Genomic DNA, 72,089 nt, shown 5'->3' on the forward strand with positions numbered 1-72,089 from the left:
AGTTGACCGCCGGAGCACAACCTCGGGCGCTCCTCCTGACCCACTGGGGTCAGCAAGTGTGTCTCCAGCAAGCTCAAAAGACTCCCCCTCTGACTTGCTGCGTCTTCGGGCTTCCCGCACTTGGCTAACAGGAGATGAAGGCTCACTCTTGGGTTCCCTCTTAACCTGTGGAGAAACCCACCCCTGTGCTTGACCATCATCAGCAACCTGGTCTTCAGCAACAGGCTCCGCCTCTGCCTCTCCTTCCTCCCCTTCTTCCTCCTTTTCCTCCCCCTCAGAATCGGACAAGCAGTCTGAGAGAAAATCAGAACCATACCTAGGCTGTGACCAACCATCCTGCTCAAAGAACTCAGCATGCTTGATGACCAGCAGTGTGGTCTGATCACCCTCTGGGTATGCAAACTTCCACCCATTTGTTGCAGGATCATACCCACAGAAGATCATGTCCTGGTACCTAGGACCACCCTCCTTCCGTTGCGCTGTTGGTATTGGCACTGAAGCCTTGGAACCAAACGAACGGAAGAAATGCACCTGTGGCTTCCTCTTGTGCAACAGAAAATACGGTGTGTCACCTACATCGTGATTGTAGGACCTGTTAAAAACAAAGTTGGCAGCTTTCCAAGCTTCACTCCAAAAGCTCTGAGGCAGCCCAGAGTCACCCAGCAAAACTCTGACAGCTTCAGCCAGTGTTTCACTCCTGTGCTCTGCCACGCCTCTCCCTTGAGGAGACTTTGCACCCGTCACGTGGTGACGTATTCCTTTTTCCTTGAAAAACTCCTCCAGAGCAGACCCAGTAAACTGTGACCCTCGGTCGCTCTTGAACCCTTGCACCCTGGTGGAAAACCTTCGTTCCACCTCCGCAACCCAATCCTGGATCAGTTGCGCCGCCTCCCCCTGTGATTTGAGAGAGAAACACCAGCCAACCTGGCTGTGGTCATCTGTCAGCGATAGCACATACTTGGCCCCACCCAGACTCTCACACCTCATGGGTCCTGACAGATCTGTGTGAATCAACTCAAAAGGTTTTGTGGTTACCCTCTTTACCCCGGGAAACCTGCACCTTTGAACCTTGCTGCATGCCCTGCACACTAGGGATCCCTCACATGGTGTGATTTTACAACCTTCGGTGCAGCCTGGCAGCCTCTTAACATCCTCCAGACAAGCATGAGACATTCTCTTGTGCCATACATGAACACATGAATCATGGCTGGGAACACTAGCACACTGCGCCTGTGCTTTCCCTGCATTCCCACCACCCTCCAGAGGTGTTTCCAGAACAAAGAGATTGTCCTTGCTCTCCACGTTGACAAGTTGCCTCCCCCCTCTGAAAATGGAACAGGTGTTATTTTCAAAACAAATTTTGTATCCCTGCTTCGCCAGAGCAGAAACCGATAACAGGCAACACTTCATCCCTGGTACAATGAAGCACTCCAGCTCAGCCTGCAAAACAGAATTATAAACATTTGCCACTTTAGATACATTTCGTTTTTTCCCGTCAGCAAATTTACAAGTCATTCCAGTTAAAACAGCCCTGCAATTCTGCAGCTCCCCAGCAGATGGCGTTATCAGGTGATGACTCGCTCCTGAGTCCAGCACCCACTTCACAGTTGTGTCCCTGCTGGCATTGTTGTTCAAAGTTGCCAGAGAAGCCGCGAGATGATAACAGTCTCCCTTCTCTGAGTCACGTCCTTCCTTCGCGTTCCCACGCTGGCCTCCTCTCCGAGACTGGTTCCCATGAGAACTCAGCTGGTTGACCTTGGAGACATCCTGCCCGGCCTCTCTGCTCTTCTGCGGACAAGCCCGTTTTAGGTGGCTGTTGGATCCACAGACATAACATCGACGAGTGGAAAAAACCTGAACACAGCTCTCATCTGGCTTGCCCCCCCCACCTCTGCAACCGGTGGAGCTGCCTGCGCCAGACCTGCCTTCTCGGACACGCCTCTCCTGTTCGTCCGAAAGACGCCCTGTCACGTACGATAGCGTCAAATCCTGTGGACTCATCGATTCCATAGACAGACACAAATTGTCATAACTTTTGTCCAGAGAGCTGAGCAAAATATAAACCTTCAGCTCTTCTGAAAAGTTGACCTGTAACAGGCGCAACTCATTAAAAACAGATAGCATCTCAGTAACATGCTGTCTGATGTTCCCACCGGGACGCAGCTTCATCTCAAACAAGCGTCTGGTGGTGTGGATCTTTGCACCAGCCGTGGTTCTGTGGTGCACCCTCTCAAGGGCTTGGTAGGCCTCCTGAGCAGTCTCAAGCCCTTCAACCAGAGGAAGTTGGGAACCCTCCAAACTGAGCACTATAGCTCCCAGGGCTTTCTGGTTTTTCCTCTGCGACGCGTGAGCAGCCGCTATGTCCGCTGCCGCTGCTCCTGCTGCAGGTGGTGGGAGAGGGGGCCCCTGGGTCGCCTCCCACAACCCCTTGGCTACCAGCCAGGCCTTTAGCTTCCGGCTCCATTCGGCCCAATTTTGTCCATTTAATTTCTCAAAGGGAACTGAGAATGATTCACGATCGTCTGCCATCTCCTCCCCGGGGGCTAAGCTTACTCACGTCTCCCGGCAGTAGCTTTCTCCGCCTCCTGGCTCCGGCAGATCGCTTCTCCCCAGCGAGCTCCTTCCAGCTTCAAAGACACAGCTCCAGAGCTCCAGCTGGACCCCAGCAACTTTCCTGCTGGCTTCCCCCACACGTGGGACGTTCCTGCAATGCTTCAAAGCTTTGGCGAGCTTCCATAACCTTTTCGGATTATTTACACCGGACAAGAGGGTACACAGAGACTGAACATGGAGCCCGGCACTGCTTCCGTTGCGGAACTCTGCAAGCTATCCGTGCCTCCTGCAAAAGTCCTCCTCAGGCCTCTTTCTCTTGCCGGTAGCAGAGCGAAACACAGCGGTGAGAAGCAGAGTGCAGCACGTGTGGAATAAATCAGTCCAGACACAAGGCAGTCCTTATCTACTCTTGCCTTTTAATCATGAAGAATAACATCATAAATTCAGACCTGGCGAGAACTGACACATTCTCCCTTTCGCATCACGTCCGAAAGTCAGACTGAAACACACGGAGTCAAACCCCTCCCTTAAGTGTTTCTAACCACGCCTCAGGAAAGAGACGTCACCAGAACTCTTTAACTCTGTGAGTTCTGAAACCATTAACATACATAAAGAAAGTTCTATCCTTTTTTAACACCGATTGGCCGACTATGCCCAGGAGAAAGGCCTCTGGTTTCTTCAACAAGGTATATTTAAATACCTTTTTTAATTCATTATATATCATTTCCCAGAAAGCCTTAATCTTTGGGCACGTCCACCAAAGGTGAAAAAATGTACCTTCAATTTCCTTACATTTCCAACATTTATTATCAGGCAAATGGTAAATTTTTGCAAGCTTGACTGGGGTTATGTACCACCTGTATATCATTTTCATAATATTCTCTCTTAGGGCATTACATGCCGTAAATTTCATACCTGTGGTCCATAACTGTTCCCAGTCAGCGAACATAATGTTGTGTCCAACGTCTTGTGCCCATTTAATCATAGCAGATTTCACCGTTTCATCCTGAGTGTTCCATTTCAGCAGCAAGTTATACATTCTTGACAAATTCTTAGTTTTGGGTTCTAACAGTTCAGTTTCTAACTTTGATTTTTCCACCTGGAAGCCAATTTTCTTGTCCAATTTAAATGCCTCCATTATCTGAAAATAATGAAGCCAGTCTCGCACTTTGTTTTTTAATTTTTCAAAACTCTGCAATTTCAGTCTATCTCCATCTTGTTCCAAAATTTCCCAATATTTCGGCCATTTGACCTCCATATTGAGCTTTTTCAAGGCTTTCGCTTCCATTGGTGACAGCCACCTTGGAGTTTTGTTTTCCAATAAATCCTTGTATCTTATCCAAACATTAAACAGTGCTTTCCTGACAATGTGATTTTTAAATGCTTTATGTGCTTTGACCTTATCATACCACAGATATGCATGCCATCCAAAAACATTGTTAAATCCTTCTAGGTCCAAAATGTCAGTGTTTTCAAGAAGCAGCCATTCTTTCAACCAGCAAAAAGCTGCTGATTCATAATAAAGTTTGAGGTCTGGCAGGGCAAATCCACCTCTTTCCTTTGCATCCGTTAGTATTTTAAATTTTATTCTGGGCTTCTTGCCCTGCCAGACAAATCTAGAAATATCTTTCTGCCACCTCTCGAAACAATCCATTTTGTCCACAATTTGCAAAGTTTGAAACAAAAACAACATTCTAGGCAATACATTCATTTTTATCGCAGCAATACGGCCCAGCAGTGAAAGCCTCAAATTTGACCAAATTTCTAAATCTTTTTTCACTTCAGCCCAACATTTTTCATAGTTCTCTTTAAATAAATTCCCATTTTTTGCTGTCATGTTAATCCCCAGGTATTTAACTTTCTTAACCACTGTTAAACCTGTCACATTCTGAAACCTCTCTCTCTCCATTGGTGTTAGATTTTTCTCTAAAACCTTAGTTTTTAACTTGTTCAATTTAAATCCTGCAACTTGACCAAATTCTTGAATCAGTTCTAAAACCCTTTTAGTACTAGATTCTGGCTCCTGTAACGTCAGTACTAAATCATCTGCAAATGCTCTAAGAAACTCCCACATAAAGGATTCAGTTGTTAACTCACAGACATACAGTCTCTTGCTATGGGTTGAGAATGTTTCACTGAACAATTTTGTTCTTAAAAATACACTAGCATATAAATATATAAATAAATATTACTGTATCATGCAGAATAAATGGTCTGAACACTTGCATGCAAAGCAGTGTCAGCTGAGTTCAGCTAGAGCAGTGGCACGGTTGTTTCCTCTCCCCTCCCTCAAAGTCTCCTCTGAAGAGAGTTTCCCAACCATGCAAGGCAGAGGAGGTGAAATGCCCATTTAGCAAGCACAGGTCTCTTGTGCTAGTGGAAGGGGAGCACTGGATGCCACCCGTGGAGATGGGGGTGACTTGTATGATTGTAAAATTTATTGCACCAGCTGGCAAATCTCCCAAAGCAAACAAAAATCATGTTAACTCACCCGAATATCACCATGGCCTGATTAAAAGCTACCTCATGAGCCTCGTTGCATAGAAAAATTGTGCCCATCATGTTCCAATTGATGAATATGTGACATGTGAAAACAGAGGTGGGAAATGATGTTGAGAGTGATTTAAGTCACTCTTCTCCTGAATCTGAATAGCCACACTCTTATCTCTTTCCCCAGTTCTCCAGATGCCGCTGCAATGACTGTTGGCCTCAGCCACAGACCCTGGGCTCTGCTGGGCTCACAGACCTTGTGAGAGGAATGCTCCTCTTCACAGTAGTGGAGAGAGAACTTCGGCTGAGCATCCACTCCCCTGAAGGCCATGGGGAGCCATTTTCAGGTGGAGGACTCAGGAAGACTCCTCTCTGAATTGGCTGACTTGTCAATACCCTAATTACATTTCCATTATGCCTGCTTCAAAGAATGTAGTTTGAAGAATCAAGTATAAAATGGAAAATGATCTTATCAAAAACCAGGCAAAAGAAAAAGGTCTGGCAAGTCCCTATTATTTTCACAATAGAGCTGTGAAAACAGAAAAGCTGCATTTCTTGTGGAGACTAACAATGTGGTACTTGAGAAAAGCATACTGCTCCAGCAGCATCACAAGGAAAAATAGTTAATAGACCTGACCTTTTGCTGTGTCCAAATGAAAAATGGCAACAGAACAGCAAAGGAGGCCCCTGTATGGAGAGCCATTTCAAAGTCTGAGGGCAGGATTTCTACTGCCCTGCCCCCCACCCCTGGAAGTCAGGACAGAAACCTTCCAAGCAAATAATAATAAGAAAAACCCTTGGAAATATGACAATTTACAATGCAGTGATTTCTTGAATGATAAAGGAAGTTTTAAAACTATTGAGGCATCTAAGTTATACTCATGGCATGCATTTTTGTGATAAGGCCCTGCCATTTCTTAGTATTTCTTGCATAGATCAATGCCCTGCCATTTCTTAGTACAGTGGTACCTCAGGTTAAAAACTTAATTTGTTCTGGAGGTCTGTTCTTAACCTGAAACTGTTCTTAACCTGAAGCACCACTTTAGCTTATGGGGCCTCCTGCTGCTGCCACGCCGATGGAGCACGATTTCTGTTCTCATCCTGAAGCAAAGTTCTTAACCTGAGGTACTATTTCTGGGTTAGCGGAGTTTGTAACTTGAAGCGTATGTAACCTGAAGCATCTGTAACCCGAGGTACCACTGTATTGCCAGGTGGGGAAGGGTGTTGTTGGATTCTAATTTACTGAATGAGTTCCTCCATAGCTGCGTGGAGTTATTTCCTTCAGCCAACGCTGGTTTTCTACACTATTACCATTATGATCATTCCAGAAACAAGCCTCTGGCCTGAATTTAGGCATGATTCCATGTGGGCTACCATAGTCGACAACATTTTCTGTACTCAGAGCCTCATTTAAACTGGGCTGCCCCTTGCAGTCTGAGCAAGTCATGGACTGCTCTCTGGGTTGCACAGGTGTGGCAGTGGAAGGATCCATTTAAAGGATAGGTCAGGTGTATTGATTTATTCCTGTCCAATGAATATTTTCAATCCCTGAGCAGGGAAGAAAGTAATAAAAATAAACACGTGAAAACTACTATACAAAATTTACAGAATCATTTAAACAGGTCCAATAAACAACATATTAGCTTTTCTGCCATAAGGCAAAGCAAAACTACAATGGCAAAAAAATAAAATTCCCAATCTAACTGAATGCTTATGCAAAAATCAAAAGCAAGGCATTCCAATAGATTAAACTGCCCTTGGCCTCAGCAACCATTCCAACCCCACTTTACACCTATGGCAAAGTCTGTCTTTCAAACAAGGAGGGGACCTTCCACTCCCCTCCATTCAGATTGGCCCAGGATCTGCTTATATTTTAACCTCAGAGAACCTATAACCATAAGCATAGCTACTCCCTTGTGCTCAGTGGATTTTACTTCCTTGTACATGTGCTGAGGATTGCACTCTGTGTGCTCAGAAGCAGAGGTGGCCGGTGAGATGGTTTGCTGAGTGTCCATGGCATTGTGATAGATGGGGGTGAGGCATTCCAGCCCTGCCCATTATGTGCCTGTCAGGAGGTGTCAGAGGAGGTGGGGGTTGTAGCTGCCCCATGCACCCCACCAGGTGCAGGCTTCTGGCATCCCTGGGGGAGTCCATCCCCACAGCAGCCATGTGCTTGTCTGGTGGTGGCTGCAGAAGTCCACTAGCACCTCCCAGGACCCAGAGATCAGAGCAGGAGCACTCCTCCCCACTCTGTGGCCAGGCAGTGGCTTGAATCAGTTTTGAACCGAGCAGCTGCTGCTCAGGAGCCACAAACTACACGCTCACTCTCCAGAACCATCACCTGCCATTTCCAAGTTCACAGTTTTACAGACATGTTTTACAAATGTTGTTTTTACAAAAAGAATCTAGAGGAGGAAAAAAATAAACGTTCTTATTCCAGTTGCTATCCAGAATCCTCCTGTCACTTGCAAAATACAACAGGCAAAGCCAAGCTGTGAACATAAAGAAAGCTGAGGCAGCTCTCTGTTAATGTCACTTAGGCTTACGGGGGAAAACAACAATGCCAAAATAAATATCTCTGTAAGAAATAGCAAGCAACTTAGTTTATACCTCAGAGATATTTTTTTTTTTGAATGTGCAAAGTCTGTTTCAGGACATATACCCAGCAAGGGTTAACATTAATTGTAAAACCTCAGCGCCTAGGGCTTGCCGATTGCATGGTCGGCGGTTCGAATCCCGCGGTGGGGTGAGCTCCCGTCTTTCGGTCCCAGCTCCTGCCCACCTAGCAGTTCGAAAGCACCCCTAAGTGCAAGTAGATAAATAGGTACCGCTTTATAGTGGGAAGGTAAACGGCGTTTCCGTGTGCTGCGCTGGTGCTGGCTAGCCAGAGCAGCTTCGTCACGCTGGCCATGTGACCCGGAAGTGTCTCCGGACAGCACTGGCCCCCGGCCTCTTAAGTGAGATGGACACACAACCCTAGAGTCGGACACGACTGGCCCGTACGGGCAGGGGTACCTTTACCTTTACCTATTGTTGTCTGTAATCGTTTTTTCCCTCTATTAAAGATAACAAAGGTCTATTCACAAACTGCCTGGCCGCATGGTCCCAGAAAAAAGCAGGCCACTCTTCTGACCAAACTGCGAGAGGCAGTGAAAGACAGGAGTGCCTGGCATGTTCTGGTCCATGGGATCACGAAGAGTCAGACATGATGAAACGACTAAACAACAACAACAACACTCTTCTGTATGGCCACTGACCATTTTGCACACTGATTGGAGAAGGGGATAAAATGTGAACAACCACTTCTCTTGCGTGGTGGGACCTGAAAATAGAAGGTCCTGGGTTCAGTCTATGCCACGAAAGGGACTTGCTCAACTATTAACCAAGCACTATGCTTTGTCTGGTCTCTTTATAGCCAGTGTTTTTAGGAGAGACAGAGTTTTATAGCCTCAGACTGCAGCAGCATCGCCTGTCCTCTGCTGAGCTGAAAGAAGCAATGCTACCCTATACCTTTTTAACCCTTTATTAACATTATTAACAGTCCAGAAGTGCAATAGAAGGTTATTAGGCCATATATGAAGTGAACAAGCCATTAATACTAAGAAAACAAAATAGTGGCAGGCCAATATAAATCAGGACATCCCGATTTCACCAGCTAGTACAGATGGTCAATGCTTTGTTTTTGTTTTAAAAATAATTTTTATTAAATATTTTCTTGGTTTAAAAGTACATGCATTGTCTCTTTTTTCAGTATCTACGTCTAAAGCAGAGGAACTGAGCTCCTGCCTCTATCTATCTGCAGTGCCATGCTGACCTGCAGCAGAGGATCAGCTGACAATCCCTCTTCTGGCCAGTGAACCCCCTGGGGCAGAGAGTGAAATGATTGGCTCCAGTGGGCCTTGCCAGACTCGCAAGACGGAAACTCCTCTCACCTTACAGCAGCCTTTCCCAACGTGGTGCCTGTTAAGTTGTGGGTGAACATATCAGACGACACAGCAATTTTTCAAACAGCTCTTGTTTATTCACAGGCCAGAACACGACTGAACTGAAGGGTTCAGCTAGCCTGCTTATATAGAGCTCCACTAAAATGTAACAGTAACCACTTTCTGTAACTATCCAATCAGTGCACGTCACTTTCAATCCCTTATTTGCATATGTGGACCTGAGCGAAAACTATCTACAGTATTCCCCTGCTGGCCCATGGTGAGAACTTCAGTACATAACAGTGCCCTCCAGATGTTTTGAACTGCCACTCTCATTAGCCCTGACCAGCATGGTCAGGGATAGCGAGAGTTGCAATTCAAAGCTGGGAAGGAAGAGGCTGCACTGTCATTCCCTCTTCCAATATTCACACCAATCTAGTTTTATGCCATGGCTATGGAACGCCATATCATGGGATAAAAGAAAGACTCTGTCTCTCCATGTCAGTTTCTCTGCCTGCCTGTGCAGGTTTTCAGACCAAATGAAGGGCCAGGCCTGAGGTGTCTCCCCGACACACATGGCTGCGAGTCTGAGGACTCACCTGATGATCCACTTGTCTGTTGGGTTGAAATAAACGACAGACGAGTGGCAGGTGTCATATGGGAGGCATCTCCCGAGCATGTCTTGGGGAGTCTCTTTTATTGAATATTACAGCATTACCACATATGTGCTTGTTGCTGATTGGTTAACATGAATACAATGCAAAGGTTGAATATAGGCATTAATCATCAATAGATTAAAGGTTGGGAAAGGGGACACAGAATTGGACAGGCGTGAAACCTCCTTATTAAACTATTAACTAGTGATTGATTGTCAAGACTTAAACTATTACTAATGATTGATATTGCATGACATGAAAGAACATAACTATCGCGTTCCGTAGATGTGGTCAACAATGCGTTAAGAACAGGTCAGGGTACTGAACTCAATGTGAACTGATCAGAACATTCCCAGACTCATGTGCAGAGGCAAAAACTTCCCAGCATCTCCCCCTTTCTTTTCTTATTTGCGAGGTGTTACTATATGATTTCTGGGTGAATAGGATAAAAATACTTTGGGATACGTGGTATGCCAGTGCATGCCCGAAATAAGTTCGCCAGGGTGGACGGGACAAAAATACTTCGGGATACATGGTATGCCAGCGCATGCCCGAAATAAGTCTGCCCACATCTCCCCTATCATTTACAGTTGATGCTGCCACTTCGCATAGTAGGCGGCAATGATTTTATTAGGTGGCAGAGGAGGAGAAAAAAACTGAGACCAAAGACGCATGAGACCAGGAATGCATTGGATGAAGCAGCATAGTAAAATTAATATACATACAGTGGTGCCCCGCAAGACGAATGCCTCGCAAGACGGAAAACCCACTAGACGAAAGGGTTTTCCGTTTTTGAGTTGCTTCGCAGGACGAATTTCCCTATGGGCTTGCTTCGCAAGACGAAAATGTCTTGCGAGTCTTGAGATTTTTTTTTCGCTTTTCCCCCCTTTATCTAAGCCGCTAAGCCTTTAATAGCCTTTTAGCAGCTAATCTGATAAGCCGATAAGCCTTTAATAGCCGCTAAACCGCTAATAGCGCTAATCCGTTAAGCCGCTAATAGGGTTGCTTCGCAAGACGAAAAAACCGCTAGACGAAGACTCTTGCGGAACGGATTAATTTCGTCTTGCGAGGCACCACTGTATTATGACAATAGCATATTGGAAAAGATTACGAAACCAATTCAGGTTTGGCAACCAGCCAGTGAGCCACTGGGTGAACAAATCCCAGAGGCCAGAAAATCCAACGTCCTGTTTAATGTGGTGTGTAAGATTTTGCAAATGAGAGATTTGCTTTTGAATGGCTTTAGAATTATCAGTAATATTGAAGCAACACATGTCATTCACTTGTTCACAGCCATAATGATGAAGCATGAGCAAATAGTCGATAGCAGCGCGATTTTGCAGAAGTCCATGCTGGAGTTCACTCTGTTCTTTATTCAAAAGATGAAGAGCTTGAGAAGTAAAATTCAAGGCTTTAGCTGTGGAGCAAGCTAAAGAATTAATGTTCCTACTATTCCGTACAGCCAATCCAGGGACTCCTAAGAGAGAAACGGCTAAAGAGATATATTCAGAACTACTGGGAAGAGAGACAGAATCATCACAATCATTAGTCAATTCCACAGAGCGGCGATATCTAGAGCGGGTCAAATGATGCTTTTTGGGTAAAATGATGGACAAACAGCTTAAGCAACAGGGTGTGCCATGGCTGATGTATTGTTGGCACATGGTAGGGGAATTCAGCATTCCTTGCGGTAGGACTTTCCATTGATACCGTTCCATGGGCTGGCTGTTATTTAACACAGGAACAGTGAAAGCAAAGAATTTACAGTTGAGGGGGAGTGCAAGCTTACTCATTAAATTGAATGGTAGCCTGTAATTGTTGTAATAAATCTCTGCCCCACAGATTGAGGTGGATTTTCAGCACACAGGGCTGGATGTATGCAATGGTTTCAGAGCTATCAGGCAGAGAAACAGGCAACCACTTTACGCTTTTGGAAGAGATTTGAGGTCCACCCACACCCCAAACTGCAGAGGCAGACTCAAGGGGCCACGTGGGATCCCAACAATTGCTGGATATGACAGAAATGTCTGCGCCTGTGTCAATCAAGCCTTCCAGAACCTTGCCATTGATTTTATACTTACGAAGAAGTTTCTGTTCACCAATTCTCTGGATTACAGCTAACAGCTGTGGAGAAAGGGGAGAGAGCTCATGCAAATTACTATCCATAATAGAAACAGTAGGATGAGAAGGGAGCACTACCAAATGCGTCCAAGACTCACCCTTATTTAACTGCATGGGCATATGGCTCCAGAGTTGAACCATGATTGTGCCCACATAGTCAGGATCTAGGACTCCCGGAATAACCAGGATTCCTTCTTTGGCCGCAGAGAATTTGGGTAAAATTAAGCCTGCGACCTTAGGTGGTAGTGGGCCCGCCAACTGGGTGGGCATGAGCACAATTTCACCAGATAAAACAGCGTCTTTGGTTTCCTGATTAATTAAATCAATGGTGAAATCAGAGGGTGTCTCATTAGAAAAAGTCTTAATAGTGGAGACTAACGGCGGAGGGCTCTCTATTTGTCCTGGCCCGAGAGCTGGGCCCCCATGGAGTTTCCCAAACTCCTGCACTGATTTGCCCAATGATAACCTTTTCCGCATTTCGGGCATTTTTTGGAAGGCTTAGCCTTATTGGCTTCACCATTGCTGTTTGCTCCCCCACCAGGGGTTCTGCATTGTTTAGCAAAATGACCTGGGCGTTTGCAATTGAAGCAGTTGCCCGTAGGCTTATTGCCAGCCTGGATTGCACCGGCAAGCAAAGACATCGCATGACTCTGGCTGCCAACATCTGCACAGGTTTGAATCATACCGGCCAGGTCATATTTAGGGCGATGTATGATTAACTGTAAAGCCTTCTTGCAATCGGTGTTTGCATTCTCAAAAGCCAATTTTTTCATCGATTCATCTTGAGCTGTAGTGTCATCAATCTGCCTGGTGATTGATTCTTTCAATCTGTCTATAAATTGATGGTAAGGCTGTTGGCTGCTTAATATTAACAAAGGAGCTCAGCGGTTGCCCTGAGACAGGGACTTTGCGAAAGGCGCGTTGTACACAGGTCGCGGTGCGACTGAAATGTAAAGGTGTCAATTGCGCCTGGGCTGGTATATTATCATACGGACCAGCACCAAAGAGTTGGTTGGCTGAATGCTGTGGATCAGCCAGGGCTACTGTGCTATGCTTAAATTCACTTTCAAAAACCACATACTGAGCCGGGGATAAAAGCATGCGCATCAGATCTTTCCAATCTTGAGGTAGCATTGTGTAACCATTTGCGATCCCCTCCAGCATCTCTAGCACATAAGAAGATTTTAGGCCAGAATCAGTAATGGCTTTCCTTAATTCTCTCAGAATAGAATAAGGAAGCTCCTTGTACATAATCTGTTGTTGCGCAGTGCCAGGGTTTGTATAGGAGATAGGGAAGGCAGACGGCATTTCGCCAGCCCATCCAGCCTCTTCTTCTAAGGAGAGGACTCCTTTCTGCCTAGCTTGAAAAAGCGCAGCGTGCACAGCTCCTGTGGGAGAGCACGCAGGGCCTGAGGCAGGCGAAGGAGGGAGGGATGGGGGGTGGATGTGAGCTGAGGCGTAGGGGGGGTTAGGGAAGGTTGCGATGGAGGCAAAGGCTTTGGGTAAGGTGGGGGATTGTCTGCTGCAGCTAAAAGGGCAGGTGGTGGGGGATTGTCTGCTGCGGGTGCCGACGGAGATGCCTGAGGTCCTAACCTAGCGATGGCATCTGCACACTTCTGCCAAGTGAGCAGACAATGAATCTGAGCCCTCGGTTCTGAGAAGAGAGTTGTTCCGATCTTTTGCCAAGCTTCTGTTCCCAGAGAGCCTGACTCTGGGTACCAGGGGCACTGGCAAGCAATCTCACATAACAATTGTTCAATTTCTTTCAAAGAAATATGCGCACCCGCCACCCGCTGCCTAACGAGGTGGAGCAGCTCCTTGGCATGCTCCTTTTGGAACCTAGTCAGTCCCCCCCCCCCCATACTCACGAAGTAGCGCGCTGAGACTTTTCCAGTTGAGTGAAGTACGGGGGTCTGCGTAAAGGGATCTGGCACGTCGGAATCACGTCAGGGTCACCAGATGTTGGGTTGAAATAAATGACAGACGAGTGGCAGGTGTCATACGGGAGGCATCTCCCGAGCATGTCTTGGGGAGTCTCTTTTATTGAATATTACAGCATTACCACACATGTGCTTGTTGCTGATTGGTTAACACGAATACAATGCAAAGGTTGAATATAGGCATTAATCATCAATAGATTAAAGGTTGGGAAAGGGGACACAGAATTGGACAGGCGTGAAACCTCCTTATTAAACTATTAACTAGTGATTGATTGTCAAGACTTAAACTATTACTAATGATTGATATTGCATGACATGAAAGAACATAACTATCGCGTTCCGTAGATGTGGTCAACAATGCGTTAAGAACAGGTCAGGGTACTGAACTCAATGTGAACTGATCAGAACATTCCCAGACTCATGTGCAGAGGCAAAAACTTCCCAGCATCTCCCCCTTTCTTTTCTTATTTGCGAGGTGTTACTATATGATTTCTGGGTGAATAGGATAAAAATACTTTGGGATACGTGGTATGCCAGTGCATGCCCGAAATAAGTTCGCCAGGGTGGACGGGACAAAAATACTTCGGGATACATGGTATGCCAGCGCATGCCCGAAATAAGTCTGCCCACATCTCCCCTATCATTTACAGTTGATGCTGCCACTTCGCATAGTAGGCGGCAATGATTTTATTAGGTGGCAGAGGAGGAGAAAAAAACTGAGACCAAAGACGCATGAGACCAGGAATGCATTGGATGAAGCAGCATAGTAAAATTAATATACATACAGTGGTGCCCCGCAAGACGAATGCCTCGCAAGACGGAAAACCCACTAGACGAAAGGGTTTTCCGTTTTTGAGTTGCTTCGCAGGACGAATTTCCCTATGGGCTTGCTTCGCAAGACGAAAATGTCTTGCGAGTCTTGAGATTTTTTTTTCGCTTTTCCCCCCTTTATCTAAGCCGCTAAGCCTTTAATAGCCTTTTAGCAGCTAATCTGATAAGCCGATAAGCCTTTAATAGCCGCTAAACCGCTAATAGCGCTAATCCGTTAAGCCGCTAATAGGGTTGCTTCGCAAGACGAAAAAACCGCTAGACGAAGACTCTTGCGGAACGGATTAATTTCGTCTTGCGAGGCACCACTGTATTATGACAATAGCATATTGGAAAAGATTACGAAACCAATTCAGGTTTGGCAACCAGCCAGTGAGCCACTGGGTGAACAAATCCCAGAGGCCAGAAAATCCAACGTCCTGTTTAATGTGGTGTGTAAGATTTTGCAAATGAGAGATTTGCTTTTGAATGGCTTTAGAATTATCAGTAATATTGAAGCAACACATGTCATTCACTTGTTCACAGCCATAATGATGAAGCATGAGCAAATAGTCGATAGCAGCGCGATTTTGCAGAAGTCCATGCTGGAGTTCACTCTGTTCTTTATTCAAAAGATGAAGAGCTTGAGAAGTAAAATTCAAGGCTTTAGCTGTGGAGCAAGCTAAAGAATTAATGTTCCTACTATTCCGTACAGCCAATCCAGGGACTCCTAAGAGAGAAACGGCTAAAGAGATATATTCAGAACTACTGGGAAGAGAGACAGAATCATCACAATCATTAGTCAATTCCACAGAGCGGCGATATCTAGAGCGGGTCAAATGATGCTTTTTGGGTAAAATGATGGACAAACAGCTTAAGCAACAGGGTGTGCCATGGCTGATGTATTGTTGGCACATGGTAGGGGAATTCAGCATTCCTTGCGGTAGGACTTTCCATTGATACCGTTCCATGGGCTGGCTGTTATTTAACACAGGAACAGTGAAAGCAAAGAATTTACAGTTGAGGGGGAGTGCAAGCTTACTCATTAAATTGAATGGTAGCCTGTAATTGTTGTAATAAATCTCTGCCCCACAGATTGAGGTGGATTTTCAGCACACAGGGCTGGATGTATGCAATGGTTTCAGAGCTATCAGGCAGAGAAACAGGCAACCACTTTACGCTTTTGGAAGAGATTTGAGGTCCACCCACACCCCAAACTGCAGAGGCAGACTCAAGGGGCCACGTGGGATCCCAACAATTGCTGGATATGACAGAAATGTCTGCGCCTGTGTCAATCAAGCCTTCCAGAACCTTGCCATTGATTTTATACTTACGAAGAAGTTTCTGTTCACCAATTCTCTGGATTACAGCTAACAGCTGTGGAGAAAGGGGAGAGAGCTCATGCAAATTACTATCCATAATAGAAACAGTAGGATGAGAAGGGAGCACTACCAAATGCGTCCAAGACTCACCCTTATTTAACTGCATGGGCATATGGCTCCAGAGTTGAACCATGATTGTGCCCACATAGTCAGGATCTAGGACTCCCGGAATAACCAGGATTCCTTCTTTGGCCGCAGAGAATTTGGGTAAAATTAAGCCTGCGACCTTAGGTGGTAGTGGGCCCGCCAACTGGGTGGGCATGAGCACAATTTCACCAGATAAAACAGCGTCTTTGGTTTCCTGATTAATTAAATCAATGGTGAAATCAGAGGGTGTCTCATTAGAAAAAGTCTTAATAGTGGAGACTAACGGCGGAGGGCTCTCTATTTGTCCTGGCCCGAGAGCTGGGCCCCCATGGAGTTTCCCAAACTCCTGCACTGATTTGCCCAATGATAACCTTTTCCGCATTTCGGGCATTTTTTGGAAGGCTTAGCCTTATTGGCTTCACCATTGCTGTTTGCTCCCCCACCAGGGGTTCTGCATTGTTTAGCAAAATGACCTGGGCGTTTGCAATTGAAGCAGTTGCCCGTAGGCTTATTGCCAGCCTGGATTGCACCGGCAAGCAAAGACATCGCATGACTCTGGCTGCCAACATCTGCACAGGTTTGAATCATACCGGCCAGGTCATATTTAGGGCGATGTATGATTAACTGTAAAGCCTTCTTGCAATCGGTGTTTGCATTCTCAAAAGCCAATTTTTTCATCGATTCATCTTGAGCTGTAGTGTCATCAATCTGCCTGGTGATTGATTCTTTCAATCTGTCTATAAATTGATGGTAAGGCTGTTGGCTGCTTAATATTAACAAAGGAGCTCAGCGGTTGCCCTGAGACAGGGACTTTGCGAAAGGCGCGTTGTACACAGGTCGCGGTGCGACTGAAATGTAAAGGTGTCAATTGCGCCTGGGCTGGTATATTATCATACGGACCAGCACCAAAGAGTTGGTTGGCTGAATGCTGTGGATCAGCCAGGGCTACTGTGCTATGCTTAAATTCACTTTCAAAAACCACATACTGAGCCGGGGATAAAAGCATGCGCATCAGATCTTTCCAATCTTGAGGTAGCATTGTGTAACCATTTGCGATCCCCTCCAGCATCTCTAGCACATAAGAAGATTTTAGGCCAGAATCAGTAATGGCTTTCCTTAATTCTCTCAGAATAGAATAAGGAAGCTCCTTGTACATAATCTGTTGTTGCGCAGTGCCAGGGTTTGTATAGGAGATAGGGAAGGCAGACGGCATTTCGCCAGCCCATCCAGCCTCTTCTTCTAAGGAGAGGACTCCTTTCTGCCTAGCTTGAAAAAGCGCAGCGTGCACAGCTCCTGTGGGAGAGCACGCAGGGCCTGAGGCAGGCGAAGGAGGGAGGGATGGGGGGTGGATGTGAGCTGAGGCGTAGGGGGGGTTAGGGAAGGTTGCGATGGAGGCAAAGGCTTTGGGTAAGGTGGGGGATTGTCTGCTGCAGCTAAAAGGGCAGGTGGTGGGGGATTGTCTGCTGCGGGTGCCGACGGAGATGCCTGAGGTCCTAACCTAGCGATGGCATCTGCACACTTCTGCCAAGTGAGCAGACAATGAATCTGAGCCCTCGGTTCTGAGAAGAGAGTTGTTCCGATCTTTTGCCAAGCTTCTGTTCCCAGAGAGCCTGACTCTGGGTACCAGGGGCACTGGCAAGCAATCTCACATAACAATTGTTCAATTTCTTTCAAAGAAATATGCGCACCCGCCACCCGCTGCCTAACGAGGTGGAGCAGCTCCTTGGCATGCTCCTTTTGGAACCTAGTCAGTCCCCCCCCCCCCATACTCACGAAGTAGCGCGCTGAGACTTTTCCAGTTGAGTGAAGTACGGGGGTCTGCGTAAAGGGATCTGGCACGTCGGAATCACGTCAGGGTCACCAGATGTTGGGTTGAAATAAATGACAGACGAGTGGCAGGTGTCATACGGGAGGCATCTCCCGAGCATGTCTTGGGGAGTCTCTTTTATTGAATATTACAGCATTACCACACATGTGCTTGTTGCTGATTGGTTAACACGAATACAATGCAAAGGTTGAATATAGGCATTAATCATCAATAGATTAAAGGTTGGGAAAGGGGACACAGAATTGGACAGGTGTGAAACCTCCTTATTAAACTATTAACTAGTGATTGATTGTCAAGACTTAAACTATTACTAATGATTGATATTGCATGACATGAAAGAACATAACTATCGCGTTCCGTAGATGTGGTCAACAATGCGTTAAGAACAGGTCAGGGTACTGAACCCAATGTGAACTGATCAGAACATTCCCAGACTCATGTGCAGAGGCAAAAACTTCCCAGCACTTGTCCTCACAAGCACTCTCCCAATCCACCAGCACCTGCTACCATATATAGATATAGACATAATAAACCAAGAAAGTATATTGATGGTAAAAGGATGCATTGAATGATGTTCAGATTTGGAAATTAATATCTGATATTAGCATTTGATGTTGATATTGCAGCTAGCAGATTTGACTTTTAGAAAGGAAGAAAGAGCATTGTTCCTCATATCGTTTGATTTCATGTAAGTAGCGTGGAAAATCAACAGCGAATTCCACCATCCTTCTGCTGAGAAATTCAAAAGGTGTTTTCCCCCTAATAGGCTCTGAATGAAAAACAAGCCATAAAGAATTGTTGATCAGTTCACACATGTGTGCTAAGGAGATACAGCTCAGAATTTTAGCACTTCATATATCTTTTGTTTTTTAAAAAGTTTTCCCCACCCAAAAAATAAGTTTAACTAACACAGCTGCCTTTCTGAAAATTAATGCTGCAGATATGAAGGTAGATAATTCTCTGAGAAATTATTTCTCATGTTGGGCAATTATCATTAATGAAGGAAATTTTCTTAAATCTTAATAAATCAGCGGTTGAATTGACTGGCCATGCATCCAAATTGCTGCATTATTCACACTGGAATTACTCCAAAGATTAGCTGTAAATTGCCCTCTAAATTGAATTTATAGTTCCATTTTTCATAACTACTGTGTTGTGACAGACGAGAAAAATCTTCAGGAAAAACGACAGAAAAGGAACTAATTTCTTAGTGCCCTGCCTTCAAGACAGGACTGAACAAGCTCTGTTTACCTTTATGTTTTTAACAATCTGTTTTGGCAAGCATAAAAACCTGTTAGGAAGGAAAGTCTATCCTATTTTATGCAATTCTCCATGCAAGACCCATAAACAAAACTTTAGCACTGTCCTGAAAATGCAAAGTAACCATATTAAAGACAAGTTACGGCAACAGCAGCACCACAAATAGAATGATCATTTTAGCTAAGTTGGAAAGCTTGAGGGTGTTGATTTACTCTGTCTGCTGTCAGGAATGGGCAAAATTTTATCTATTTATGATATCTATGAGTCACATCCTAACATATGTTCTCTGGACAATGAGCAATTTAAAAATAGGCCACCTTAAAACTGACCATTCAAAACAAAATAATAAAATGCAGTGACCAGAAATCAGTCAGTGCCAGACATTCTTGCCTCAGGATTTCTTCCCAACCCTTTGGCAGACCCACACAAGAGGATGTACAGAGAAAGAGAACGAGACATGGCAGGTGGGGAAGAAAGTTGTGAAAGAGTTGTAGTTTCAAGGGTTTGGGGTGGTCTGGAGGAAAATCCAAGATACCTGGTTGCCTATGGAACTGGCAGCTTGAAATTGGAAGCAACTTTGCTAATCCATGCCTTGTAATAGACCTCCATGGAATCTCATTCTGAAAAGCAATTTTCATCTATATCTAATGTAGAAGATGTGTTGGCATGAGAAAACCTGGACTAGACATGAGCCGGTTGGCATAAGTCTGCAGACACCATTTTCTAAAAACAGCCTCCAGTCATTCTCCTACAGTACCTGTCTGTATCTGTAAAATGTACATTGTAAAATGTACAAAATTTACCAGTTGTACTTAACTCAGCATAAACAAAGCTCCATCTACCCAAACATACAACATATTTGTTGGAGGTGTCAGTTTTCTTCTACTGGCTTCTTGCATATTTTGCTGGCATTTTAATGTTACTGAAATTGTTACCTTTGTTTAAGCTTTGAATTTGAATATGCTGCCATTTTACTGTTTTATTGTGATGTTAATATATGGAGATTCTTGAACAAAAAGTGCTATAAAACATTTTATAAAAAATATATATTCTCCCCTCTTTGCAGTGTAGACAAGTATTGTGGCTGTTCATTGGGGGCAGGAGTGCCAGCTTGGCCCTGTGACCATGGGTGCCTGGGGCCATGGGTGCCATGCAGCGTGCATGGCCCCGGTGCCAAAATTTGTGAGGAGCCAGCTCCTGCATAGGGAATTTTGTGGGGGCTCGGGCACCCAGGGCCACAGGGAGCTGGCCCCTATGATTGGGGAAAATGTCACTCCATTTAGAACCAGGTGGAATCCGTTTAAATTTTGCTCCCAGCTGAGACTGGAACAGAAACTTATGAGCAACATCAAGAAGCCCCAGTTGAGGCCATCATAGCTCACATTTGGAGTTCCATGCAGCTTTGGCTACTAGCTTAGATGGCTCCATCATTTACCTAAGCAGCTACACGCACAGAGAAAAGGAATTGTGATTAAGTTCCACAAGAAATTAATTGAATCACCTACCTCCAATTCCATATCAGGAACGGCTGAAAAGTTTGGCATGTTTAGCCTGAGGTTGAGAAGGTTGAGAAGGGATGTAACAGCCACCTTCAAGGGTGACCACATGGAAGAGGGAGCAAGCTTGTTTTGTCGTGCTTTGGAGGGTAGGACTCGAACTACTGGCTTCAAGTTACAAGAAAGAAGATTCCATCTAAACATCAGGAAGAACTTTCTGAGGGCAAGAGCTGTTTGACAGTGGAATGGTCTCCCTCAGGACGTTGTGGACTCCTTCCTTGGAGGTTTTTAAGTAGAGGTGGGATGGTCATCTGTTGGATTCTTTAGCTGAGATTCCTGCATGGCAGGGGGTTAGACTAGATGACCCTTGGGGTCCCTCCCAACTCTACGGTTCTATAGTTCTCTGATTCTGTTTTTTCTCTGCCTCAAAGCATGATCTGGGGACCCATCCAGCTGTGTTCACTTCCTCTTTCTCCATTTGCTCTAGACCAAAGATGAGACAGTGCTGTTGAATAAATTGTTTGAGAGGCTTAAACAATTTTGGCTTATGGAGAAACCTGATATGAATAATGAGTCTCTATTTATGTATGTCTGCATAGTGTGTTTTTGTGTTTTCATTTATCACCTTAAGCGTGTGCCATTTAATCCCACAACCTTTTCCAGAAGCAGAGACACCAACTCCTTTCACCTACAGTGAATTGGAAAAAATGAATTTCTGTGCTATTGTGACCCCGAATGGTTTATTATGGTTGTGCCATAATTGAAACTAATGTTCACTTAGAGCAAGGTTTCACAGCAGAACAGATCTCTAAAAGTCAGGAACAAGTTATTTGTCAAGTATGAATTTATAAAAGAAATAGCTTGCTTTGCTATGCAGAGGAGGACAAATATATAGCAGTTACTTTGTATAATAGTTGTGGCTTAATAATATCTTCATTTCAAATTAGGAATTTGAATCCACATTGCAACCACACTATGCAAAGGGTATATTGACATATAGAGGCACTGCAAAGTAAGACATATTGTAATAATTAGCAGAATTATTTCTGGCATGCCACGAGCAATTACAGGATTAATAACTACCCAAGCACCGCATCCTGCTATGTTGGAATAAATTGACCGACAAGGCTTTTCAGTTCGGAAATGAAGCTTAGATGGGTCATCAATAAAAAAGACTGTGGAGAGGAGATTTTTGAGCGCATATATTTTACATTTACAAAATATGGATGTGATAATTCTGCTTAATGACTGGAAGGATGTATTTTAAAATTCATTTAAAATATTTTGCCCTTTTTTTAATTGCCTAGCTCAAGCTAGCATCTTAGATAGTCACACTAATGTACCATGTAACCTGTATTTAATTTTGTGTTCTGATCAAAAAGAATGCTCATAATGACTTCCTAATTAGCCGTCTGCACATGGCAAAGGAAAGCTTTCTCCTCTGTGTTCAACTTAACTACCTTAGATGTTACACTGATGTGCATGTATAGAGTGTGGTGGGCTGATTAGCATGACATTACGCAACAGCCTATGAAGTTGGACGTCGGTGATGGGAAGAATGGCTTCCCTCCCTCCACTGCCAGCTGGAAAGCGCAGTTAGATGCTCAATGGTGGGCCAGGCAATATGTCCCTGCCCTGGCAGTGTGAGCCAGTGTGGTGTAGTGGTTAAGAGCGGTAGACTCGTAATCTGGTGAACCGGGTTCAATTCCCCGCTCCTCCACATGCAGCTGCTGGGTGACCTTGGGCTGGTCACACTTCTCTGAAGTCTCTCAGCCTCACTCACCTCATAGAGTGTTTGTTGTGGGGGAGGAAGGGAAAGGAGATTGTTAGCCGCTTTGAGACTCCTTAGGGTAGTGATAAAGCTTGATATCAAGTCCAAACTCTTCAACTCTCTTCTGGCAGCTTTTCTGTGCCAGCGAGGATAGAAAAGAAGCAGCTTTCTCTGCAGTCAGCACAGAAACTGAATGAGCTGCTGGAGGAGGGATGGGATGGTCTGTTTCTCCTTAAGCCACTGCATGTTTGTGCTTGGGTGCATACGCTGGAAAAGGGATACAACAAGAAATGGGAAAGCCAGAAAAAGCAGAGATTCAACCAGCCTGCTGCTGACAAAGAATCATAGAATTGTACAGTTGGAAGGGACCACAAGGGTAATCTAGCCCAACCCCTGGCAAAGCAGGAATCTCGACTAAATCATCCAAGAAGGTGGCCATCCAACCTCTGCTTTAAAAACATTCCCCAATGAAGGAGAGTCAACCACCTTCTAAGGAGTTTGTTTCATTGTCAAACAGCTCCTTCCTGGTGTTCAGTCAGAATCGCCTTTCCTTGCAACTTGAAACTACTGGTATAGATCCTAACCTTCAGAGCAGGAGAAAACAAGCTTGCTCCATCTTCCCTGTAAGAGCCCTTGAGATATTAGAAGATGGCTTTCCTATCTCCTCTCAGTCACCTCTTTCCTAGGCTAAACAAACCCCGTCCCTCAACCATTCTTCATAAGGCTTAGTTTCCAGACCTTTGATCAATTTGGTCGTTGTCCTCTGCACACGTTCCAGCTTGTCAACATCCTTCTTAAATTGTGGTGCCCAGAATTGGACACAATATCCCAGGTGTACTCTGACTAAGACAAAATAGAGAGGTAATATCGCTTAACCTGGGCACTAGACTTCTGCTGAGGCAGCTTAGAATTTGCTTTTTTTTTTTTTTTTTTTTTTTTTTTTTTTTTTTGCTGCTGCTGCATCACATTATTGACTCATGTTAAGCTTGTGGTCCACTAATATTTTTTTCCACTTTACTGCTGGCAAACAGATGTCCCCCATCTTAGATTTTTGCAACTAGTTATGCCTACCTAAGTACAGAAGCTTACATTTGTTCCTATGGAAAATCATTTTGTTAGTTTGGGCCCAGTTCTGCAATCTGTTAAGGTCATTTTGAATCCCGATTCTGTCTTCTGGGGCATCAGCTACCCCTCGCAGCTTGATTTCAACTGCACATTTGATGAGCATCCCCTTCATTCAAGTTGTTTATAAAGCTGTTGAACAACAACGGGCCAAGCACAGAACCCTGCAATTCCTCATTTGTCACTCCCTGAGATGATGCAGACTCCTATAGATTGCAAGGGATGAGGCCTCAAAAGAACAGTTTCCCTGCCTCTGTCTGGATTTCTATCCTGAGCCAACCTGAGTCCCTAGACCAGGGCTGGCGCAAGACATTTTGAGGTAAATCACAAAATGGTGCCTCCCGCCCTGACTGGGAAGAAGGGGTGAATGAAGATATACATCAGGAACAAGAGGAAGTAAATATTTGTATCGGTTTCTGCTGCCCCTGTGGATCCTGCTGCCTGAGGCAGCACCTGAGGCAGTCGCCACACCTTGCCTCATGGATGTGCTGGCCGTGTTCTGGACTTAGTGATGGGCAGTTCTCTCTCTTTCCGTATATCTCAGTTCCTCACCTTTCCAGTTGGTTCTTTGCATTCCACTTTGGTTTGGTTTGTTGCTGCATCTAAGGTCCTTGTGAAGATCTACCAGCATTTTAGTGCAAAATTATTCTAATACACATTTTCATGCAGTTTTGCCTTTAATATATTTTTCGCTCATAGCTTTTAGAGGAACACATAGCTTTTAGAGGAGGAAAACAAGAAAAAAATATTCTGAACAAAACAATGGATGTATGATATTTGTGGTTCATGCTGTGGCCACAGACATGTCATTTGATGGTGAGTTTGGGGTAGCTGAATGCAAAAATCCTGAGAATCCGTGTGGATCAGTGCTTTGTAACCACGTTTTAAGTGGTGAGGGAAGGAAAAACACTGAAGGGACAAGGAGCATGCGTGGGGTGTGTGGAGAAGGAGCTTTTCAGCGAGCTGAGCGGGGAGGACGGAGGGAGAGAGGACGGTTGCTTTAAAGGAGCCAACTGGACAGGAGCCACTTACACCCATGTAAGCAGCTCCTCTCCTCTCCCGCTTTGCTCTTTTAAAGCGAGCCGGCTCTCCTTCTCTCCCTCCTCCCCAGCTCAGCTCGCTGAAAAGCTTTGCTGCTTTGAGCGGAGAGGAGGGAGGAAAAGAGCACACTTGCTTTAAAGCATCCAACCGGACAGGAGCCACTTACACCCATGTAAGCGACTCCTCTCCCACTTTGCTGCTTCAAAGCGAGCCGTGGAGGAGGAAAGGAAGGGGAACCATGGATCCTCTGCTCGTGACTGCAGCAGGATCCCCCGTCACTCCATAAGACACACAGAAATCTCCCCTTACTTTTTAGGAGGAAAAAAGTGCGTCTTATGGAGCGAAAAATACGGTGCCACTTTTTGCAAAGCATTTCCTCAAATATAATGCATTTTAATGCTATTTTCACAAATATATGCAACTTACCCTAGTATTTGTCCACAAAATGTGCTCAAACGGCATTGAATAATTCAAAGAAGTGCAAATTTCAAAGCATGTTTTGTTTTTTGTAATGTGCATTACAAAGATCTGCCTTTAAATGTGATTTAAATTAAATTTGTCTCTCATCTGCATTCTAGACAAGTGCCAGATTTGATATAGCTTCAAAACACAGGTCCAGTCAATGTATTTAATTTATGATTATGAAGATCCCTTCAATGACTTTGACCCATAGGAGAAAAAACGGCAGCACTTCTGCTATTTGTACATCTCCACTTTTTTCTTTCTCTGTACCATTTTGTGAATTAGAAGATAATGCAGTTAGCTTCATATTTTGCGGTTTGCATTTCTTACAGATTAAGTAATTAAAAATCATGAAAAATTAATTGAAATTAGCTGATTGTTGATGAGCTTTCTGACAGTAATATTAATGCAATTATTTTATGAGTGAAGAGCTGCAATAGCTTATTAATATTAATATGTTGAAGGGAGCACATAAAGATATTTGCCTTTAATAAAGGGAATATTCTGAGATAAGCTTTTTAAATGCAATAGTGTTGTATCAAGGGCAATTTTGGCTTAGGAATGTCAACAGAAATAGCCCAAACAAGGTCTGAGCCAAAATGGAGGCTATTTGCTGAAGTACTGTTCTGCGTTTCACATTCAGCAAATATTTAGTGGCGTTTCCCAGTGTTATTAGCACAGATTCAGGCCACACGCACACTCCCCTACTCATCCAGGCAGCCCGCACTCCTCACTCATTCCTGGCATTCAAGTGCTGGTTCCCCTGTGAATCCCTCTGCATCCCAGATTGGCTTCAGCTTCTGCAGCTTGTCTTCTGCAAATCCTCATTTGTCCTCCAACTAAGAGTGACGTCACCATATAGTAGAGTTGACAGCATGGCGGAGTTCAATGAGAGCAAATGAAGCTGATTCTGAGTTGAAGGCAATGCTTGCTCAAAAGGCACTCTACCCTGGCTTCATTTGCCCTTGGTGAGGTTGGCATGCAGAGCATTCTAACTGGCTAAATGATGGGAAAGAAGGATGCTGATTTAAGCAAGGAAGCTAAAACTGATAGGTGCAATATCAGAACCACCAGCTTTGGGTGGTCTTTTTAGAAACTTTTCAGACCTTCTCCTGAAGTTTGTTTTACCACCAAAAATGTTCCCTGAAGAACATATGCCCCTCTCCCATTTGTGTGGTTGAAATACAATGTTCACTTGGAAACAAGTGACATGTGGAGTTACATGTTCAGAGAAATACTTCTTCAGGGAAATAAATTCTCAGATTAATCAAAAGCGAAATGAACAAAGGAGATTATTTGAAATGTCACAGCTTTCAATATTCACTAGAATTATAGCACTGCTATAATTGTGGCAGGCATAGCGTAGCCTTCCTGAACAAAAGAAGCCCAAACTATGAAATAGAAAACAGTACACAGATGTAAATCAGTGTAAGGAACCAACATTGACGCAAGAAAAGCATAGATTTGGCCATCATTAAGGGCTGTATCAAATGATACCTTTGCCTTGTCAGAAAGTGCTTCTGCTCTCACAGGTCAGGAAGTTTTTTTGCCAGTCCTCCAGTCCCTTGAAAAGTTTGACTTTGCAGAACTGAAATAGATTGGGATTACTATAAATTATTACAAGAAATTAAAAGTTGTACTTCCTATCTTGAAAAAATCATGAATAATATAATGGAAGGAAGGAAAATTCCAGATTCATGGAGGGGTGCATTAATAACAATAATTCCAAAACAAGGCGCAGATCTCAAAATGACAAAATATATATATATAAACCAATCTCATTATTGAATTCAGATTATAAAATCTTTGCCGGAATATTAGCAAACAGATTGAAAAACTTCCTGAACAGAATAATAAATAGAGACCAAGCAGGCTTCCTGCCGGGAAGGCAGATAAATAACACAAGAATAATAATCGATTTACTGGAATACATTGAAATGAAACCTAGCAAAAAAAAAGCAGCAATCCTGCTAGTAGATGCTGAAAAAGCCTTTGATAGTGTTTCATGGGACTTCCTACTGAAAACTATCAAAGTGATGTGAATAGGGAACAAAATAATAAATGGAATTAAAGCTATTTATACTAGCTATTTATACTAGCCAAAAGGCAAGGTTAATTATAAATAATGAAATCACGGAAGAGTTTAATATTGAAAAGGGAACAAGAGAAGGGTGCCCACTGTTACCACTCCTATTTATCACAAAAATTCACTGCATGCTATCAAATTAGAGAAAATTGGATGAAAATGCCGTATAGGTGGTATCTAACTCCCACAAAATTGGCCAAAATCAATAAAAACCATAATAATAAATGTTGGAAATGTAATATACAAGTGGGAACCTTCTTCCATATGTGGTGGTTGTGCCCAGAAATAAAATATTCTGGGACACAATCTATGAGGAAATGAAAAATTACTAAAAATTACATTCCACACAAAAACAGAATCATTCCTTCTTGGAATTCTAACTGATAATATTCCAAAAGAAAGATTAAAATTATTTTTCTATGCAGTGATGGCGGCTAGAGTATTAATAGCCAAGTATTGGAAGGGAGACCATATACCAAATAAAGAAGAATGGCTACAAAAATTGAGCAAGTACTTGGAACTCACTAAGTTGACTGAAGCCTTGAGGAACAAGTCAAATAAAATAGTCCAGAAGGAATGGGATTGTCTAAATACCTACCTATTGAGTCAAGGTTCAACAACCAATTTTTGGTTGTGTTTAGAATAAACACATAAGTAGGAAAATGTCTCCTTATACCAAGATAAGGAATATATTGAAACACAGAGAAAAGGTACTAGTTATAGGAAATGAACCACCGTGAGGTCGACGGAAGTCAAAATCAAAAACCAAAAGTATAATAGAAAGAGATTCACCTGAGAAGGGTCAGTATTCAGGTAAAGAAATGACATTCTGGGATGCCTATTATAGTTGTTGTTATTGTTGTTTAGTCGTTTAGTCGTGTCCGACTCTTTGTGACCCCATGGACCAGAGCACGCCAGGCACTCCTGTCTTCCACTGCCTCCTGCAGTTTGGTCAACTCATGCTGGTAGCTTTGAGAACACTGTCCAGCCATCTTTTCCTCTGTCGTCCCCTTCTCCTTGTGCCCTCAATCTTTCCCAACATCAGGGTCTTTTCCAGAGAGTCTTCTTTTCTCATGAGGTGGCCAAAGTATTGGAGCCTCAGCTTCAGGATCTGTCCTTCCAGTGAGCACTCAGGGCTGATTTCCTTAAGAATAGATAGGTTTGATCTTCTTGCAGTCCATGGGACTCTCAAGAGTCTCCTCCAGCACCATAATTCAAAAGCATAAATTCTTCGGTGATCAGCCTTCTTTATGGTCCAGCTCTCACTTCCATACATCACTACTGGGAAAACCATAGCTTTAACTATACGGACCTTTGTTGGCAAGGTGATGCCTCTGCTTTTTAAGATGCTGTCTAGGTTTGTCATTGCTTTTCTCCCAAGAAGCAGGTGTCTTTTAATTTTGTGACTGCTGTCACCATCTGCAGTGATCATGGAGCACAAGAAAGTAAAATCTCTCACTGCCTCCATTTCTTCCCCTTCTATTTTCCAGGAGGTGATGGGCCCAGTGGCCATGATCTTCGTTTTTTTGACGTTGAGCTGCAGACCATATTTTGAGCTCTCCTCTTTCACCCTCATTAAAAGGTTCTTTAATTCCTCCTCACTTTCTGCCATCAAGGTTGTGTCATCTGCATATCTGAGGTTGTTGATATTTCTTCCAGCAATCTTAATTCCTGCTTGGGATTCATCCAGCCCAGCCTTTTGCATGATCATAGAATCATAGACTCATAGAGTTGGAAGAGACCACAAGGGCCATTGAGTCCATCCCCCTGCCAAGCAGGAAACACCAGGGAGACAATATACAGCCTTGTATATTGTCCTTTCCCAATTCTGAACCAATATATCCTTTCCCAATTCTGAACCAATCAGTTGTTCCATATCCAGTTCTAACTGTAGCTTCTTGTCTCACATAGGGATTTCTCAGGAGACAGATGAGGTGATCAGGCACTCCCATTTCTTTAAGAACTTGCCATAGTTTGCTGTGGTCGACACAGTCAAAGGCTTTTGCATAGTCAATGAAGAAGTAGATGTCTTTCTGGAACTTTCTAGTTTTCTCCATAATCCAGCGCATGTTTGCAATTTGGTCTCTGGTTCCTCTGCCCCTTCGAAATCCAGCTTGCACTTCTGGGAGTTCTCGGTCCGCATACTGCTTGAGCATTCCTTGTAGAATTTTAAGCATAACCTTGCTAGCGTGTGAGATGAGTGCAATTGTGCGGTAGTTGGAGCATTCTTTGGCACTGCCCTTCTTTGGGATTGGGATGTAGACTGAACTTCTCCAATCCTCTGGCCACTGCTGAGTTTTCCAAATTTGCTGGCATATTGAGTGTAGCACCTTAACAGCATCATCTTTTAAAATTTTAAATAGTTTAGCTGGAATACAATCACTTCCACTGGCCTTGTTATTAGCAGTGCTTTCTAAGGCCCATTTGACTTCACTCTCCAGGATGTCTGGCTCAAGGTCAGCAACCACACTACCTGAGGTTTAAGAGCCATCCATATCTTTCTGGTATAATTCCTCTGTGTATTCTTGCCACCTTTTCTTAATGTCTTCTGCTTCTGTTAGGTCCTTACCACTTTTGTCCTTTATTATGGTAATCTTTGTATGAAATGTTCCTTTCATATCTCCAATTTTCTTGAACAGATCTCTGGTTCTTCCCATTCTCTTGTTTTCCTCTATTTCTTTGCATTGCTCGTTTAAGAAGGCTTTCTTGTCTCTCCTTGCTATTTTTTGGAAATCTGCATTCAATTTCCTGTATCTTTCACTATCTCCCTCACATTTTGCTTGCCTTCTCTCCCCCGCTATTTGTAAGGCCTCGTTGGACAGCTACTTTGCTTTCTTGCATTTCCTTTTCATTGGGATGGTTTTCGTTGCTGCCTCCTGTATAATGTTGCGAGCCGCCATCCACATACTTCTTCATACTTATGTTTTTTACTGTTTGAGTTTGTTCTGTTCTGTTTTGTTTTTTGTTTTTTCTTTCTTTGTGTATTCAGTAGAAATGTTTGTATTCTTTGTTTCCTTTGTATTTGCATAATAATTCAATAAAAAAGATTTGTAATCACATTTTCCTTCATTCACTAATGATTTCCCTTAGATGGACCACTCACTTCTCTCTCCAGCAGTGCCCTGGTGTCCTTAAGGTTACAATCCTATGCACAGTTAGCTGGAACCTATTGAGACCACACAGGATTATGCTACAAAACCCCACAAATTGTAACTTCATACAAAAAGAGCATTGAACTAAGTAAAAGTGAAATCATGTTGTCAAATCTAGGATACGTGTTTCAGCATTTTATTTTAGATGGTTTATCAGCCACGCACGCTAACATTTCATTTTTATTTTGTTTCTAGTATTTTCATTTTTAACTATTTTTATTTCTCCATGAATCTTCCAATGTTTGAATTTATATGCTATGTGATATTATAGAGTGAAGTCATTTTTTCCTGCAGGGAAAAACCCAACTCTGAAAAAACACCAGAGAGTTCTCTCTCCATTTCCTCTATGTTTTTAATACTAGAATCAATGAGGCACAGATCAATAAATGTAGATGTTTGCTTTATTTATTTATTTGTCACATTTATATGCTGTGTTCACTGTCACTGTGTTGCAAATTTTTGGCAGTGGTACCCACTTATATGGAGGCAAGGATTGACAGACACAGCAATTGGAGAAAAAGAAGGTGAAGTTTTATTGCTGAGCAATAATGGACCCAGTTGGAATCCTTTCCAAAAGACTGGGACCCCAAAGAATTCAAGTTCTGGAGTTATATACCTGAGTGCAGCATCACAGATCATGAGACAATCATGAGACAATCACGAACGCCAGCGAAAAATAACCAATAAGCGTGCATTCTGCCATGCTCCTGACCGTGCGCAGAGTACAACTCCCAGCTTCTGCTTTCTTTGTCTGTACAGTCAAAGTACAGTCTGACCTTTCCCCCAGTTGATGGTAAAGGACAATAGAAACTTCAGCTAGGAGGGGGAGAGATGTACCAGCATCTTCTGATTTATAGCTTCCCCTTTCTCTAGGGTGTAAGAAAGCACTGGGGGAAAGGTCGAGCAGCTTGCTGTTAGACTAGGCAAAAGCTTTTATGATTCAAATGGATTATAAAAATCACTGTAAAACTCTGGTTATATGTGAGCATATGTGAATATATTGATAACTGATAACTGATTATATGAATAGAATCATTGAATCATAGAATCATAGAGTTGGAAGAGACCACAAGGGCCATCGAGTCCAACCCCCTGCCAAGCAGGAAACACCATCAGAGCATTCCTGACATATGGTTGTCAAGCCTCTGCTTAAAGACCTCCAAAGAAGGAGACTCCACCACACTCCTTGGCAGCAAATTCCACTGTCGAACAGCTCTTACTGTCAGGAAGTTCTTCCTAATGTTTAGGTGGAATCTTCTTTCTTGTAGTTTGGATCTATAGCATAAGGGTAAACCTCCTCCTCTTGCTTTACTGCAGCACCAAAAGCTACTGGCAATCAAACATATAAGCAAAAGGAAACGATAACGAAAATCAGTGATTACATGTGTCAGCACATAAAACTTTTTTTTTTAACACATAATACTACCAAACTGAATTACTGATTCCATAAAGCCATCAATGAATGTGTGTTATAGATGTCATGTCAAAATGGCCATAGTGCTTGATCCACAGCTTTACAATTCATTTGTAGCTTGGCCATATCTTCATTGTGGTGGGTTTCTGGTTCATCTTATTTGCTTACTCCATGTGGTCCCAGGGGATGGTCTGAGGGCATAGGAGGTGCATGGATGGGTGGTCACCTGAGGACCAGGTAGATGCTGCCAAGTGCATTGCCAGCTATCAAGGAGGTCTGGGCAAGGTTCCCCCCAGGCACCCTCCACTATTCCTCTTTCTCTTTCTGATCATCCCAGTAGGACAGGGGTGATCCTTTACCTTTCCTTTCTGATAAGTAAAAGAGGGGTATTCATTTTCTCAGCCCACCCACCACACTTACCATTCTGGTAGATGGGGGGAGAATGGGTCCTCTTCCCTTTCATTCATCTGAAAGAAAAAGGGGCTCATTCCACCACCACCCTCTTTACTAGGCTAAACTTCTTGTAGAGGTTAAGAGAATCATGGAATTGTAGATTTGGAAGGGACCCTGGGGATTATCTCACTACCCATGCAACGCAGGAATCTTGGCCATTCAATCTCTGCTTAAAAACCTCTAAAGAAGGAGAGTCCATAACCTTCCAAGAGCTTGGTTTCCAGACCCTTGATCATAATGCTTCTCAATATCCTCCTTAAATTGTGGTGCCCAGAACTGGACACAGTATTCTAGGTGTGGTCTGACTAAGGCAGAAGAGAGTGGAACTATTACTGTACCTACCGTACTTCCCTTGATTGGGACACTATGCTTCTGTTGATGCAGCCTAGCATAACATTAGCTTTTATTGCTGCTGCCTCACATAATAATAATAATAATAATTTATTATTTATACCCCGCCCATCTGGCTGGGTTTCCCCAGCCACTCTGGGTGGCTTCCAACAGAATATTAAAAACAATACAGCGTCAGACATTAAAAACTTCCCTAAACAGTTGTCTTTTAAAAGTAAAATAGTTGTTTATTTTCTTGACATCTGCTGGGAGGGTGTTCCACAGCGCAGGTGCCACTACTGAGAAGGTCCTCTGTCTGGTTCCCTGTAACCTCACTTCTCGCAGCGATGGAACTGCCAGAAGGCCCTCAGCGCTGGACCTCAGTGTCCAAGCTGGATGATGGGGGTGGAGACGCTCCTTCAGGTATACAGGACCGAGGCTGTTTAGGGCTTTAAAGGTCAGCACCAACACTTTGAATTGTGCTCAGAAACGTGCTGGAGCCAATGAAGATCTTTCAGGACGGATGTTATGTGGTCCCGGTGGCCGCTCCCAGTCACTAGTCTAGCTGCCACATTCTGGATTAATTGCCGTTTCTGAGTCACCTTCAAAGGTAGACCCACATAGAGCACATTGCAGTAGTCCAAGCGGGAGATTACCAGAGCATGCACCACTCTGGCGAGACAGTCTTGCGGGCAGGTAGGGTCTCAGCCTATGTACCAGATGGAGCTGGTAAACAGCTGCCCTGGACACAGAATCAACCTGTGTCTCCATGGACAGCTGTGAGTCCAAAATGACTACTAGGCTGCGCACCTGATCCTTCAGGGGCACAGTTACCCCATTCAGGAACAGGGAGTCCTCCACACCAACCCGCCCCCTGTCCCCCAAAACAGTACTTCTGTCTTGTCAGGATTCAACCTCAATCCGTTAGCTGCCATCCATCCTCCAACCGCCTCCAGACACTCACAAGGGACCGTCACTGCCTTCACTGGTTCTTATTTAAAAGAGAGGTAGAGTTGGGTATCATCTGCATATTGATGGACACCCAGCCCAAACCCCCTGATGATCTCTCCCAGCGGCTTCGTATAGATATGAGGGAGAGGACGGAACCCTGAGGCACCCCACAAGTGAGAGCCCAGGGGTCTGAACACTCATCCCCCCCCACACACACTTTCTGGACACGGCCCAGGAGAAAGGAGCGGAATCACTGTATAACTGTGCCCCCAGTTCCCAGCCCCTCAAGACAGTCCAGAAGGATGTTATGGTTGATGGTATCAAAAGGCGCTGAGAGGTCCAGCAGAACTAGGAAACAGCTCTCACCTTTGTCCCTAGCCCGCCGGAGATCATCAACCAGCACAACCAAGGCAGTTTCAGTCCTATGGTGAGGCCTGAATCCCAATTGGAAGGGATCCAAATGGTCCGTATCCTCCAGGCGTGCTTGGAGTTGTTCCGCAACCACCCGCTCAATCACCTTGCCCAGGAACACTGTTGACTCATGTTGAGTTTATGGTCCACTAAAACCCCCAGATCCTTTTCACATGTACTACTGGCAAGCCAGAGATCCTCCATCTTATATTTGCACAGTTGGTTCTTCCTACCTGAGTGCAGAACCATACATGTGTCCTTACTGAAATTATTTTGTTAGTTTTGGTCCAATTCTCCAATATCTTGAATTCTATTTATGTCTTCTGTGGCATTGGCCAGCCTTCTCAGTTTGGTGTCACCTGCAAATTTGCTGAGCATCCCCTCAATTTCTTCATCCAAGTTGTTTATAAAGACGTTGAACAACAACGGGCCCAGGACAGAATCTTGCAGCTCCCCACTTGTCACTTTTTTTCCAGGATAATGAGGAAACCCTTCGATTCCTTCAGTCAACCAGCTACAAATCCACTTAGCAGTAACATTGTCCAGCCCACATTTTACCAGCTTCCCCAAAAGAATATAATGGGGGACTTTGTCAAAAGCCTTTGTGAAGATTCACTACATCCACAGCATTCCCCTCAACCCCAAAACTTGTAACTCTATCAAAACATGAATGGCATAATTTGTTTTTGAGAACCCCATGCTGGGTCTTAGTAGTAACAGCATCCTTTTCTAAGTGCTCACAGACTGACTGTTTAATTATATCAACCTCTTGGTGTCTCTCATGACCATGGTATCTGTTTAAGTTGGAGGCCCTGTTTTGTGGTAGTCCCGGTCCTACTTGAATAGTCACTTGAATGGGAGATGCTTGGGGAATGCTTTTCAGCCCCGTGGAGCCTTCAATAGGGAGTTCCTCGGGGCTCAATTTTATCCCAATTTCATCCACATGAAACCACTGAGTGGGGTCATCCAGAGTTTTGGAGTACATTGTCAGTGATATGCTGACGACACACAACTCTACTTCTCCTTTTCATCGCCAGGTGAGGCTTTCCAGAAACACATTTAAAAGGCTGTATATTATTAATCAGCCCAAGGCCTGGTTGAAGAGAAACATTTTTGCCTGGAACCTAAAAATATATAATGAAGGTGCCAGGCAAACCTCCTTGGGAAGAGCATTTCACAAATGAGGAGCCACCACAGAAAAGGCCTGTTCTGGTGTTGCCACCTGTCAGAGAACTGGACTGTCTGACAGGCAAAGAAAGAGCAGGCACAGAGGGAGGAGAAGGAGGGAGAAGCAGTTAGCCACAGGAATTTGACCTTTGTACACACAGAGAGAGACGGAGAGGCACAGAGAGCAGGAATTCAGCTCCAGGGCTCAGATAGTGACACAGAAATAGAGAGAGGGGAATCACCCTGGTTGTGTAGACTCACAAGATTAGCTGAGAAGTGCAAAAAGTACAGGAAGAGGAGGTGGGGGGGTTCCTGTTGGAGGAGAAGGGGGTGGAGCTCAGTCCCAGCAACTATGGAATTGGAGGAAGACTGAAATTCATGGAGCTCCAACCGGGGCTTTTTGTTGAACCAATAAATCTTTCTTAATTAACTGCCGGAGTCGTCTCGTGTGTGTGGGAGAGACCCAAGCCTTATACCACCCTCCTAACCTTTCATGGAGAAGGCACATGAAGAAGGCCTTCAGATGATGAATGCAGAGTCTGGGACAGTTTAGATGGGATCTAAACAATGGAGGCAGATCTATTAGGATGAGGAAGACAGAGGCGGTTTTAGGGTACCACAAGTAGTTCAGCCGCATTGGGCACCATACTACAACAACAGTGCTGTAGAACGGAGCATGAGAGGCAGAGGGAGTCAAATGTTAGCATCAAACAGGTCTCTGCTGAAATTTGAGAGTCCAAAGCCTGCCACGGGGTGATGTGTGTGCCCTAGAATTAGCCAGCTCTGCCTGACATTGGTACTGGCTCTGGTTCCCCTACCATTTGGGTTCCCTCCCACCCACCCCACAAGCCACAATGGGCACCAGCTACCACTGGTATGAACTGGGACTACGTTCATTTGGCCCAGCATCAGGTATAGAGATTATTTGTCTGTTTCTGCAGCCTCTTGGTTTGGCAAACTTCTCTTGGTGATGTCCTTGGTGGGGTCCCACTTGAATGCACACTGTCTGATTTGCCTCTACTTGATCCCTTCTAACCATGAGTTTGCAAACTGGCTCCAAATCAAAAGTTGTGTGTTCAAGGTGATGCAAAAGTTATGCTTGTGATCTGAGGTGGTTTATTCAGTCACCACCTGTTGCAGTTATTATGATCCACATGTAAGTGTGAAATAGTGCTTTTTCTATAGATCAGGGCTCTGAACTGTAGGATTCACTGAACGTCTTCTCATCATTAGAACCTTGTGAGTCCATGAAAACAGAGTGCAATTGCCGGTGTTGCTTGGGATTTTACTTGTGTGAAAATAACCTCTAACTCCAGTGCAGGGGAAGGAAAGACATGGTTGGATATGCAGGATAAGCCACACAAAACTAAAATGATTCCTTTGGGGGACTGTAAAGGAAGTGATGAGGGAAAGGCCAATTTACCAGCCTGAAGTCCACAGATTCAGTCATCAGGAAGAAGTACTTTGCTCTATTCAGCTTTATACTTTCAATTAGGAGTTCATCCACTCCAAGACCTTTTTCTAGTAAAACTCAGCAATGTTGTAATTGGTTCCCCCATCTGATCTTCAAGGCTGCTGGAGTAAATTAAGATCCAAATTTGCTGTGGGTGGGTGGGAATTAGAATGTCACTATTTTATGGGGGACAGCAGGAGAGACGAATAAAATTTGTGAGGCACTGAAGATTGTGAGGTACTGACTTCTGGGACTTCTAAGATGAAGAAAAAAGGTTCTAGATGAATGGAGACGCCTTCTTTGCAGTGAGGTGGTAAACCTGCACCTGTGTGCCACTTCACATCACTGATTGTTCCTCCATAATAAATCCATGGATGCAGAAAACAAGCAGGCCAGGAATAAACTGTCTGTACAAAGGCTCAAGACAAAAAAAGATGCTTGGAAACAGACCATGTGTGAAACAATGTTTGACAGAATACAGGTCTCAAGAGTTGGGGCACAAAGGCTGCACCAAAGATTGAGGGGACCCGACATCACATGCACACAAGGCACACTTGGTTGGGAGGAGGTTGGGCACCGCACTAAGCTCCTTGCTGGGTACCCAGTGCCGAGCACCCCACAGCCAGGAAAAGGCCAGGTGCCATGCCACACCCCTCGTGCCAGAGCACACACCCCCAGGCTGTTGGAAGGAGTCCAGGCACTGCATGGTGCCCCACACTGCATGCCACAACCAGTGGCGGAGCTTCATGCTCCCGCACCAGGGGGCAGAGAGCAGGCAGAAGCGGGGTTGGCACGTGTCCCAGGGGTGTGGCATGCCGCCTGCAGGGGGGCATCCACGATGGCACGCCACCAGGATCACGCTGCCTGGGGCGGTGTGCTCCCCTCACACTCCTCTTCCTCCACCAGTGGCCACAACACCCCCCACAGTCAGGAGGAGGCTAAAGGGGGGCTGGGTCCCCACCTCAAAAATATTGAAGGGGCCCAAAAACCTCAGTCACCATAAGCCAACCCTCCTGCTCATCTCCAACTTCTTCAGCTTGACATGAGTGGAGGCTCCAGTCTGGACATGTCACGTGCATCACTAGAGCATGTGGTGTGGCTCACTTGCACCAGTCTGTTTGTTCTGTAAACCCTTTCTTTATGTGTTCTGGATCTCATTCTCTCCTTGCAGCATGGAGATGGAGCGCTTCAGATCCCTCGCTCCGGATGCCCAGCACTTCAGATCCCTCGTTCCGGATGCCCAGTAGCTTCCAGAATATTTCCTGGTTCAGCTTTGGACCCTTGGCAGCAGCTAGTCCTTCAGGGAGTAGTAGCTTCTGGTTTTCCTTCCACTTTGAGATCTTATAAAAAGGCCTGGTTGGACTTTTTGGCTTTCAGAGCACAGCACTTGATGATCAACAGTTCAGTGTCTCCATCCACAAATCAGGTGTTGCAATATTTGGCTCACCTGAGATATATGGATCGTGCTGTAAAGTCCATCAGAATTCAGGCTTCTGCCATATCATTTTTCTGTAAATCCCTTTATTCTAGAGACCCTTGCGCCCAGTTTGTAGTGCGCAAGGCTCTCAAGGGTTGGGCGAGGTTGCAGCCAAAGTCGCCAGGTAGGAGGCCGGTCACATTTGACATTTTATTCTCGGTGTGCAGCAAGCTAAGACTTATCTGCTGGGCAATTTATGAGACGAGAGTCTTTGCGGCAGCTTTTTTGATAGCCTTTTTTGGTGCACTGCATGTGGGCGAAGTGGTGCTGGAGTCAGCACAGGGAAGGGCTCCCAGGAGCTTGCTTTTGCAGGACGTTCAGCTTTCTGATGCTGAACTGGTGCTCACTATTTGAATTTCTAAAAGGGACCAGTTGGGCAGAGATGCATAAATGAGACTGCCTGCCACTGGTAAGCCCGGCCCTTGTCCAGTGAAGGATGCCAAGATATATTTGTCACTTCGCCCGCCTGGGGATGGTCCCTTCCTGGTTCATGAGGATGGGTCCCTGTTAAGGAGGCATCAATTTGCTGCAGTAATGTGCAAGGCGCTGGCAGCATGTGGCCTGCTAGCCAGTGAGTTTGCACCTCATTCCTTTTGTATTGGTGCTGCTACTACAGCTGTGCACTGGGGTCTGTCTGTCGACAGGATCAAGGATCTGGGCCACTGGAAATCTGAGGCATACAGGGGTTATGTTCAGATGCGGCGCTGGGGTGCAGTTATTAATGTTGTTTTGTTCATTCCTTTATTTATATGAATTTTTATTGGTTTTAAAATACAAAATTATAAAACATACCGCACAATTTATCACAAATACATTCTTATTGGACTTCCATCAGCACCTCTGATAATCCTCCGTCTTATTCACTTCTTACGCATTTCCTAACTTAATATTGCCTTTACGTTTTTAACATATCCCATCTCCTTCTTCATTTTTGCAATATTTCTAATATTATTCCTCACAGAGCTTCTTGCAAACCTACAAATATCGTCTGGTCATTGCAAATACTTTTCAAATAATCCGTAAATTTACTCCAGTCCTCGGTAAACTTCTGGTCCCGCCGGTTTCGGATCCTTCCTGTTAGTTTATCAAGTTCCGCATAGTCCATTAATTTCATCCTCCATTCTTCCATCGTTGGTAATTCTTCTTGCTTCCATTTTTGGGCCAATAGTATTCTTGCTGCTGTTACTGCATATAGAAAAAGCTTACATTCCTTTTTATTTATATCATTTCCAACAATACCCAAGAGAAATGCTTCTGGTTTCTTTAAAAATGTATATTTCAACATTTTGTTCAATTCATTATATATCATCTCCCAGAAGCATTTCACCTTTTTACATTCCCACCACATGTGATAAAATGTTCCCTCTTTTTCCTTACATTTCCAACATTTGTTACTTACTTTATACATTTTTGCTAACTTTACTGGTGTAATGTACCATCTATAAATCGTTTTCACCACATTTTCTTTTAGTGAATTACATGCAGTGAATTTTAAACCTTCTTTCCATAATTTTATCCAATCACTCAATTGTATATTATATTCAAAATCTTTGGCCCAATGAATCATAACCGATTTAACCTCCTCATCTTTCGTATGCCATTCAAGCAGCAATTTATACATTTTAGACAAAATTTTTGAATCATTATTCAGTATTTCTTGTTGAAACCTCGATTCTTTTTCAAAAAAACCCTTTTCTTTAACATCTTGTTTAAACATTTCATTAACCTGATAATAATGTAACCAATTGTTAACATATTCTTTCACTTCTTCATATGGTTTCAATTTCCATTTTCCCCCTTCTCTAATTATTAAATTCCTGTATGTTATCCACCTCCCACTCATATTGACCTTTTTTACACTCATCGCTTCTAAAGGAGGTAACCAATGTGGTGTTTTTTTTCCAATAGGTTTTTATACCTATCCCAAATTTCTATGAGAGATCTTCAAAATATGTGGTTTCCAAATCCTTTATGGACTTTTTTCTTATCGTACCATAGATATGCATGCCAACCAAATCTATTATCGTAACCTTCCAAATCTAACAATTCTGTATTTTCTATTTTCATCCATTCCTTCAACCAACAGAAGCATGATGCTTCATAATACAATTTCAAGTCCGGCAGGGCGAAGCCTCCTCTTTCTATAGCATCTGTTAATAACTTAAATTGTATTCTTGGCTTCTTACCCTGCCAGATATACCTTGAAATTGTCCTTTGCCATTCTTTAAATATTGCTGCCCATTTGATTATTGGAATTGTCTGAAACAAAAATAACATCTTTGGTAGCACATTCATCTTTATCAATGAAATCCTTCCCCAAAATGATAACTTCAACCTTCCCCATACCTCTAGATCTCTTTTGATACTATTCCACATTTGTGTATAATTATTTTGAAATAAATCAATATTTTTGGGAGTTAACCAAATTCCTAAATATTTAACTTTCTTAACCACTTCTATACCTGTTTTTTGCTGCAATGTTTCAACCGATTCCTGTTCCATATTTTTGGCAATTATCTTACTTTTGTTTTTATTCAGTTTAAAACCTGCCACTTGACCGAACTGTTCTATTTCCTCTAATACTTCTTTAATACTTAATGATGGTTCTTCAATTGTTAATACCAAGTCATCAGCAAAGGCTTTTACCTTATATTCATTTCGACCCACTGTCACACCCTTTATTAACTCATTTCTTCTTATTGATCTTAAAAAAACTTCCAGTACTGATATGAATAATAATGGTGAAAGGGAATCTTTCACCGTGTATCTGAAGAAGTGTGCTTGCACACGAAAGCTCATACCAAGAACTAACTTAGTTGGTCTTAAAGGTGCTACTGGAAGGATTTTTTTTATTTTGACAATGGTGAAAGGGGACACCCTTGTCTTGTGCCTTTAGTAATTGCAATATTCTCTGTTGTTATATTATTTACAATCAATTTTGCTCTTTGCTCTGTATATATGGTTTTTAGTCCATTTAGGAAGAATTGACCCATACCCATAAATTCCAATTTTTTTAACATAAATTCCCAAGATATGTTATCAAAGGCTTTTTCCGCATCCACAAAAATTAACATTGCTTGTTTATCATTCCTGGCTGTCAGATATTCAATTATATTAACTATATTTTTTATATTATCTTTCATCTGTCTGCCAGGTAGAAAACCTGCTTGGTCTTTATGTATAATTTCTTTCAATATTTTTTTCATCCTGCTCGCTAATATGCTTGCAAATAGTTTATAATCGTTGTTTAACAGCGAGATCGGCCTATAATTTTTTACTTGCGTTAAATCTGAGTCCTGCTTCGGAATGAACGTAATATATGCTTCTTTCCATGTTTCCGGTAATTCTCCCTTCTTTAAAATATTATTCATAACTTCTTTCAACGGCACGAGTAGGATGTGTTTCATTTCTTTGTAATATCTTGCAGTGAATCCATCCGGTCCCGGTGTCTTCCCACTTTTCAATTCCTTTATAGCATCTTTAATTTCCTCTACCTCAATTGGTTCATTCAGTCTGTCTTTTTTATCAGTCGGGATTTTCTGCACTGCCTTTTCCCTCAAGAATTCCTCTGTTTTTTCATATTACTCTTCTCAGTTCTTTTATATAAATGTCTATAAAAATCCACGAACCCTTTTCTGATTCCTTTCGGATTATCTATTTCATTACCTTCTACAATGATTTTATTAATTGTATTCTGTTCCTTTCTTTTCCTAATTTGCCATGCCAGCCATTTTCCAGATTTATTTGCGAATTCAAAATTTTTCTGTTTTATTCTTTTGATATTCCATTCTACTTCTTTATTTATTATCATTGCAAATTGGGTTTGTAATATTTTAATATTTTGCTTTATTTTCAAATTGTTTGGTTTTTTAACCAAATTCTTCTCATTTTCCATTATTTGTTTTAAGATTTCTTTTCTCCCTTTCCCCCTAAATTTATTTTTAATTGTATTCTGCTGGATAAAGAAGCCTCGCATAACAGCTTTGCTGGCATCCCATACTGTACTCATTTTCGTACCCTTGTTACAATTGTTCACAAAATAGTCAAGTTCTTTTGTGCTTTTTCTATTATTTTCTGGTCATCAAAAGGATTCTCATTTATTCTCCATCGAAAGGATTTTTCTTCAGTTCCTTTTATTACACACTTTATTGCATTATGATCCGAAAGTACCTTTGGTTGTATTTCAATTTTTAAAATTCTTGATGTTAATTCACTAGAAATCTATAGCTGATCGATTCTTGACATTGACTGATTTGCTTCTGAATGAAAAGTAAATTGTTTTTCTAATGGGTGTCTTAATCTCCAGATATCTATCAAATTACAATTCTGAATCATAGAGAAAAAAGTCTTAGGCAGTTTCCCTTCCTTAACCTTCCCACTTGTTCTTAGTCTATCCATTTCCATTGACACCACTCCATTCATATCACCCATTATTATAATCTTCTGATCCATAAAACCCTGAACCCTGCGGCTGCGGCTGATCCATAAAATCAAATAACTTTTCCTCCAAGTCTTTGTAGAAGTCAGTTTTGTTTCCATTTGGTGCATATACCCCAACTATTATCAATTTTTCGCCTTGCCATTTGACTTGAACTGCAATAACTCTACCTTCCTCATCTTTAAAATTCTGCTGAGCTTCCAGCTTGTTTTTTATATACAAAACCACATCCTCTTCTTGCTTCTGTCTGATGAAATAAATTTGTTTCCTAATTTTTTATTAATTAATACTTTTCTGTGTCTCCTTGCGACATGAGTCTCTTGCAAACAAATAATATCCAAATTCTTCCTCTTCAAAAAATGATCAATTTTATTGTGTTTTTTCTTATCGTTCTTCCCATTAATATTCCAAGTCCATAATTTCAGTGCCATCTTGTACTCTTTTTATAATCAAATAATATAAAGTCTTAAATCTGTTCTTCTTCCTTTTACTCTTCTTCCTCTTCCTCTTCTTCCTCATCCCCTTCTCCTTGATCCTTTTTATGGTCCTTCTCCCCCTCCTTCTCCCCCTCTCCCGATCCCGCCGGACCTCCAGCCCCTGCTCCCACTCCAGCTACCTCTTCTTCTCCCCTTCCCAGTTAGTTATATCTTCTCAAAACTTCCAGATCAGCGCCATTAGCGAACGGAGGATTCCCTTCGCTTGGAGGGAATCGGCTCCATGAAAATCGGGTCCTGAGCGCTGCGGCGAAGCAGGGACCCTTAGAAATCGCAGGCGCTGAAGCCTGCGAATGTGGAGACTCGGCGGGCACCCTTCAGCGCCCCCCCAAATCGCGAGGAAGCCTTGTTTTTGAGGCTTCGGAGCGGAACGGGGGAGAGGCACGGTGCTGTGAGTTGATTGCTGCTTTCGCGGAGCGAAGCCGTGTTGCCGTTGCTGGAGAGCGCTGATTTCTTCCTGAAACATTCGGATTAAAAGACTGATCGTGAGTAGGCGAAATTGGATCTAAAAGTTTATGAATTGGACTAAAATCTTAAAGGGAAAAGACTTTAATTGGAATAAAAATAAGAACTTGAATTGGCTACCGCGGTGGGAAGTGAAAACAGGAAGTCCGCTTCCCGTCTTGTAAATAGTGTAAAGCATAGAGACTTTGAGCTAAACGTTGTAAATTGATTTGAAAAGAGCTGTTTTCCGACCTGAGAACTCTTTGTGAATCTACCCTTCTGAAAACAAGAAAGGAAGGGGTTTGTTTTTTCTGGACTGTGTAAATGCTTAAAGAGCAATTTGCCAGTGAGACGTCTCAGCTGTCAAAACCTGTCAAAGTCAACTGCCGACAGTAAGGTGGATATATTGTGGCCAGCCTCGCTGGAAAAATAATTGGAAAGCTACATTTTGGAACTGTTTCTCGGTCTTTGTCGATACTTTGTGTCTTTTTCCTCTCCTGTTATTTCAAAAGGGAAAGAGACTGTTTTGGATGGTGGTAACAGTGTCCACCTAGTGGGACTCCCTGAAACTGCAACAAGGGAATTCTCCACTGGTAAACAGGAACAGCATATCTGAGAATGGCCTTGACCTTCACATTTTTATGGCAGATGGCAGAGAGAAATTAGACCCGTCAGTTTTGAGATCTGGGAAACCTTGGGGACATCGAAGGCAATCATCTGCTGGCTTGCCTACGACAGTAACGCAAGTTAAGTCCAGTGGAATGGCAGAAGAAGTTCTAGCCAGCGCCTTGGCCAAGATTAATGAAACTTTACTACAACTCAGTACAAAGGTTGATGAGACGAATAAAAAGGTTGAAGAAACGAATAAGAAAGTTGACACTGCAAATAAAAAAATTGACTTAAATACAGAAACATTAGATAACTTGGGGAAAAGGGTAAACAGTAATACAGAATCCATTCAGAGACTACTGCAGGAGTCAAAGTCTATACAGGAAAAAACTGCTGCTGTGGAATTTAAAGTAGGGCAGCTCGAAACTGAGAAGGTACCTGACCTACAGAAAGAGATTGCAGATCATAAGTTGACGCTGTCTATGATTGAACTCAGAGACAAACAATCCAATCTAAGAATTAGAGCTGTTCCTGAGTTGGAGACGGGCACCTTGATAGATTTTCTGACACAAGAATTTGCGGAATTTTGGAAATCGGATTTGAAACAAGAAGATTTCAAGATTGTGAGGGCCTTCAGATTGGGAAAAGGAGGAAAAAAGATTAAAATAAGAGACTGTTTGATTACCCTCCGATCCAAAGAAGAGAGGGATAAAATTTTAGGTTTGCATTATGAGAAACCTTTGACAATTCTGCAATCAAAAGTGGAAATTTTTAAAGACATACCGAAACATCTTTTGGATTTAAGACAAGACTTTGGAGACTTGGTGGCCCTGTTGAGAAAAAGTAAGATCCCTTTCAGGTGGGAATTCCCTCAAGGTATATCTTTTAGTTTTAAAGGAAGAAAGACAAAGATAAGATCAGTGGAGGAAAAGAACAAGTTCCTGAGCACATACGAAGAAGATCTACAGAAAGGATTGGGAAAAGAGCCTGCTGTACCGGATAAGAGTCTACAAAAAAAAGTGAAACCAACGCCACCGACAGACATAGACAAACTTTTGGGGGCTGTTGGGGGAGAAGGAGAGTAAGCACAAAATGGCACTGCAAGTATTAAGTTGGAACATTAATGGCTTAAATTCTCGGGGGAAAAGGGGGAGAGTGTTTCATATATTAAAAAAAGAACATTTGGACTTGATTTGTTTACAAGAAACGCATGTGACAAGGCTACATCGGAAAATTTTGATTAATAAAAGATTAGGAGAAGAATTTATTTCATCAGACAATGTGAAAAAAAGAGGAGTAGTACTCTATGCAAAGGAAAGCCTGTCACCAAAATTTTTATTCAAAGATGATCAAGGAAGATATATAGCAATTGAAATTCAGTTTCATGGTCAGAAGTTTCTGATATTAGGTATTTATGCGCCAAATGAGGGAAAATCAGAATTCTTTAAAAAACTGCATGAAATCCTATTGGACTACCTGGATTACAATATAATTTTGATGGGAGACATGAATGGAGTAGTGTCTACAAACATGGATAAAGCCCAAAGACAAACGGTGACGAAAGATGGCAGACTACCAAAGACATTCTTCGAAATGACTGACAACATGGACCTTGTGGACATTTGGAGAACAAAGAATCCCTTGGAAAGAGAAGGAACCTTCTTCTCTGAAGCAAAAATGACATGGACAAGAATAGACCAAATTTGGATAACTAGGGGACTGGCCCCTAAGATAAAAAAAGCGGTAATTTGTCCTAAAATTTGCTCTGACCACAACCCAGTAAAGATGGAAATGACATTAATGCCAATTGGAGCTTTTAGATGGAGGATGAATGACTCCTTGCTTAGGAACGAGGAAATCATTAAAAAGGCCCAGAAAAACCTGAGAGACTACTTTGAGATAAATATGAACACTACGACTGAGAAAAGAGTGATTTGGGATGCAAGCAAAGCGGTGATGAGAGGGTTCCTGATACAACAAAATGCAATTAGGAAAAGATTCCAAAATGAGAAGAGAGAAAAAATCTTGGAGAAAATTAAGGATGGAGAAAAAAGACTGAGGGCAAAACCGAATTCACAGGAGATTCTAAAAGAGATAAAGCTATATCAAGTACAATATATGAAACTGACGAATCAGGAAATAGAATGGAAGATTAAACAAATGAGACAAAGGACATTTGAATCGGCAAATAAGTGTGGGAAATTATTGGCATGGCAAATGAAAAAAAGACAAAAGCTCAATACTATTACGAATTTGGTAGTAGAAGGGAAGAATATACAGAATCCTGGGGAGATTCGAAAGTGCTTCCAGAAGTACTTTAAACAGTTATACACACAGGAGACTCAGAAAGAAACAGACATTGATCGGTTTTTGAAAACAAATGGATTACAAAAAGTCTCTCAAGAGAGTAAATCAATACTAAACTCTACAATATCTGATCAAGAGGTGGAAGGAGCCATTCAGGACATGAAATTGGGCAAATCTCCAGGGCCAGATGGTCTGACTGCAAAGTATTATAAATCTTTGAAAGAATGGTTAATGCAGCCTTTGAAAGAAGTTTGCAATGAAATACTACGGGGAGGAAAGGCACCCGAGTCGTGGAAAGAAGCTTATATTACACTCATACCGAAAACAGAAGTGGAAAAGACACAGCTGAAGAACTACCGTCCCATATCCCTACTTAATGTGGATTACAAAATTTTTGCAGAAATTATGGCTAAAAGATTAAAAAATGTATTGGTGAAAGAAATTCATAAGGACCAAGCGGGCTTTCTCCCGGGGAGGCATTTGTCAGACAATACGAGGAATATTATTAATATTTTAGAAAAACTACAAGTTAATATTAATACTAAAGCAGTTCTAATATTTGTGGATGCGGAGAAAGCCTTTGATAATATTTCTTGGAGTTTTATGAAGAAAAATCTGCAGGGGATGGGGGTAGGCCAAATTTTTGAAAACGGTATAGGTGCAATTTATTCGGAACAAAAAGCTAAGTTGATTGTAAGTAATGTAGTTACAGAAGAGTTTAAGATAGAGAAAGGAACAAGACAGGGTTGCCCAATCTCCCCATTGCTTTTTATATCAGTCCTGGAGGTTCTGCTCAACATGATCAGGAAAGACCAATTGGTTAAAGGTATACAACTCGGAGCTAAACAGTATAAATTGAAAGCTTTTGCTGATGATCTGGTTTTGACACTACAGGAGCCAGAATCCAGTACAAAAAGAGTATTGCAATTAATCCAAGAATTTGGTCAAGTAGCAGGTTTTAAATTGAATAAGATGAAAACTAAGGTGTTAGAGAAAAATCTTACAGAGATTGAGAAAGAGAGGTTTCAGAAGGAGACAGGATTAACATTAGTTAAGAAAGTGAAATATTTAGGGGTTCACATGACTGCTAAAAATGTGAATTTGTTCAAAGATAATTATGAAAAATGTTGGATAGAAGTAAAGAAGGATTTGGAAATATGGTCAAAATTGAAGTTATCATTGTTAGGCCGAATTGCTGCGATAAAAATGAATGTATTGCCTAGAATTCTGTTTTTGTTTCAAACATTGCAGATTTTGGACAAGATGGACTGTTTCAAGAAATGGCAGAGAGATATTTCAAGATTTGTCTGGCAGGGCAAGAAGCCAAGAATAAAATTTAAGATTTTAACTGATGCGAAAGAAAGAGGTGGATTTGCCCTGCCAGACCTTAAACTTTATTATGAATCAGCCGCATTTTGCTGGCTGAAAGATTGGCTGCTTCTTGAAAACACGGACAATTTGGATTTAGAAGGATTTGATAATGTCTTTGGTTGGCATGCATATCTATGGTACGATAAGGTTAAAGCACATAAGGCCTTTAAGAATCATATTGTCAGGAAAGCATTGTTTAATGTCTGGGTGAGATACAAGGATTTGTTGGAAAGTAAAACACCAATCTGGTTGTCACCAATGGAGGCTAAGGCTTTGAAAAAAACTAATATGGAGACAAACTGGCCAAAATATTGTGAAATTTTAGAACAAGATGGAGATAAACTAAAGCTGCAGAGTTTCGACAAACTAAAAACTAAAGTTCGAGACTGGCTTCATTACTATCAAATAAGGGAGGCTTTTAATTTAGATAAAAAGATTGGTTTCCAGGAGGAAAAATCAAAACTGGAAACAGAATTGTTAGATCCTAAAACTAAGAATTTGTCAAGAATGTATAATTTGCTGCTGAAATGGAATACACAGGATGAAACGGTTAAATCTGTTATGATTAAATGGGCACAAGATTTTGGACATAACATTATGTTTGCTGACTGGGAACAGTTATGGACCACAGGTATGAAGTTTACGGCATGTAATGCCCTAAGAGAGAATATTATGAAAATGATATACAGGTGGTACATGACCCCAGTCAAGCTTGCAAAAATCTATCATTTGCCCGACAATAAATGCTGGAAATGTAAAGAAACTGAAGGTACATTCTTTCACCTTTGGTGGACGTGCCCAAGGATTAAGGCTTTCTGGGAAATGATATATAATGAACTGAAAAAGGTATTTAAATATACCTTCTTGAAGAAACCAGAGGCCTTTCTTCTGGGCATTGTCGCCCAATTGGTGCCAAAGAAGGACAGAACTTTTTTTATGTATGCTACAACAGCAGCAAGAATACTCATTGGGAAGTACTGGAAGACACAAGAATTGCCCACCCGAGAAGAATGGCAGATGAAAGTGATGGACTATATGGAATTGGCTGAGATGACCGGCAGAATTCGAGACCAGGGAGAAGGGTCGATGGAAGAAGACTGGAAAAAATTCAAAATATATCTTCAAAAATACTGTAATATAAAAGAATGTTAGAAAGAGGTTGGAAAAAGAATATTAGGTCGTTTTGGCAGATATGATATAATGGACTAAGTAAAAATGAGGTATGGAAATCGATGAAATAGAGGAGGTTTAATTACATTATTCTAATTTTAAAATACGTAAATGAAAAGAAGGTTAGAAGGATTTGCTGGAAATACGATCTGAACTAGAATACAAAGTTGGGAGGTGAGAGGAGGTCACGGAAATAAGTAAAGGGAAAAAGGCTAAGTAAAGGTTTAATCTGTTTTTTGTCTTATTTTAACTCAATGCATTTTTATATTTTTTGTTAAGTCTTTTTTATATTCTACTTTATTGTCCTTTTTTTATTTGTTCATTTTACGTTTTGTTATGGTTAAAGTTTTCTCTGTATTTTCTATGGTTTTTCTGTTTCTTTTTTGTAATCTCAAATTTGGAATAAATATTATTTTTTAAAAAAAATAGTTATATCTTCTCAAAAACTTCTGTGTTTCGTCTGGATTTGTAAATTTAAACTTTTTCCCTTTATGAAAGAAGGAAATCCCTTCTGGGAATTCCCATTTGAATTCAATTTGATTTTTCCTCAAGGTCTGTGTCAATGGTTTGTAAGGGTCCCATTTTTTCAATAAACGAAGTGGAATGTCCTTAAAGTTAATTATGAAGTTTCCATCAATGCTCAACCTTTTTTCTCTTCTGTAATATCAAATTCCTCATTTCTCTATCTTTAAAAATAATTAAACAATCACCGGGGAATTTCTTTGCTTTAGTAGATCTCATCTTAATTCAAAATGCATTTTGAATTGTTTTGTTCATTCCTAGGTCTGCCTGCCCTGCACGTCTGGATAGTAGGGCACAGCATTGTCTAGTGGGCCAGCAGGAGGGCAGCAGAGTCTGGATTTGGATGCAGGCTCAGACTCCCCAACCAAGTGTGCGTCTCTTGGGTGTCCAGACGTGGAATGTGTTGGGAGGAGCTTCTCCTAATGGTGTGCGTGAAGGTGTCTGCAGAAGGCACACCTGCAGCGAAGGTGGTGCAGCTGGGTGAGAACGATTTGCCGGAAACTTGAGCCTGCAGGAGGACTTGGAAGAGCTGAAGGCTTCATGGACTCAAAAAATTTTGGTCACAGCTGTTGCAGCGACGTGTGTGGCATGGTAGCCGATGCCCAGCTGCCACTGAGAGGGCCAGGAGGAGCATGCAGAGTGCAGTGGCCAAGAAGGTTCTGGCCTTGGGCAGGCCGGTGATCCGTCACCCGGGCATTACCTTCCGTGATGCGTCCCTTTAAATGCTTGATGGGGTTCATCTGTCTGGGGTTGGGAATGATTTGTGGCTGACCTCCGTGTCAGTGGGGTTAAGGGATTGGTTACAGGTGTGAGTGGTTGGCGGCGAGCACGGTGCTCATGAGGCAGATAGGCACTGGTTCAGATGATAGGGATGGGGGAGCAGTCTCACCATCCCTATGTGAAGGGTATTCCATTAAAGGAATCCATTGACTCAACTGGTTTGGTCAACCCCTGAGAGGGGGTTGTGCCCATACCTGAGTCCAGGGGGGCATCTTGGTATTGAACAGAGTCTGTACCCAGCTTTTCTATTAAAGGGTTTTTTTTCTTCTGGTGGCAGAGGACAGAAACTATGACACTATAAGACTGCTGTAAAAACAAAACAAATAAAGGTTTTATTACAAAACAACAAACAACAAAGCTTGTGGGTGTTTTCTCCTTGCAGGCAAATTCAAACTGCAACTTTTCCTCCTTTTATAGTCATGACCAGCTGTACCTAATCTGCCCAGAGCTCACACCCAGAACTCACAGAAACAGTTCTTAAAATTACAAACATCTTTACTGTTTCTTTGCAGAATGACTCCCAACACCCCCTCTCATTCAAACAGAAACAGAAACAAAACAGTACTTTAAACATATACAAAACATATTTATACATCATGCACAACAATTCCTAATTTTGTCACTAGTTGTGCATGTTTCTCAAAAGTTAGTGCTTTCGTAAATATATCAGCCACATTTTGCATGCTCTCACAGTATTTCAGCATTATCAGGTTTTGTTTAACATTTTCACTTACATTTTGATACTTAATTTCTAAATGTTTGGATTTATTTTTAAACTGCTCAGACCCAGCCAAAGGTATTACAGTTTGATTGTCTTCCCATATTTTAACTGGATAATCACATTGTATATCTAAATCTTTTTTTAAAAAATATATTTTTTATTCTTTTTCCATAACAAATCATGCATCCAAAATATATTTTTTACATCCAAATTCCTCCTTATTGACTTCCCTCCTCCCGCCTGAAAAACCTTCCTAGTACTTACTTTCTCCACATTTCTTAAATTTAAATTACACCACCATATTATTAATTATTACAATCTAACAATATTCCTACCTTTTCTCTTCACAGAGCTTCCTTAAAACTTGCAAACGTTATCTGATTATCACTTAATTTTTGCATATATTCAATAAATTTCATCCAATCTTCTGTAAATCGTTGATCACGTCGTTTCCGGATCCTTCCTGTTAGTCTATCGAGTTCCGCATAATCCATCATTTTCATTCTCCATTCTTCAATCGTAGGTAACTCTTCTTGTTTCCACTTCTGTGCCATCAAAGTTCTTGCTGCTGACACTGCATATAAAAATATCTTCCTATCTTTCTTATCTATCTCATTACCTATTATTCCTAGTAAAAACGCTTCTGGTTTCTTTACAAATGTATATTTCAATACTTTCTTCAATTCATTATAAATCATTTCCCAAAAGTTTTTAACTTTTTTAGTCCCACCACATATGGTAAAACGTTCCTTTTCTCTACATTTCCAACATTTATTACTTATCTTATACATCTTTGCCAGTTTTACAGGTGTCATATAGCATCGATACATCATCTTCATTACATTTTCTTTTATAGCAGTGCACGCCGTAAATCTTATTCCATCTTTCCACAATTTTAACCAATCATCTATTTGTATATTATATCCAAAATCTTGGGCCCAGTCAATCATAACCAAGTTCACCTCTTCATCCTTTGTATACCATTCCAACAATAATTTATACATTCTTGCTAAACTTTTGAATTCATTATTCAATATTTCTTTCTGAAATTTAGACTCTTTATCAGCAAAACTTCTTTGTAGCATATCTTTCTTAAACATTTCATTAATTTGAAAATAATGCAGCCAATCATTAACATATTCTTTAACCTCTTCAAATGGTCTTATTTTCCATTTACTTCTTTCTCTTTCAATTAACTTCTCATATGTTGCCCATCCCCCCTCATATAAATTTTCTTTACACTCATTGCCTCCAATGGCGATAACCAATATGGAGTTTTTGGCTCCAATAAATTTTTATACCTCTCCCAGACTTCTATAAGAGACCTTCGTATTACATGATTTTCAAAACCTTTATGTACACGTTTCTTGTCATACCACAAATATGCATGCCACCCAAATCTATTATCAAAACCTTCCAAATCTAAGAATTCTGTATTTTCTAATTTCATCCATTCCTTCAACCAACAGAGGCATAACGCTTCATAATATAATTTCAAGTCTGGCAGGGCGAAGCCTCCTCTTTCTTTTGCATCTGTCAGTAACTTAAACTTTATTCTTGGCTTCTTACCCTGCCAGATATACCTTGAAATTACTCTTTGCCATTCTTTAAAAATTGCTGCCCCTTTGATTATTGGAATTGTTTGAAACAGAAATAGTAATTTCGGTAGCACATTCATCTTAATTGTTGCAATTCTTCTCCAAAATGACAGTTTCATTTTTCCCCACACCTCAAGGTCTCTTTTAATCTTGTTCCAAATTAGGGTATAATTATTCTGAAATAAATCAATACTCTTGGGGGTCAACCACACTCCTAAATATTTCACTTTTTTAACTACTTCCATCTCTACTTGTTGCTGCATTTTATCCGTTATTTCTTGGTCCATATATTTTGGTTTTTTTCTTATTCAGTTTGAATCCTGCCACTTGACCAAACTGATCTATCTCTTGCAACACTTCTATTACTGAATTTATGGGATCCTCCACAGTAATAACCAAGTCATCGGCAAAAGCCTTGACTTTATATTCCTTACATCCCACTGACACACCTTTTATTTGTTCATTATTTCTTATCATCTTAACTAAAACCTCCAGCACCACGATGAATAACAACGGTGAAAGAGGACACCCCTGTCTTGTACCTTTCGTTATTGCAATGTTTCCAGTTGTCACATTGTTAACTATTAATTTTGCTCTTTGCTCCGTATATATTGCCTTAATACCATTTAAAAACGTTTGTCCCATGTCCATCATTTCTAGATTCTTTAACATAAATTCCCATGAAATATTATCAAAAGACTTTTCCGCATCCACAAATATTTACATTGCTTGTTTATCACTCCTGGCAGTCAGATATTCAATTATATTGATTAGGTTCCTTATGTTATCTTTCATCTGTCTGCCTGGAAGAAACCCTGCTTGATCCTTATGTATTAATTCTTTTAAAACCTTTTTCATTCTATTCGCTAGTATACTTGCAAATAGTTTATAATCATTGTTTAAAAGCGAAATAGGCCTATAATTTTTAACTTAGGACAAATCGGAATCTTGTTTAGGAATAAAAGTTATATAAGCTTCCTTCCACGTTTCTGGTATTTCCTTTCTTATTAATATTTTGTCCATTACTTCTTTCAATGGTGCAAGTAGGGTGTCCTTCATTTCTTTATAAAATCTCACACTAAAACCATCCGGTCCTGGTGTTTTTCCACTTTTCAATTCTTTAATTGCACAATTTATTTCCTCTATCTCAATCATCTCGTTTAATGTATTCTTTTTTTCCATCGGAATTTTCTGCACCCCTTTTTCTTTTAAAAAATCTTCAATTTTTTTATTTACTGTTTCTTTTCTTTTATACAATTGTCTATAGAAATCCACAAATCCTTTTCTAATTCCTTTTGGATCTTCAAACTCTTGATCTTCTACTATAATGTTTTGTATAGTATTTTTACTCTTTCCTCTTTTTAATCTGCCAGGCCAGAAGTTTTCCTGATTTATTTGCATGCTCAAAGTTCCTCTGCTTCATTTTTTTGATGTTCCATTTTACTTCCTTACTTATTATCATAGAAAATTGTGATTGTAATGTTTTGATGTTCAATTTCAATTTCTTATCCTGGGGTCTGGTAATTAGCTTTTTCTCATTCTCCATTCTTTGTTTTAAGATTTCTTTTTTCCCCTTTTCTCTAAATTTATTTTTAATTGTATTTTGTTGGATAAAGAAACCTCTCATTACTGCCTTTCCAGCATCCCAGACTGTACTCATTTTTGTTCCTTGGTTGATGTTGTTAATAAAATAATCCTTCAAACACTTTTGTGCATTTTCTACAATTTCCTAGTCATCAAAAGGATTTTCATTTATTCTCCACCAGAAAGATTACAATCATAGAATCATAGAATCATAGAGTTGGAAGAGACCACAAGGGCCATCGAGTCCAACCCCCTGCCAAGCAGGAAACACCATCAGAGCACTCCTGACATATGGTTGTCAAGCCTCTGCTTAAAGACCACCAAAACAGCTCTTACTGTCAGGAAGTTCTTCCCAATGTTTAGGTGGAATCTTCTTTCTTGTAATTTGGATCCATTGCTCCGTGTCCGCTTCTCTGGAGCAGCAGAAAACAACCTTTCTCCCTCCTCTATGTGACATCCTTTTATATATTTGAACATGGCTATCATATCACCCCTTAACCTCCTCTTCTCTAGGCTAAACATGCCCAGCTTCCTTAGCCATTCCTCATAAGGCATCGTTTACAGGCCTTTGACCATTTTGGTTGCCCTCCTCTGGACACGTTCCAGTTTGTCAGTGTCCTTCTTGAACTGTGGTGCCCAGAACTGGACCCAGTACTCCAGGTGAGGTCTGACCAGAGCAGAATACAGTGGCACTATTATTTCCCTTGATCTAGATGCTATACTCCTATTGATGAGGCCCAGAATTGCATTGGCTTTTTTTAGCTGCCGCGTCACACTGTTGGCTCATGTCAAGTTTGTGGTCAACCAAGACTCCTAGATCCTTTTCACATGTACTGCTCTCAAGCCAGGTGTCACCCATCTTGTATTTGTGCCTCTCATTTTTTTTGCCCAAGTGCAATACTTTACATTTCTCCCTGTTCAAATTCATCTTGTTTGTTTTGGCCCAGTTCTCTAATCTGTCAAGGTCGTTTTGAAGTGTGATCCTGTCCTCTGGGGTGTTAGCCACCCCTCCCAGTTTGGTGTCATCTGCAAATTTGATCAGGATGCCCTTGAGTCCATCATCCAAGTCGTTGATAAAGATGTTGAATAAGACTGTGGCACCCCACTAGTCACTCTTCTCCAGGATGAAGAGGAACCATTGATGAGCACCCTTTGGGTTCGGTCAGTCAGCCAGTTACAAATCAACTGAGTGGTAGCATAGTCAAGACCGCATTTTACCAGCTTCTTTACAAGAATATCATGGGGCACCTTGTCAAATGCCTTGCTGAAATCAAGGTAGGCTACATCCACTGCGTTCCCTTCATCTACCAGGCTTGTAATTCTGTCAAAAAACGAGATCAGGTTAGTCTGACATGACTTATTTTTCAGAAATCCATGCTGACTATTGGTGATCACCCTCCTCCAGTCTGCCGGGACTTCGCCTGTTCTCCAGGAATTCTCAAAGATGACTGCCAGTGGTTCTGAGATCACATCTGCCAGTTCTTTTAATACTCTTGGATGCAGTTCATCTGGCCCTGGAGACTTGAATACATCTAAACTAGCCAAGTATTCTTGTACTATCTCCTTAGTTATTCTGGGCTGTGTTTCCTTTGCTGAATCATTTGCTCCAAATTCTTCAGGTCGGGCATTGTTTTCTTTATCAGAGAAGACTGAGGCAAAGAAGGCATTGAGGAGTTCAGCCCTTTCTGTGTCCCCTGTTTGCATTTCACCATCTTCTCCTCTGAGTAACCCCACTGTTTCTTTGTTCTTCCTTTTGCTACGAACATACCCATAAAAGCCTTTTTTGTTGCTTCTAACCTCTCTAGCAAGCCTGAGTTCATTCTGTGCTTTAGCTTTTCTGACTTTGTGTCTACACGTGCTGGCTATTTGTTTGAATTCCTCTTTGGTGGTTTCCCCCCTTTTCCATTTTTTGTACACATCCTTTTTTAATCTTAACTCAGTTAAAAGTTCTTTAGATAGCCACCCTGGCTTCTTTAGGCACCTTCCATGTTTCCGTCTCATTGGTATTGCCTGACGTTGTGCTTTTAGTATCTCCCTCTTAACAAACTCCCAGCCATCATGAACTCCCTTTCCTTTTAGTATTACTGTCCATGGGATCTCACCCAGCACTTCCCTAAGTTTTATGAAGTCGGCTTTCTTAAAGTCAAGAAATTGAGTCCTAGTATGCTTGGCTGCTCCTTTCCGCTGTATAGTAAACTTCAGAAGAGCATGATCACTCGCGCCTAATGATCCTTCCACTTCTACCCCACTAACCAAGTCATCAACATTGGTTAGGACCAGATCTAAAATGGCTGTTCCTCTTGTTGCTTCTCCCACTTTCTGGACAATGAAGTTGTCTGCAAGGCCAGTGAGGAATCTGTTTGACCTTATGCTCTTGGCTGTTGGGTTGAAATCACGACAGACGAGTGGTAGGTGTCATATGAGAGGCGTCTCCCCGGGGCGAGCCCCGGGAACTCTCTTTTATTGAATATTACAAACATTGCCACAGGTGTGCTTGTGGCTGATTGGTTGATACAAACACAAAGCATCTTGTTGCTGATTGGTTAACATAGGTACAAGGCGGGAATTACATATTACATTAATCACTGATAGATTAAAGACTGGGAACGGAGCTGGAACTAGACAGGCATGAAACCTCCTAATTAAATTATAACTAAAGATTGATATTGAGAGAACATAACATGAAGGAATACAACAATCACGTTCCGTAGATGTGGTCAGCAATGCATTAAGAACAGGTCAGGATACACTGTTTCATGAACTCAATGGGAACTGTTCAGAACATTCTCAGACTCTTGTGCAGAAGCAGAGAAAAGATTATGAGCGAGACTTCCCAGAATGCAAGAGAAAAGAAGCAAGACTTCCCACAATGCCACAGTTATGTGCAGTAAGAGAACTGCAGAAAGAAAACTTCCCTTCAGCTCCCCTTTCTTTTCTTGTTTGCGAGGCGTTCTAGGTAGATAAGGCAAAAATACTTCGGGATTAGTGGTGTGCCAGCGAATGCCCGAAATAAGCTTGCCAGGGTCGATGGGACAAAAATACTTCAGGATACGTGGTTTGCCAGCGTATGCCCAAAATAAATCCGCCCACATCTCCCCTAAGGTTTACTGTTGGTGTTGCCATTTCGCAAAGTAAGCAGCAAGGAGTTTACTGGGTGGTTGAGGGGGAGAGAGAAGCCGAGAGAAAAGACTTATGAGGCTAGGAACGCATTGAAGGAAACAGCATAGCAAAATAAGAATACAAATTATGAAAATAGCATATTGAAAGAGACTACGAAGCCAAGTAAAGTTAGGCAGCCAAGCAGTAAGCCACTGGGTGAAAGAATCCCAGAGGCCAGGAAAACCAATGTCCTGTTTAATGTGATGTGTAAGATTTTGCAAATGAGAGATTTGGCTTTGAATGGCTCTAGAATTGTCAGTAATATTGAAACAACACATGTCATTCACTTGTTCACAGCCATAATGATGAAGCAGCAGCAAATAGTGATAGCAGCACGATTTCGTAAAAGTCCATTATATAGTTCGCTCTGTTCTTTATTCAAAAGGTGAAGAGCTTGTGAAGTAAAATTCAGAGCTTTTGCTTCAGAATAAGCTAAAGGATTAATATTCATACGATTCCGTACAGCCAATCCAGGGACTCCTAAGAGAGAAACAGCTAAAGAGATATATTCAGACCTACTGAGAAGAGAAACAAAAGCATCACAATCATTAGTCAATTCCACAGAGCAGCGATATCGAGAGCGGGATAAATGATGCTTCTTGGGTAAAATGATGGACAAACGGCTTAAACAGCAAGGTGTGCCATGGCTGATGTATTGTTGGCACATGGTAGGGGAATTCAGCATTCCTTGTGGTAGGACTTTCCATTGGTACCGTTCCGTGGGCTGACTGTTATTTAACACAGGAACGGTAAAAGCAAAGAATTTACGATCTTTCTCCTGTAGGGGAATGGAGAAAAAACAATCTTGCAAATCTATTATAGCCAATTGATAAGAATGTGGAATTATATTTGGATTAGGCAGACCACACTGCAAAGGCCCCATGGGTTCAAGGATTTGGTTTATTTTCCTTAAATCCTGGAGAAATCTCCATTTGCCACTCTTCTTTTTTATGACGAAGATGGGTGTATTATAGGGGCTAACTGAAGGCTCAATATGGTCTGCCGATAATTGTTCATTCACTAATTGTTTTAAAGCAAGTAGCTTTTCTCCCGTTATGGGCCATTGTTCCACCCATACAGGACTGGTAGATTTCCAGCTGAGGGGAAGTGCAAGCTTACTCATTAAATTGAATGGTAGCTTGTGATTGCTGTAGCAAGTCTCTTCCCCACAGATTGAGGTGGATTTTCAGCACACAGGGCTGGATGTAAGCAATGGTTTCAGAGCTATCAGGCAGAGAAACAGGCAGCCACTGTACGCTTTTGGAAGAGGTTTGGGGGCCACCCACACCCCAGACTGCAGAGGCAGACTCAAGGGGCCACGTGGGGTCCCAGCAACTACTAGAAATTACAGAAACGTCTGCGCCTGTGTCAATCAAACCTTCCAGCACAATACCATTGATTTTATACTTACGAAGAAGTTTCTTCTCACCAATCCTCTGGACTACAGCTAACAGCTGTGGAGGGAAAGAAGAGAGCTCGTGCAAATTAGTATCCATAATAGAAGCAGTAGGATGAGAAGGGAGCACCACCAAATGCGCCCAAGACTCACCCTTTTTTAATTGCATGGGCATATGGCTCCAGAGTTGAACCATTATTGTGCCTACATAGTCAGGATCCAGAACTCCAGGAATAACCTGGATTCCTTCTTTTGCCGCAGAAAATTTGGGTAAAATTAAACCTGCGACTTTAGGAGGCAGGGGGCCTGCCAATTGAGTGGGCATAAGCACAATTTCACCAGGTAAAACAGAGTCTTTGGTCTCTTGACTGATCAAATCAATGACAAATTCAGAGGGTGTGTTTTTTGAATAGTTTGCAGCAGCAGAAATTAAAGGTGGAAAACTCTAATTGCCCTGGCCCGAGAGTGGGGCCGCAATGGAGTTTCCCGGACTCCTGCATTGATTAGCCCAATGATAGCCTTTGCCACATTTCGGGCACTTTTTAGAAGGTTTAGCCTTAGAGGCAGCACCATCCTTGTTTGCCCCCCCGCCAGGGGCTCTGCATTGCTTGGCAAAATGGCCTGGGCGCTTGCAATTAAAGCAGTTACCCGTAGGCCTAGTGGTTGCTTGGATTGCGCCGGCAAGCAAAGACATCGCATGGCTCTGGCTACCGACATCCGCACAAGCTTGAATCATATCGGCCAGGTCATATTTAGGGCGATGTATGATTGACTGCAATGCCTTCTTGCAATCGGTGTTTGCGTTTTCAAAGGCCAATTTTTTCATCAATTCATTTTGAGCTGTGGTGTTATCAATCTGCCTAGTGACTGATTCTTTCAATCTATCTATAAACTGATGGTATGGCTCCGAATGCTGTTGCTTAATATTTACAAAGGAGCTCAGCGGTTGCCCAGAGACAGGGACTTTCCGAAAGGCGCGTTGTACACAGGTCGCGGTGCGACTAAAATGTACAGGTGTCAGCGTTGCCTGGGCAGTTATATCAGCATACTGACCAGCGCCATAAAGTTCATTGGCAGTATGTTGCGGATCAGACAGGGCTGATGCGCTATGTTTAAATTCACTCTCAAACACCACATACTGAGCAGGGGACAAAAGCATGCGCATCAGGTCTTTCCAGTCCTGAGGTAGCATAATGTAACCAGTTGCTATGCCTTCTAGCATTCCTGTCACATAAGAGGATTTTAGACCAGAATCAGCAATGGCTTTCCTTAATTCTCTCATTACAGAATAAGGAAGTGATTCATAAAAAACCTGCTGTTGAGCAGTTCCAGGGTTTGAATAGGTTATAGGGAAAGCAGACGGCATTTCACCTGGCCACTCAGACTCCTCCTCTAAGGACAGGAGCCCTTTCTGCCTGGCCAAAGAGAGCGCAGCGCGCACAGCTCCTATAGAGCGAACAGGGGCTGTGGCAGACGGAGGAGGGATGGGGGGGAGGATGCAGGCTGAGGCGGAGGGATGGGGGGGAGGATGCAGGCTGAGGAGGCTGAGACGCAGGGAGGGATTGGCTGGGCTGCAAAGGAGAAGGAGGCAAAAGCTTTGGGTAAGGTGGGGGATTGTCTGCGATGGCTAGAAGTGCAGGTGCCGAGGGAGACACCTTGGGTCCGAAGAATTGGGGCCCTAATTTAGCAACGGCGTCTGCACATTTCTGCCAAGTGAGCAGACAATGAATCGGAGCCCTAGGTTCAGCAAACAGGGTCTTTCCGATCTTTTGCCAAGTCTCTACGTCCAAAGAACCTTTCTCTGGATAGGAGGGATATTGGCAAGAAATCTCACATAGCAATTGTTCAATTTCTTTTAAGGAAATATTAACACCCACCTCCCGCTATCTAACTAAATAAAGCAATTCTTTAGCATGCTCTTTCTGGAATTTAGTCAATTCCCCTCCCATACTCACGAAGTAGCGCGCTGAGACTTTTCCAGTCGGGTGAAGTATGAGGGCTGGCTGCGTAAGGGATCTGGCACGTCGGGAGTCACCAGATGTTGGGTTGAAATCACGACAGACGAGTGGTAGGTGTCAAAGGAGAGGCGTCTGCCGGGGCAAGCCCCGGGAACTCTCTTTTATTGAATATTACAAACATTGCCACAGGTGTGCTTGTGGCTGATTCGTTGATACAGACACAAAGCATCTTGTTGCTGATTGGTTAACATAGGTACAAGGCGGGAATTACATATTACATTAATCACTGATAGATTAAAGACTGGGAACGGAGCTGGAACTAGACAGGCATGAAACCTCCTAATTAAATTATAACTAAAGATTGATATTGAGAGAACATAACATGAAGGAATACAACAATCACGTTCCGTAGATGTGGTCAGCAATGCATTAAGAACAGGTCAGGATACACTGTTTCATGAACTCAATGGGAACTGTTCAGAACATTCTCAGACTCTTGTGCAGAAGCAGAGAAAAGATTATGAGCGAGACTTCCCAGAATGCAAGAGAAAAGAAGCAAGACTTCCCACAATGCCACAGTTATGTGCAGTAAGAGAACTGCAGAAAGAAAACTTCCCTTCACTTGGCTGAGTTTGACATCCAACAAATATCCGGGTAATTGAAGTCCCCCATTACTACTATCTCCCTTCCTTTTGCATGCTTGGCCATCTGTTCCAGGAAGGCATCATCTATGTCCTCCGTTTGGCTTGGGGATCTATAGTAAACTCCCACAATGAGGTCACTGTTATTCTTCTCTCCCTTAATTTTGACCCAAATGCTCTCACTTTGGCTTTGAGGTTCTAAATCTTGGATCTCTTCACAGGTATACACATCCCTGACATATAACGCCACACCTCCTCCTTTCTTGTCTGGTCTGTTTCTCTGAAATAGATTGTATCCCCCCATTATTACATTCCAATCGTGGGACTTATCCCACCAGGTTTCAGTGATGCCTATTATGTCATATTTAGTTTGCTGTACCAAGAGCTCAAGCTCATCTTGTTTATTTCCCATGCTTTGTGCATTAGTGTACAGACACTGAAGTCCATTAATCATTCCCCCGTGTCTCTTATTTAAGGATTTTTTCCTCCCACCACTAGGTCTGCGTGCTGTTTGCTCCATTTGGTCTATGACATTTGGAAGACCATCTTCATCAATTGATAGACTCCTACCTTCAGGAGCACTGTCTCCCTCCCCCACATTAGTCAGTTTAAAGCCCTCCTGATGAGGTTTCTGAGATTTTTGGCAAAAACATTCCTCCCAACCGTTGTGAGGTGCAGCCCATCGCTTGCCAGAAGTCCATCTTCAAGAAACTGCAGTCCGTGATCTAAGAATCCAAACCGTTCCTGTTTACACCATTTGCGAAGCCAGCTGTTCACTTCCACTATTTTTCCCTCTCTCCCTGGGCCACGTCGTTCAACTGGGAGGACAGATGAGATGACAATTTGTGCATTTAATTGCTTCATCTTCCTGCCCAGAGCCTCGTAGTCTCTTTTGATCTTCTGGAGGCTATTGCTTGCAGTGTCATTGGTTCCCACATGAACCAAGAGGAAGGGATATTTGTCAGTGGGTTTTATGATTCCTTGGAGTCGTTCAGTTACATCTTGGATCTTAGCCCTGGGGAGACAGCACACTTCCCGAGACATCTTGTCAGGCCCACAGATCACTGCTTCTGTTCCCCTCAGTAGGGAATCCCCTATCACCACTACACGCCTCCTCTTAGGTTTGGTCGGGGTTCTTCCGTGAGCTGTCCGTTCCAAGGTCGCCTGCACATTCCCTGAGGACTGACTTTGCTGCTCGTCTTCATATACCTGATCGACTGTAATGAGGGAGAGATCCTCAAATGGAGTCTGCTCTTCGTCTTCCATGCTAGGAGAGAGGACCTCAAAGCGATTGTGTATTTCTAAACAATCAGAGCGAACCCTGGGCCTCCTACTTCTTTGAGTCACGTTTCTCCATATATCTGGCTCCTGTGTTGGTGTACTAGCCTCCTTGTCAGGGGAGTCCCCTGTCTCCTCCTTGGTGGAGACGTTGTGCTCTGTTGCTTCCAAGAAAAGCTCCAGCTCCCTAATTCTTTGGAGCGTAGCTACACGTTCCTCCAGTTGCTGGACTTTGTCTTTTAAGAGGGCAATCAACATGCAATTGCTGCAGGTAAAGCTGCCTGCAACCTTTGGCAAGATGGCAAACATTGCGCAGGAACCGCAGACGACTGCAGCTGTTCCCTCCCCCTCCATCTTGAGAACGTGTCGTTGGGGGTGGCTACAACGGTCCTCCATCAAAAAAAAGCGTGAAGACAGGACAAATAACTCCCCCCCACACATAAAAACTAGGTCTCCCCCAACAAACGTTTGAGACTAGCTCCCCTAAATCTAAAAGATGGATCAGACTGCGCACGCCGCTAGAAAACCCTTTTTGCTCCTTCTTCAGCTGCTGCCCTGCAAGCTCTGATAAGCTCCTCGCACAGCTAATCACCTGCCTCAACAGAAACCCTGCCCCCTCTGACCTTTGCACAGGGAGAGCAGCTAATCAGCCACAAAGAAACACACACACACAAGAAAACCCTTTTTGCTCCTTCTTCAGCTGCTGCCCTGCAAGCTCTCCTTCTTCTCATCTCTCCCCTCCGTCTGTTTTACTCCTTACTTGTTGTTTTTTTAAAATAATTTTTATTAAAGTTTCAATTAAAAAATTGAACAGAAAAGACATAAAAAAAAATACACAAATACACAATACAAATCCCAGAAAAAGAGAAAAAACAGAAAAAACAAAAAACAACAAAAAAAGAAACAGAACAATTAAAAACAATATCACCTTTTCATTTCCTTTTTTGAATTTACTTATTTTCTGGACTTCCTCATACCTCCCTGTTTTGTATTCCAGTCCAAATTGTTTATCCAGCAATTTCTTTTCCACTTTTTTAATCCCAGTCTTTAATCTTAGTGTAATATAACATTAAAATTTTACCTCTTAAGTACCAAATTTCCCTTTCCTTTAACTTCTTTACTCCTAATCTTTAATCTTGATGTAATATAGCATTAAAATTTTACCTCTTAAGTACCAAATTTCCATTTCCTTAAACTTCTTTAATCCTAATCTTTAATCTTAGTCTGTCTATAATTTTATCCTGTACGGCTGGAAACCACTTATTTTCAATCCAACATCACTCTAACATTCTTTAATTTTGCAATGTTTCTGTAGGTAGTCTTTGAATTTCTTCCAATCTTCCTCCATCGCCTCTTCTCCCTGGTCACGGATTCTGCCAGTCATTTCCGCCAGTTCCATATAGTCCATCAGTTTCATCTGCCATTCCTCCAGCGTGGGAAGTTCTTGTGTCTTCCAATACTTTGCGATAAGTATTCTTGCTGCTGTTGTGGCATACATAAAGAAAGTTCTATCCTTTTTTAACACCAATTGGCCGACTATGCCCAGGAGAAAGGCCTCTGGTTTCTTCAAGAAGGTATATTTAAATACCTTTTTCAATTCATTATATATCATTTCCCAGAAAGCCTTAATCTTTGGGCATGTCCACCAAAGGTGAAAAAATGTACCTTCAGTTTCTTTACATTTCCAACATTTATTATCGGGCAAGTGATAGATTTTTGCAAGCTTGACTGGGGTTATGTACCACCTGTATGTCATTTTCATAATATTTTCTCTTAAGGCATTACATGCCGTAAATTTCATACCTGTGGTCCACAACTGTTCCCAGTCAGCAAACATAATGTTATGTCCAACGTCCTGTGCCCATTTAATCATAGCCGATTTTACCGTTTCATCCTGAGTATTCCATTTCAGCAGCAAGTTATACATTCTTGACAAATTCTTAGTTTTGGGTTCTAACAGTTCAGTTTCTAATTTTGATCTTTCCACCTGGAAGCCAATTTTCTTGTCCAATTTAAATGCCTCCATTATCTGAAAATAATGGAGCCAGTCTCGCACTTTGTTTTTTAATTTTTCGAAACTGCAATTTCAGTCTATCTCCGTCTTGTTCCAAAATTTCCCAATATTTCGGCCATTTGACCTCCATATTGAGCTTTTTCAAGGCTTTCGCTTCCATTGGTGACAGCCACCTTGGAGTTTTATTTTCTAACAAATCCTTATATCTTATCCAAACATTAAACAGCGCTTTCCTGACAATATGGTTTTTAAATGCTTTATGTGCTTTGACCTTATCATACCATAGATATGCATGCCATCCAAATACATTATTAAAACCTTCCAAGTCCAAAATGTCAGTGTTTTCAAGAAGTAGCCATTCTTTCAACCAGCAAAAAGCTGCTGATTCATAGTAAAGTTTAAGGTCTGGCAGGGCAAATCCACCTCTTTCCTTTGCATCCGTTAGTATTTTAAATTTTATTCTGGGCTTCTTGCCCTGCCAGACAAATTTAGAAATATCTTTCTGCCACCTCTTGAAACAATCCATTTTGTCTACAATCTGCAAAGTTTGAAACAAAAACAACATTCTAGGCAATACATTCATTTTTATCGCAGCAATACGGCCCAGCAGTGAAAGCTTCAAATTTGACCAAATTTCTAAATCTTTATTCACTTCAGACCAACATTTTTCATAATTATCTTTAAATAAGTTCCCATTTTTTGCTGTCATGTTGATCCCCAGGTATTTAACTTTCTTAACCACTGTTAAACCTGTCTCATTCTGAAACCTCTCTCTTTCAATCGGTGTTAAATTTTTCTCTAAAACCTTGGTTTTTGACTTGTTCAATTTAAATCCTGCCACTTGACCAAATTCTTGAATCAGTTCTAAAACCCTTTTAGTACTAGATTCTGGCTCCTGTAACGTCAATACTAAGTCATCTGCAAATGCTCTCAATTTGTACTGTTTAGTTCCGACCTTGTTTTACTCCTTACTTGGAGCCTGTTAAAAGTTAAAAATCCACGAGAGAGAGAAATCCTATCGCCAAAACAACCCCCGTTTGTCTTTACTGACTGTTCCGTTCCGTTCTGAGAATAGTCCCTGTGTAGTCTTGGGAATCCAGACAAGGCTGACCTCCTATTTTCACCTTATCTGTATCAAATTGGGTCCAAATTAATAATATTTTAGTCCGTTTAAAAGTTTCCAATTCGATTTCTTTTTTTTGGAGAGCCGATCGCTCCGGTGCACAAAGCAATGGCGTCCCACTGCCAGCCTTTTTACCCAGTCGCTCTTGTCTCCTCTAAAAAAGAGGATACCTGGTGACCGGGGGAACCGCTCGTCGGCAGCGCCGGGATCCTGGCCCCTGAATCTCCTTTCAGGGGATTGTTGGGGGCTACGGCGCCCTTGTAGCACCCCCTTTTGCCTCCTAGAAGATGATCTCCCTCTCCGGAGGGTAAACCCGCTTGCTTCCACCTCGCGATCCGACTGGAAGTCACATTGTATATCTAAATCATTGAGGATTTGAACATAATATTTTATTTCATTACACAACTCCGATAAAGCACAGTATTCAGCCTCTGTTGAAGATGTGGCCCCGATTCCCTGCTTTTTGGACTTCCAACCTATCAAGGAATCCTCAAATTGAAACACCATGCCAGAAATGGATTTTCTATCAGGCAGGCTGGCTCAATCGCTGTCAACGTAACACACTGCAATTTTGTAGACCCTGAAGATGGTAATCTTAAACAATAATCAAGTGTATGTTTTAAATACCGGAAAATATGTTTTAAGCCCTTCCAGGCATTTTCTGTGGGGTAGCTTGCTAGTCTGCTCAGTATTCCAACTGCATAACTCAAATCTGGTCTGCTCCACAATGAAATGTATAATAAACTTTATAATAAACCAGCTACTGAATGGTACATTTCAGGATTCGCTGGTTCTGTGCATTCTCCTTCATTCTTGAAAAAAACTATTTCCATGGGGTTTTTACTCCCTTGCTATTTTGCATTTTGTTTGTTTCAAGTAATTCCATTATTTTATCTTTTTGACTCAACAAAAAACTTCCATCGTTTGTCCTTTGAATTTCTAGACCGAGATAATTTTTTACGAGTTGTTCTGCAAATTGTTCCACTTGCTTGTCATTTTTTGTAGAATAAAGCAAATCATCAACATAAGACAAACATAATTCTTGTTTATCACCCTTTCCTTTAGTGTATCCTTGCAGGTATTGCAGTCCAGAAAAACTGAACATTTTTTCATTTAAATTCCCTTACTTAATTCTGGCATTTTTGCAATACTGCGGAAATTGGCATGCCCCAAACGATGATGCCACAGATGCTGGCACTCATCATGCAAGGCTCTATTACAGGCTTTAACACATGCCCCAGACTCACTTATTTGCTGGTCTTTTAAAACAAATAAACCATTTTTAGTGACACTGTAACCACTTTTCCAGCTTTCTCTATTTTACAACCTGAACCAGAGAAGGTTACCTTAAACCCCTGCTTAACAAGACTTGCAACTGAAAGCAAATTATTTTCTAAACTTGGTACATGTAATGGCTTGGCTCCCCACAGAAACGAGACACCAGCAGTAATTATCTCAGGTTTATTGCTCAAACACACAAATCACTCCGGAGCTCCTTCACTCCGTGTCTGACTCCAAGTTTGCAGTTGCCGAGTCTAAACTCCGCCCCTTCCTCTTCTTCCAACGGGGAAAAAATCCTTTCACTTCCGCTCTTTCCCCCTCCTCTCACTGACCTTTTCGCGCCTTCGAGTTTTTGGGCTAGCTATTCTTGGCCTCTCCCCTTCTGTTTCTGAGCTAAGATTGGTATTTTGTGGATCTTTGCTATCTGCTGCCTGCTCTCTGTTCTCTGAAGCTATGCCACTAGGCTGCCCCTCCTCCCTCTTACATTCCAGCTCACATCCCAGTGTCCTTATCTCTCTTTGCCTGCTTTCATTCCCAGCTTCTGTCAGCTCCGGAACAAAGCTGACAGTACACATAGAACATTGGTAAATTTGGTGCTTAAACAGTTAATATTCGCACTATCCTTTCCAGCTGACTCATGCACTGTTCCATCAGCTGGTACTACATTTACAGATTTACAAGGTTGCTTTTCTACAAGGGCTTGTGCAGACTTAACAAAAATGTCGCTGCTGAGTCTAAAATCCAGTCCTGTCCAACATTGTGACTGGTGCCTCGAACTGCTGCAGAAACATACTGGATTTGACTCTTCCCGTCTCCTTGCTTCCCAGCAATCGCTGGCTGCCCTTTTCTTGTGTTTTCCCTCACAGACACAATGCACTGACGTGCTTTGTTTACCCACAACGATAGCATCTTCTGAGTGTGAAAGCTGCTTCCTCTGCATAGTCAACAACCTCTTTAGGTTGCCGCTCCTCATCAGTTGCATATCTTTTCCTGGACCACCTCCCATTTCCAGAGTTATGGTGAGGGGTTGTCGCTTTCCTCTCATGGCGTCTTTTCTCCTCATCAAGCAAACACCCAGTTAAGAAATGCATTGTTAATTGGCTATCTGGAATTGCCTTCAGCGTTATCAGGACATGAAGACAGCACAATAGAAACCTTTCTCTGCTCAGAAAAATGTTCCCCAAGTTCATTTAACTGTGAAAATAAATCACACATTCTTTGAAGGTGTTTTGAAACACATTCACCCTCACTTAGTCTAGCTCGGTACAGAGCTCTCAGAGTAATTTTGCTGCCAGCAGTGTCTCTAATGTGTATCGCTCTCAGTGCTTTCCAAATCTCACTTGCTGTTTCAAGGTCTTGCACATGAGACTTCTCTAAACTCAAAATTAAATTGGCATATGCTTTGTCCTCCAGACTTTGGTCTGCTTCATCTACTTTTTCATCCTCATCTTTTACAGGAGGGTTAATAATAACAGTCCAACATTGTTCTTTCTTTAAAAATGCCTGCATCTGGAAACTCCATGACATATAATTGGATTCTCCCAGTTTCTCTACTGGAAAATATGAAGCTCCCCCTTGAGCTCCAGCTCCAAGTCCAGCCATGGCTCCACCCAGCTTTCAGCTTTCCACTCAGCCTTTACTCACACGTGGCTTGAATAAATTGTTCGGCTCCTGGTCTCAAACAGACACTCTCTGCTGATGCCTTCACACAGCCAGCTACTTGAGAAACGCTGTGTTGCTTCCAGTCTCTGGGTTCTTTTCACACAATCTGTCTCTGCCCACTCAGGACTGGTGCCCATAACCTGTTAGAGGTGTTTTTTTATTCTGGTGGCAGAGGACAGAAACTACGACACTGGTGTAAAAACAAATCAAATAAAGGTTTTATTACAAAACAACAACAAAGCTTGTGGGTGTTTTCTACCTGCAGGCAAATTCAAACTGCAACTTTTCCTTCTTTTGTAGTTATGATCAGCTGTACCTAATCTGCCCAGAGCTCACACCCAGAACTTACAGAAACAGTTCTTAAAGTTACAAACATCTTTACTGTTTCTTTGCAGAAAGACTCCCAACATTTTCACCTTCCCAGGTGTTCACCCTTGGCTGACCTATGCTGGTGCCCTGGGTCAGCGCTGCCATGCAGGGAGCTAATGGAACCAGAGCCTATGCAACCACTCACCTTCTATAATCAATAAAGTTGTGGCCTAAATTCTGCCAAAAACCAAAACTAAAATTTGAATCATGTGTCAATTTATTTAGGGGGAAGGTCTCTGGGTCTGAACACACAAAGGCTGTTTACCTTTCCACCTCAGCAGTAGCTATTTATCTACTTACACTGGCATGTTTTCGAACTGCTAAGTGGGCAGGAGCTGGGACAAAGCAACAGGAGCTCACTCTGTCACGCAGATTTGAACTGCTGACCTTCTGATCATCAAGCCCAGGAGGCTCAGTGGTTTAGACCCCAGCACCACCCGAATCCCACATGTAGCATAACTGTGGCCTAGATTGTGTAAACTGGATCTGTGGGATGGTATTGGAGCAGGTGGTCTTCCCTTACAGCTAAGGGCTTTTGTCCTATAATCCTATGTTCTGATCCTCAAACCATTCAGATCCACTCACACAGGAGCCATTCACTTGTATGGAACTTCTACCATCACAGAACTAGATAAATTCAAAGCAGGACATGAGGCAGTAGAACAGACTCCCACGAGAGGTGGTGGACTCTCCTTCCTTGGAGGTTTTTAAGCAGAGGTTAGATGGGCTATCTGTCATGTATGATCCAGGTGAGATTCCTGCATTGCAGGGGGTTGGACTAGATGACCCTTGTCATCCCTTCTAACTCTGCAATTCTATGACTTTCTGACTAGGAAGTAGAGCAAGCATTAGGCAATTGGAGGCTGGAAAATAGCTGGGCAGAGATTCCTGAAGAAATGGACAGAGTCCAGCAAAGAACCTGTGACCTGGAACCATTTAAAGTCTGGCTGGGGGGTTGGGCAAGGTGAATCAATGAACTGGGGAACTGAAGCCATACAAAGACTTGGGGGCATAATACTGCCCCATTTCCACTTTAGGCTGGTTTGCCACAGCCCCTAGTTTCTGACACTCCTTGTTTGCTAACATGGCAATTAGTGCAGATCTTAACACACAAGAATTTTAGTTTAGATTTGGAATGACGCAGTTAAAAATATCGTCGCCATATTGGGAAGTTCTGTCGGAGGACTTAAGTCTGAGAGGAGAAATAGAGAAATAGAGCTGTTTTTATATTGTGGATGAAACTCCTCAGAGGGACTTAAGATCGACAGTTCTGTAATGAATGATGGAAAGAGCGATGTTATCTATGAAGGTGATGTTATATGGAAACCATCTCGATTTGAGGATTGGAAGAACGGAAAAATTCACACAGGATTATTATTGGTGTTTATCGGCTTAAGGAGACTATCAGAAGAGATCATAAAGAAAAAAGAGAAAATATATGAACAAGATGTGATGTGGAAACAGCAAGATAAGACTGGATAGAATTATGAACTCTGTTTGGACTGATTTGGACATTAACGCAGTAGCAAGAAGATGATCAGAATCCCCCTTCGGATCTTGAAATATGGGTCCCCTCAACAAAATTTAAAATTTGGCTTTGTAATTCGGAATTTATGTGATGTGATTTAATTCGATTTGATTGGCCGGTTAATAAAAATTATTTTTTAAAAAAAGAATTTTAGTTTTTGCTTTTTTAAAGCACATTTTCAACCTTGAAACCTATATGAGTAAGCTTGAAGACATTGTGAAATACTTGAAGTTGACAATAACTTAAATTTTAAAGCTGAAAATCAATGGGATTTTAAATGCTACACTGTGGCTTGATCAGACCTTTAGTCAGAATCATAGAATTGTAGTTGGAAGGGACCACAAGGGTAATCTAGTCCAACCCTTTGCAATGCAGGGATATTTTTCCTGGATTTTATCACAGTGATCTGATTAAGTGGTCCATCCAAGAACACCAAGAATTGCTGTCAATGACAATTTACCTGATCTTGAAATATAAAAAGGCTGCAAAGCAGCTTCTGCAAATAGTGCAACAAATTAAGCAGACCCCCAAATTATATGCTTGTTTTGAATGTTTATTTCAGCTTTGGAGATTCCTTCAGTATCAGTTAATGGAATAAATCATCATCAGTTGTACATCATTCCTCTCTGTGGTTGTAAGTGGTGCCAGACTAGTTTATATTAGGTGGGGCTTATATCAAGTGCCAAACTTTTTCCAACAACAATAAAGAGATTGGGAGGGGGGCAGAAGCTGCACTCTTTCCATTATTTTTAGGTTTATTTATTTAATATATTATTGAGGTCCTCCCTTCTTTTTATAAAGCATGGTAAATTTCAAGGATTGACCTGGGTTGGTTTTTTTAAAAAATCAGCTGTTCTCCATTAACTGAGTCACTTATTACTATACAAAACAAACCCCACAAATTTTAAGCCACAGAACATCAATAGACATTTAGAAGTATATTTGTCCTGGGTGTAAGCAAGTCCCTGTGGGCATTCTTAGCTGTTCCTGTCTACAAATTGCAGTTTCTGGCCTTTAACTCTACAGAAAGCAATTGGAATCCTAACAGAAATCATTGCTTTAATTATCCCCTTTTCTCCTAAGCAGATAACATCAACTTGGGCAATATAAAATTTCTTGTTTGTTCTGACTGAAAAATAATACCCTGAACCAAAATCACCACAAGCCAATTAGAAGTATTTTCCCCCTTAAAGTAAATCATCCTTATACTGTTCACACACATTCTCTAAATATAACATTGTGTGTTTCCAGCATTACTTTCATTAGCAAAAGTGAAAACAGTGTTGCTGCTATTGAACAACCACGGAGGGCCGCAGACTCCATGGGGCCCACTGCTGACAAACAAGATCAAATAAGGAGGCTGAAATGAACCTCAAGTTTATCATTTGTGGTTACCATTACTAAATCGAATGGTAATATCCCACGATCTGGTCTGAAAGCACATGAGGCCACCAGGTCCTGGTCTGTGCAGAGCCTGTGTGACAATTGCATCCACCTTGGGTTCCATGATGAAGTTAAATAAATGAAGTTTTGTATTTGACTAAGTCCGAATACTGGCCTTACATCTGTATCTCCTGTGAGCATGATATAGTTGCATGCCACCCTAAAACATAAATGGAGTGCTGCATTCTTTTTACTTGCATACTTTTAGAATGTTCACTTTTAGATGGAGCAGGCAGACATTCCATTCTCAGATTGTCGGAATATTTTAGAACATTTCGAAGGTGTAGAAGTCACATCTAAACTGATGTAGCAGGGGAAGAGCCATGACACCTTCACAACCCACCATCCTGAAAGCACTGGGGTGAG

This window comes from Podarcis pityusensis (assembly GCF_964106645.2).
Source record: "Podarcis pityusensis genome assembly, chromosome: 4".
NCBI classification, from domain to species: Eukaryota; Metazoa; Chordata; class Lepidosauria; order Squamata; family Lacertidae; genus Podarcis; species Podarcis pityusensis.